Source organism: Schistosoma haematobium, chromosome ZW (genome assembly GCF_000699445.3).
Source record: "Schistosoma haematobium chromosome ZW, whole genome shotgun sequence".
In the NCBI taxonomy this organism is placed as follows: Eukaryota; Metazoa; Platyhelminthes; class Trematoda; order Strigeidida; family Schistosomatidae; genus Schistosoma; species Schistosoma haematobium.
In genome coordinates this window covers 13,555,747-13,627,835 of record NC_067195.1, presented here as the reverse complement: position 1 = coordinate 13,627,835, position 72,089 = coordinate 13,555,747, and the positions used below count along the sequence as shown (strand labels likewise).

The 72,089-nt window shown below is 34.4% G+C and overlaps 1 protein-coding gene across 3 annotated transcripts; it reads left to right on the top strand.

Moving 5' to 3' along the window:
* The first annotated feature begins 17,743 nt into the window (after positions 1-17,743).
* Positions 17,744-49,645, top strand: SLC6A5_1 (Sodium- and chloride-dependent glycine transporter 2). Of its 3 annotated transcripts, XM_051210457.1 has the most exons (14): positions 17,744-17,834; positions 18,822-20,107; positions 20,930-21,110; positions 23,247-23,378; positions 24,577-24,741; positions 27,941-27,992; positions 28,677-28,809; positions 30,121-30,359; positions 37,627-37,751; positions 39,767-39,971; positions 43,881-44,032; positions 46,611-46,873; positions 47,719-48,096; positions 49,029-49,645. In XM_051210457.1, exons 2-14 carry the CDS (start codon positions 20,012-20,014, stop codon positions 49,359-49,361), a joined length of 2,454 nt encoding a protein of 817 aa, XP_051070451.1. In that variant the 5' UTR covers positions 17,744-17,834; positions 18,822-20,011; the 3' UTR covers positions 49,362-49,645. The 3 variants fall into 3 exon arrangements, with proteins under 3 accessions (XP_051070451.1, XP_051070450.1, XP_051070449.1); XM_051210455.1 differs by having other exon boundaries at positions 17,744-17,781; positions 27,941-37,751; positions 46,611-48,096; XM_051210456.1 differs by lacking the exons at positions 17,744-17,834; positions 18,822-20,107; positions 20,930-21,110; ... (5 more) ...; positions 37,627-37,751; positions 39,767-39,971 and having other exon boundaries at positions 40,750-44,032; positions 47,719-49,645.
* The last annotated feature ends 22,444 nt before the right edge of the window (positions 49,646-72,089 follow it).

The window sequence follows — 72,089 nt, the reverse complement described above, 5'->3', positions numbered from 1 at the left end:
ACAATTTTAGATCCCATTCATAAGCATTAAATTGAACGACATTGATAACTTGGAATAACTTCATAATCAAACCACTAGTTTAATATTTTAAGTACACACACATGTATATTTAAAGCTTCCCAGAGTATGCCTTTGTCCGCAAACGTACAAGCTTGAAACTACGATAATGATCATTATCGTTTGAGACTCAAACCAGCAGATGTATCTGAAATTTAATATATTGATAACTGCTGAAATAAGGTGAGAAGATAGGAAATCATTATGAGCAGACGCGGACAGATGTTGTTGAATGAGTTGACTCATTTGAAGAGATTGTGAAAAGACAGAAATTTATATTATATATTGTGTAACTGTCTTTAAGCTCATGGAGTTACACAATCTAAGTTAACGTTTGAAGTAAATGATTTAGACTCAGAACAACCATCTAATATAGCAGCCATCTAAAGTTCCGGGAACTCTGGTGAGAAAGTAGTCGACATGAGATAATCTGAATTCTAACCAATTTTCTATTTGTGTAATGAGTAATAGTGGATGAAAACGAAAACTTGTGACATGAAATTATGTCGAAGAAATTTGGTGACAGAAACCGAACATCAACATAGAGAATTTAGAAAGGTTTTTGAACCTAATTAGAAAGATTCTCATTACTTGAACTCAGTAGCTCAATGGATAACGTGTCGGATGTTCGTAGTGGAAGATTTTGGGTTCGAGCCTAACCGTGAAAACTAATGATAGTTTTGTGTGTTTTTCTATTGAATATATTACATTCTGCCAGACCCAAATATGTTCTTCAGAAGTGCTGAAATTCATTTGGTGACTGTCGTGATAAGAAGAGTTAGTATAGAATATGGTGTGACTTTCACACAAGTTCTTATAGATTAGGTAGCCACATCATGACAACTTGGGGTAAGACTGATTATTGTAGTAGGAAAGATAAATGTACTAATAACGAACTTCATCATAATCCTACACACTGACTAATCTATATAATTGCAAGCAACCTTCTTGGATAATTAATAAAAAGATTAAGAAGTGTCAATCATATTATTTATAACACTGAAATATCGTAAGAGACCAACAAACGTCTAAGAAGACATTGATTTCGTCAGAATATTCAATAATACGTAATAATTAAAAATCGTTTATTATGACGTCATCAGAAATAAACATATTTAAAATGTACGATTTGTAATCCTGAATATTTCACCAATTATTTGTAACAATCAACTTTCGATTGGATCCACTCAATCGGCTTGTTCCGGAATGCATGTAACTGACATAATGCATTATGAACAGGGAAATATTAAAGGGGTATGATCAACTTCACTTCAGAGATGGACGCCCAGCCTGGTGCACTGATTAGCATCAGTGTCCATGAGATTCCCATCCTATAAGTGCATTTTCTGCTCGTTTGGACAGCATCAATGCAACTCCTCGTGTATGTGGGGCATTTTCTTCATCATGGCCGGAGTATAACAGAAGCTCCCCTGAAGCTAGTCGTTGTTGTTCAGCTTGTGTCCAACGTGCTTCACTGATCCCAAGCACCTCTAGGCTGTATCTCCTCATTGTCTCCCACATTGTATGAGTATTCCATGTACTTAAATAAATGGCTGCTCTGGTTGTTAGAAAGGGCATCGACCTCGTGACTTCTGAAGGAACTCGGCTTTCTTCATAAGGCGTCATAACTCTTCTAAATGAAGACCTTCTGACTCCCAGGGCAGAGTTTAAAAGGTTTGGATAATTTTTTCTGATCAGCGTTTTTTAGGGAGTTAGTTTTGTACGGGATGAGGTCGCTAACCCCATGCCAAACCCTCCTCCATTATCCGGACTTGGGACCGGCAGTAGCCTCCGGAGTGACTCCAGGCGGAGTTAAGCTAAGTCATCATGATGTGACTTGTTCTTGTACTCTTTAGATTCACGCCAACTCCCGTTGGGACAAAAATGTAATGAATTTGTTATATTCTTGGATCTTATAAAAGCCTTTCACACAGTACCTCATATTCTTTTTATTGTAAACGACGCAAAGTTTAATTGCACTGACCCACTTTTATCCCTACTCAGAGTTGATTTAAAGAACATGTTGTTTCGTACCAAGGTAAATAGAGTGCTCACAAGCTGGAACGTCTCATCATCAGGAATTTCACAAGAAACAATCTCAGGTCAACTCTTTTTCCTGATGTGTATTAAAAACCTGTTAGCTCAGCGGCATTGATTTCTGCAGATGACGCAGATACGTGGAGGGCCATAAAGAGCGAAAAGGACTCACCTGAGCCTCAAAAGGATATCACAGCAATAGGAGAATGATCAGTAAACAATCAGTCGACAGTTAAACTGTCGAAATCTCACGTTATGATTATTTTGGCTCATTTGAAACAAACCACCTGCATCAACAAAAATTCGCCTCTAATTGTTTTCACAGAGCTTGGTCTCGGGCTTTTAGCCACGGAGAGCTTATACATCAGACAAGCAAAACGCAATTCCCCAGTTTATTGAGAGAAAATTTGGCGCGATCACATCAGAGCTGTTCCTTATACTTTGTAAAACATAAACACGTCCCAAACTTGAAGTCTACAATGTCTTCGCACCCTCTCCCTTCAAAAGAGACATAGATCTCTTGAACCAAGGACAAAGACGAGAGACCAAGTGATTGAAAGACCCAAAATATAGATCTTACGAGAACAGACCCCGACACTGGGATTATTCTCATAGAGCTACAGGAGAATTAGAGGTGATCTGATAATAGCATGCAGCATACTTAGTACGTCAAGCCACCCCGACACAAGCATATTACTAGATCGTCATCGCGACGCTCCTCAAGGCAGACGTCGAAAGATTGGATCGCAAAAAAAACAGACACCCATGTACGCTCTCGCCTTTCCTTAATAACAGTTGCCCCGTTTGGATTGCTCTTCCAGCCAAAGTGAGCAGATAATGTTGAACTGTGGTCTTTTCCGTTTGAATAACAGACCTAACCCCAAAACCTTAGATTCACCATGATGAGACTACCTAACCTATAAGATCTTGTGTGGAAGTTACATTACTATCTGTACTGACTCGTCCCATCGTTTTGTCAGTAATATGATGTTTAGCACTTCTGAAGAACACATTTGGGCTACGGATGTAATTATACATTTAATATTAAGAAAAATGAGTTACATAGAATGGCCTGTATATGCTAGCTATGCCATATTGATCGGCTTTTCCCGTGTTCACCACTTCTGACCTTCTCTACGGTGTTAAGTGTTCAATATAGATCTTCTCAGTTATCGCATGTTCTGATTCAAAGTTTGTGTGGTTGAGAACCAATGTTACTACAGACCCATCAGTCGATAGCCTTAAGAGGAAAATTGACAAACGAGTACCCACTCTTGGATTTCAATCCCCCTCTTTGACTAGTTGTGTCTCATGCAAGTCTTATAAATTACCACTGTTGTCATCATAACATGTCGGTAATTACTTCCCATTTCGATTATTGTCACTTCAGTTTCCCCTCTTGGTTGTTCAGCTACATCTTCCTACATACCAGCAATCAAATAAATTACTTGTTTATTCTTGAAACAATCGTTCTCTCTTAGCACTTGAATAAGCACGTTATCATTTACACATTACCATAAACCAACTTTCTGAATGGTGATGTGATAGCTGCTGGCATCCAGAAACCCTACTTCCCTGAAAAAAAACACTCACCCGAACTATAAAACATACAAATTCACAAATAAATAACTTACCTACTGGAGTCAGTCTACTCAAACGTCTAGACTATTACCCGATAGCCATTACCAAATATCTATAAAAGTTCCAAAACAACAAGAAGCGGGCTCAAAAAAAATAACCGGTTTGTGCAAGTTCGTGATAAATATATTAGATATTGGAAATGAATATGTAATTTATCTAAGGTTAAATCGAATTACATGTCACTCAGGTTACTATCAACATTAAAAATTTACTATCTTATCCTCACGCAAGAGGCGGCTTTTTGATTGACCAAAAATAGCCACCGCCATTACTGTCTGGCTTCCGCATTTCCCTGATTCTCATTGTTGTATGATATAAATTTGCAAAGTCTTGTTCATTTCTGCGCTTTTGTGCCATACATTTAATTGTACCAACAGATCTAGAATGTTGTCTCGAAGACGGCTTTTTTATTAAAACTGATCTAGCTCGTCTGACGTAAACAGTGGATATAGTTGTTTGTCATGCTGCAAGCTTATTTGACATATCAACTAACTCTTGACACGATGAGAACCTGACTTACATTATGTGATAACCGTTGTTGCTACATTTGTTCCAATAAAACTCTATCTAACTTATATGAACCGACTAATTGCTTCACATATCCTAAGAGTTCTGAAAGTTTCCTATCTCTTAGATCACTTGCTGTTATTAAATGTTGTATTCTTTTTTCGTCAGACGCTAATGTGTGTTGAATGACTTCTGCTTTTAATTTATCATATAGGTTTTGCTCCGGCACTTGATCGATTAAATTATCGACTTCTGCAGCGATTTCGATCGGAAGGGCGCCTACTACGTGAGTGCATTTTGTTTCTTGTGACCGAATCCCTCAAGCTAAAATTGGCGTGTTCGAGTTTCTTTCGGTCTGGTAATCCACAATTATGAGTAGTTAGTAATTCCAACTGTAATTTCTATAATCCAAGATGTGTATCCAGATGAAGCATGTAGTGAGGATATCACTGTGATCTGTAAACATCGACAGCAAATATATTAGAGTTCTGTTATTGTGACAGTGGATGATTAAGAACAAGTAGCATATTTGTGCAGTAGTGTATTTGTGAGCCATACTCATTGTGTCATTCTATGTGGTATTCGAAAACAGAACGGAAGATCATGGGTCATGTCTTTCTTTAAACAAATCTCATAACGAAATGCAGCAAGATACAGATTAAGCTTAGTATATTAAAATTTCCAAATATTAAGTCATTCAATATTTACTACCTTCAATACAGATTACGTTCTAATAATCAAAAGTGAACCTGGACTCATTACATAATTCCTTTAGAGAGGGCCATTGTGGTTTTTATCTTATACCCATCTATTCAACTATCTTCAGTCTTTATTTTCCAGAAACATAAGTGCTCAATGAATAAGCATGAGACCATTAGGGTTCTTACGAGATAAATTACATTTTAGTAACGACATAGTTATCCTTTTTACACATTTGAGTAAACATCTAATACAATATTCCCACTGTAATGACAGCTTTGTTTTCATACAGTATGGGTAGGCAATTCATGATATTATCAAATCTGATAAACACCTAAATAAGATATTTCAAAACATAAATTATAATAGTAGTAGGTCCTAAACGTATAGTTTTTGAGATGGTGATAATCTGTCCTACTTTACTTACTTTTTATCAACCCAAGAAGTAAATTGCTAATTCATATATATATATAATCCCACAAACAGAAAACCTGTCAAAAAACTCATGGTCTAGAAACATCAAATCTTGAAAAAGCTTTTGAAATAGCCAACGTTTAGTTTTCAGTTAGTTTTTAGACTAATGGATAAAGTAATTGATTGGTTTTGATGTTAAAAATGAGTCCTTTTAATGTATGATGACCTACATCATAAAGCTCCGATGGACAATGAAATTTACGTTTTCGAGACAGATAGAAAATGCTTTCCTAAATATTATATAGTTGATAGTGTTATAACTTGTGATCCTGTGTACCCTGTACATTGGGGTTGACATTAAGTGACCGGCCTATATGATTCCTTACCACCCCTTTTAAAAAAATTGTGGGGTGTGAATGAAAAATTTAGGTATCGTTGATTGGTGGACTTGTTTTGCAAGTGTGTGCTCAAGTGATAATGAACAAACATTTTGTTACCTTTAATAATTTTGTGATTGGTCGTAAACTGTTCATCTTTGTAATCTGATTAGTTGAAATCGAAATCGCATCTGGAGCTGTGATTGGATGTCAGAATTTTCATTTTTTACATTTGAAATTTAATGATAATGAATAATTTTTTTTGTGTAATCTTAGTCTTGAAAAAAATTTAGACTTTTGAAGAAAAAGACACCAACTTAATTGCATTACCGTGCAATCCTACTGTTAGTGAATGTGTATTGGGATCAATTTTTGTTTTCCGATGAAGTGTACCTTGAATTGAAGTCGTTAGTTATCTTAACACGAATAATTATATGTATCTCAGTAAAAGAAAGTTTTTTTGAAAAAGCAACTGAAAACCGGTTTGAATATTTGATAATAGTGATTACTGAATGAGGTCGGTAGTCAAATATTTAATACCAAATTAATAAACAAATTATCACCAAAGTGTGTGCATAGGTTTTATTGTAACACACGGTGTGTTAATGGGAAAAAGAAATCAACATATCAATAAATCATTATGATAACTTACTGGTTGCAATATTTATAATTCAGGTGAAGCAACCATAGACCATCATTTAATGAACTGACTTTGACAGTATATGAAAGTAGTAATAAATTTTCCGAAATAGACACTTAATATTTAGTAAACGATTATTTTGTAAATGGTCATTCATAATGAGAATTAGACAACGTTAGAGTTGAATGTGGTTAATTTGGAAATCCATTGAAACGGTTCATTATTTTCACTTGTAAATTATTTGTAGTTCTTTATTTTAAAATTATTTTTTTTTGGTCGTAATAAGAACTAGTGTGTTTAATCAGTCATGTGTGAATATTGTTAACCGCCGTAATATGAAACCTGAACTATATCTAGACATAACGAATGTAACCATTTTTGACAAGCATTTGAAATATCAGTTTCATGAAGTGTAAATGAACAAGCCTACGTCGTCTGACTGACTCAACAAATATCTATCGTCTTTAAACGTATAAATATGAATAAGGTCAACTGTATCAATGAACATTTACAATGCTATTCTTATTTATTTTCCTTATTATTATTATTATTATTATGTCAATTGAAAAGATTCAATTCTTGTACTATGTATTTCATTGACACAAAATTTTTTGCAGTTTCAATTTTCCTATAATGCTTAGTCACTTATTGTGACTGAACACTTTACTGCAAATCATCCCGACCTTTAGTGAATGACCTTTTTAATTTGTAAATATATATATCGTTACAGATGTAAACGTTAACCATTGTTAACACATTACATTGTCAAATTCATAAATGTCATGCCTTATTTTTGGACTTTATAAAATATTAAAATTATGGACTAATAACTGTATAGTGTGATGATGAAGTTAATGAAAACGATTGTTTGCTAAATTATTTTTTATTTTTGAATATTTTAAGGGAATTTTTAACTGGTACAATGTGATTGTACCAGTAATAAATAGTTGAAGAGGTGTGCAAATGAATACGGTGATATAATCAGTAGTTATGAATAACAATGGAGGCTTAATTTACGATCAGAAGTACTTCTTACGTACGCATAGTTCTGGTACTTTTAATATAAAACCGGAATATGAAATTCTTGCATTTTGTATTCATGAAACAGCTAATATTCTTATTTCTTTTTACACTTACTATATGACCTTTTATCACATGAATCATTTCAATGATGATGGTTTCAACTTGTTTTCTAATGTCATTATTTTATTCATAAGGAAAACAATTTTCTTCATTATGTTTACTTCTCTATGAGCTTTAATCACATTTATCTTCGTAATGATAATCACTAATAAATGTTCTCAGAAACTTATTGACCTAATGAGCAAATTAGAATTTTCACTATATTGCAATATTCTTATTAAAATTGACTAAAATGTACTATTATTAGATAGTTTACAAAAGTGTTACTAAAACATGAACAGTAATCACATTATTTTAAATAAAAAATTACTAGATTAGTCTTCGTTAGATGACAAAATCTTGTCTAAGTTTTCTTAACCTTTATATCTAATAAACGTTAGAAACAAGTTTACGAATACATGAGCGATAATCGCTTTTCCATTATTAATCTCTAAGGGATATCTGAATTCATGAGACATTAATAAGTGCTTAATCACTTGACCTTTGCCGCGGAAAAGTAGTAGATAAAAAATAATGGAAATCAAATTGTGGGTGGCCCTCAAAAGGGCCTTCACTCGTTCTCGCGGTCGGACGTCGTCACTATTAGTTTGTAATGGCGCCACAGATAGGACAGTGCACTGCTCGTACGTTCGGCGATGGGTCGTAGGCACAGAAGGTATGAAACATTGCTTCACATCTACAGAAAACCCAACCAACCGCATCACCGGTTTCACACGGAGGCTGCGCAAGATTACAGATGTCGCAGAGTCGATTCTCGTCATCCTCTTCTTCATTTTCTATGTCCCGTTCAGTTAATTCTTCGGAGTTAATAGAAATTACTTCCTCCTCATCGTTACTGAGCGTTTCATCCAAATCAACAGTTCCTCGTTGCATGATTTTGATTTACCTTTCAACCGTTCGAGTGAACATGAGGCGAAAGAACAGTTGTACAATTTCTGATCGCACCCTCTACAATAACGGTTACTGGGTTAATGTTAATGAACGAAACACTTACCCTCTTTATCACATTTCGAACAAGGTGTACGCGACACAGAATATGGTGTGCATCCGGATACACCTGCGTAATAGCAGCAGCAATTGCAGGTGAATCATCGGTCACAATGCCTACCAGCTGTCGACTGTTGGTACACCGTTGGAAAAAACGCAGGAATGCAGAAATGAATGTTGACGTTTCGCGACTTAAAAGGTAATGCACATGGGTATTGCCTTAAAATTCATATCCAGGGCAACGACTTGATATAAATGGACGTTCTCGTTATTCGTTTTGTACGTCCCGTCAAAACCAATTACGTCACAAAAGTGACCGGCCAAATTCACTTGCTCAGCAGTCATGAAGAAGAAATACGATAGACAGTTCTCATCGTCCAATTCGTATTCGCAAAGCCCACCCAAGGATGTTATGTGAGCTTTCAATTTCCCGTAATCACCTATAGTGTACATTATGAATTGGCAAATTCCGTACCAGGAAGGTTCGCGTGTGAGAACACTTTGTACCGCATATTACAGACATCTTGGTCGGTCAGACATTTCCCATAAGATTGGTAAGCAAAATTCTTTATGTGGAATGCAGCGGTACCGGAAATCAGCAGCGGTCTCACAGTTTCAAACTCCCCATCCGTTAACCTGCGCACCCATGAATTACCTTGGTACCTCAGGGAATTGCACTCGTGATTGTGATGTACATTCCCACGTACAACAGTCCAATAGCCGTCTATAATCTTACAAAACATAAAGGCCGGACATTGGGTGTTCATAGAAGCCCTTCGTTAAAAAAATTATAAAACAATTTACCAAATTACCTCCTCCGTCCAATACGTTGTGACGAACCGCGAGATCTTATACGCCCATTTCGCCAACACACAAATTTAATGTACGATTTTTGATCTCTGCCAATATGCGACTCTCTCACATAATGACTGTAAGTCGATCTTTCAAAATTTGTGATAGTGGTCTTTAACGCTTCAACCGATGGAAACGCAACCAGAAACAAGGTAGTCAAAAAGACTTCCTCCATTTCCGTTACGTGAGAAACACCAGCGCTTGTACTCAGCACGTTACCCTGCTCCATAATGACGATTGAAATTGTGCTTCGTCGACAAGTACTGATAATTTATAACAATTTTCAAGACATAACTAACCAATTAAATCTAAGTTTTGAAACTAGCCATTTCATTGGACGAAACACGGGATGAAAAATATTGTAATTTGGGGGTGGAAAATTTTTTTAAAAAAAAAATGGCCGGTCGGACAATATTATTCGTCATTGGATAACGCGACGACACAGCCAATCCGAGAGCAGCGAATTATCGATCGAACCAGTGATGCATAAAACACGTGCGAGCAGCCTAGAGTCTTGATTGGTCTCGCTTCCTGTCTAGCCCAGCCAGTTAAGCCCAGAATACCAATCTCAGCCTCTGAAATATGAATAATTTATTTCAAACATACGGGGTTTATATACCAATCAAAGCGACCGCAACGTACCATAAAATAGAAAATAACGTTTGTACAATATTTGGCCAAAAGTGGCTGTGAATGAGGGAGATAGTAATTAATAGACAAGCCATAACTCAGGAATGGTAAATCGTATAATAATTCATAGGTCAAAATAAAACTCATAATAACAGGGACATGAATATGAGCAGTTTAATTACATAACAATCATACGATAAAAATATACTCATAGTTTTGGTCCATAAATGGATCCCAAGAATTACCATCCATAATTCTTATCGGGATATAACAGGTAGCATGGATCGTATTGAGTTGGACAAATCACAGAATACTTGCGAATTCGCTATCAACTAATTTTCGAACCGTCAATTTATTACAACAGAATTCAGACGAATTGGATTATGTTACTCAACCATTTAATTACGACACTCTGGTTGCATGCAAGAAACACAATGCAATAATAAGTTAGTTCAATAATAAAATTAATTAAATCTATACTGGTATATTAAAATGGCTATTAATAATTCACAAATACGCTTTTGGCTTATACTTTTTGCAGCGGTATAGTATTTTTGATATCACAAGAGCGTATTTCCAGTAACATAACAAATCTATCAGTATCATTAGGATTAAGAACACCACTGAAAACCTGGTAGCGCTGGACGTCTGCTTCGTCCTGCTATCCGACTCCTCAGCAGTCCTCATTCCGATAAACTCAGAACATTCATTTTCGAATATGATCACCTAACATCTAGACCATTGAGTCGGCATCCAACTGTATTAATACCTAACATCAGTCAATACATGACATTGTGGAACCATCTTCCATTGTCTTTGGTGAGTAACTATCCGACACCCAATACGGACTGAACTCCACTGGTCACGGATTCCTTTTGTTTTTATTCCAAAAGCTCTGTATTTCCCGTCTTGTTATCTTCAATCCAATCTTCTCAATCTTCTGCTGGCAAGCATTTCACTTCCGACTGCTGCTACGTACTAATTATATCAGTATAAGTAGAATTCACCAAAATATCTGCACGGAATTGTCATACAGAGAAAGGATTACAAAGTAGAAATGTCGGGGTTAATATGATGACCATAGTACTGTCATACAGAAAAAGTTGGAAACCGTTTAGTTATCTCTTGGGGAAAACGCATCTTTCTACTGCAGGGTATTACATACGAGACATCCTGTAATCACAGTCAATGGAATTAACGTTCCATCCTGAAAGTTTGAAATTTCACCCTATCTATATTACGACAAATGTAACAAATCGGGTCTAATTGAACTACTTGCTGGACATTGGTCTAAAAAATTGTTTTGTGATTCATCATGTGACTTCAATCATAAAAACACTACGAAACAAGTTGATGTTTGACAAGGTCATCACCCGTTACCCAATTAGAAATTATTACAATGCATTCTGTTCAATGAAACATATATTGTACCAAACACTATGATTCACCTTGACGTGTATGCTTTCATTCCCTTAGCAGTTGACCTAATAATATCACAAGTAAATAACGTTCTTGGTGGCCAACGTAAGCATCTCTTCTGAGCATCAAAATATCGAAACCACACTCTGTTAAAGTGCGTGTAACTGTTATATCCGAGCGAAGATTAAATCACGAGTAACTTCTGAGACATATTAATTGACTAATATTATCTATATATTCTTATGGTATAATTATTCAACAATTAGATTATGTATATTTATATTCCCCTTGTTATAAGCTTTATTTTGACCTATAATTTATTATTGTATGATTTATTTTTCTTAAGCTATGTTCAGTTTATTGACTACTGCCTCCCACGTCTACAGCCACTTTCCGCTCTATTGTGTACAAATGTTATTTCCTATTTTATGGTGCGCTGCGGTCTGTATGGTTGATATATGAACTCAGTATGTCTGAAATAAATGATTCGCATAGTGGAAGTTGGTATTGGTGTTCTGGACTCAAGTGGACGGGCTAGGTGAACATGGGACCAATAAGGACGCTAGACTGCCCATACCGGTCGATTGCCGTTGGTTTTGGCACAGTGCTAAGATTGTATAAGTCATATTTTGATTGGTGGATAAATCACGTGATAAAAAGCCGGACATAAAGTCATAACAGTAACCTTGAGTAGTCAGTCGGAAAACCCACTGAAGGACAAAATCTCTGAAAATATTGTATATCTTGGCTATATTCCATTACCATGTCTATAGATCAATTTTCTCAGTGAAGCTGGAAAACCGTTCCTAAGTATCATCAGCATATGTTATTGAATAATTACCGATCAGTAGTCGTTCTGTACTACAGATGCCAGTACTTATTAAAAACCTGGGAACATATGAGTTAATCATTATATGTGAAAATTATATTTGAAATAATCTCGGCGATTGTAATTCAAATAATTCCAACGTTTCGTCCAGAGCACTTGGCTGGACTTCAGGGTAATGATCGAAATCAATGTTGAACTCTGTGCCCAGTTTTTGTCAATCTGTTCGTTTTAATATTGACGAATATTCGTATATCACCTAATATTCACTTCACTGAAAGGTGCTTTGATATTCCTAGTTATTTTCTAAGATCTTAATTATCAGCATTCAGTTCATATATGTATACAAATTACGAAGTCTTTTTTTATTAAATATGTAGCTACTGAAATATTAAGGGTTTAGTATCTCAGTACTTACACTTCTCAACTTCCTAATAAATTTTAAGCTAAGTATTCTGCGTACATTAGTTTGATTTCCCGTATATTTCTACTTTCTTCCTCACACCTAATTACAGGGAATTGATACAATTAACTGTGGATACGACAAAAGTTTGATTGTTTCCCTTTTCCACATGAGAAACTGATATTAGAATTAGAAAAACACCACTGTATTAATCGTCTCATTTTTGTAGGCTTCTTGTGAGGCAACAGCTTACTGAAGACAATGGTGGATCAATTTCGTGGTTGAAGTTAGACATTAACACCGTCATAAACCAGTCACGTTGTCTACAGGTTAAACGTTCGCGCCACCATCATCTTAGCTTATACTACTTGTAATCCGCACGGGATTTACGTATGCCGATAAGTGACTTATCAATTCCAGTCCTAAATATCAATGGGAACATCCAAGCAACCAATACAAAGATGAATTAAATATTAATTTGTTTACCTTATCCGAAATCGTGTACGAGTAGTGAGTTGCACTTTCATAATATCAGTGCTTATAATTCTTCTCGATGACAAAATTGAATTAGACTGAACTAAATTCGAACCTATAAAGTAGTTTAAGAGGGCTAGAAAGTTTAATTAATTAAACGTAGTACTCATCAAATTGTAATTATTGGTTTTATTTAGATAATGACGAATCCAATGTCAAAAAAGTATAAAAGAGATCACATTAAACCAATAAACTTTCGTATCATAGGCTTTTTTAACCCAACTCCATTCTTTCTAAGTTCCTCTTGTTTAAATAATATGAAAACGTGAAACTTCTGTACATAATGCTTTAAATTCAAAACAGGTGAATTAACCACATGCTGTGTTTGAAGAGACTACGAGTTCACCGAAATCTACGAGCGGAACAAAGACTCAGTGACACAATGACCAAATCAGCTAACTATTCCGATGAGAGAGAAATATATTCCACAAGCAGCCACAAGCACGAACAACAACAAGCACAACTGAAGCGTATTTATACAGCATGAAAATGTCCTTGGGGAAGGTTACAAAACAGCATATTAAAAGAGACAACGAACCAGATATTTAAGGTCCTCTCAAATAGGAAATACGATATGAACGTGAAAATGAGCGAAAACGAGAAATTAAAATTTTCAAAATAAAATTACAAAATAAGACATTTATCATGTGAGTTCTAGAGATCTAGCAACCCCAACACCATCAACAATGTCAAATATTTAGTGCTTTAGATTATTCATTTCTGTTCGTAACTGATAAGTCCACAAGGCTTCGTGACGCTTGCAAGCTCCACATGAAATACTGATTACTTAGTCTTATTGCAAAGGACGCTACTCATGAGATTGCCGCAGTCAATCGTCGAGAAGTGCCCAACAAAGGACCTGACCATTCTGATGGAAGATTTCAATGCCAAGGTTGGAACGGACAACACCGGATATGAAGACACCATGGGACGACACGGACTGGGAGAAAGGAACGAAAATGGTGGGAGATTTGCAAACCTATGTGCTTTCAATAAACTGGTCATAGGCGGCACCATATTCCCACATAAACGCATACACAAAGCCATATGATCTTCACTGGGCCATACTACACAGAACCAAATCGACCATATCTGCATCAATAAGAAGTCCAGGAAAACAATGGAGGATGTGAGAACCAAGAGAAAGGCTGATACAGCATTAGATTATCACTTTCTGGTCGCCAAGATGAAATTGAAACTCAAGAAGTACTGGACAACGGGGCGGACAATATCACAAAAGTTCAATACGGCTTTTCCTCAGGATACTGACAAACTCAACAAATTCAAGATAGTCCTCAGCAACAAGTTTCAGGCCTTTCATGATCTACTCAATGGAGAAGGAACTACTATGGAGAGTAACTGGAAGGGGACCAAAGAAGCAATCAATTCAACATACCACGAGGTTCTGGGCCACAAGAAGCACCATCACAAGGAATGGATCACTGTTGATACACTGGATAAGATTCAAGAAAGGAGAAACAAGAAGGCGGCAATCAATACCAGTCGAACAAGAGCAGAAAAAGCCAAGGTACAAGATGAATACACAGAAGTCAACAAGCAAGTGAAGAGGAGCATCAGAACCGACAAACGTAAATATGTGGAAGGTTTAGCAATGGCGGCGGAAAGGGCTGTAAGTGAAGGAAACATGAGACAACTGTATGACATAACAAAGAAACTCTCTGGAAATCGCCGCAAACCAGAACGACCAGTGAAAAACAAGGAAGGCGAGGTAATCACCAACACTGGGTGGGTAGGACACTTCAATGAACTCTTGAATCGACCAGCTCCACTGAACCCACCCAACATCGAAGCAGCACCCACGGACCTCCCGATCGATGTCGGCCCACCAACAATTGAAGAAATCAGCATGGCCATCAGACAAATCAAGAGTGGCAAAGCAGCATGACCAGACAGCATCCCAGCAGAGGAACTAAAAGCAGACGTAGCGGTAACTGCAAGGATACTCCACATTCTCTTCAATAAGATTTGGGATGAGGAACAAGTACTAACAGACTGGAAAGAAGGACTTCTGGTCATAATACCAAAGAAAGGCGATCTCAGCAAGTGTGATAACTACATGGGCATCACTCTTCTCTCAATACCGGGAAAAGTCTTCAACAGGATATTGTTAAACAGGATGAAGGACTGCGTAGACGCCCAACTTCGTGACCAACAGGCAGGATTCCGTAAGGATAGATCGTGTACAGACCAAATCGCAACTCTGTGGATCATTGTGGAACAATCAATTGAATGGAATTCATCACTCTACATCAACTTCATTGACTATGAGAAAGCATTTGATGGCGTGGACAGAACAACACTATGGAAACTTCTTCGATACTACGGCGTGTCTCAGAAGATAGTCACCATCATACAGAATTCCTATGATGGATTAAACTGCAAAATTGTGCATGGAGGACAATTGACAGACTCGTTTGAGGTAAAGACCGGTGTCAGGCAAGGTTGCTTACTCTCACCCTTTCTCTTTCTCCTGGTGATCGACTGGATCATGGAGACGTCAACATCTGAAAGAAAACACGGGATACAATGGACATCTAGGATGCAGTTGGACGATCCACATTTCGCAGATGATCTGGCCCTTCTATCCCAAACGCAACAACAAATGAAGGAGAAAACGACCAGTTTGGTAGCAGCCTCAGCAGTAGTAAGTCTTAATATACACAAAGGGAAAAGCAAGATTCTCCGATACAACACAGCATGCACCAATCCAGTCACAATTGACAGAGAAGATTTGGAAGATGTAAAAACCTTTACATATCTGGCCAGCATCATTGATGAACATGGTGGATCTGATGTAGATATGAAAGCGCGGATCGGTAAAGCAAGAGCAGCATATTTACAACTGAAGAACATCTGGAACTCAAAACAACTGTCAACCAACATCAAGGTCAGGATTTTCAATACAAATGTCAAGACAGTTCTACTGTATTGGGCGGAGACCTGGAGAACTACGAAAGCCATCATCCAGAAGATACAGGTGTTTATTAACAGTTATCTACGCAAAATACTTCGGATCCGTCGGCCGGACACTATTAGCAACAACCAACTGTGGGAGAGAACAAACCAGATCCCAGTGGAGGAAGAAATCAGGAAGAATTGCTGGAAGTGGATAGGACACACATAGGGGAAAGCACCAAACTGCGTCACAAGACAAGCCCTCACATGGAATCCTAAAGGCCAAAGGAAAAGAAGAAGACCAAAGAACACATTACGCCGAGAAATGGAAATAGACATGAGAAAAATGAACAATAATTGGATGGAACTGGAAAAGAAGGCCGAAGACAGAGTGGGTTGGAGAATGCTGGTCTGCGGCCTATGCTCCATTGGGAGTAACAGGCGTAAGTAAGTAAGTAAGTAAGTCCCATGAAAGTCACTACAAAATGCAGCCAAAGACAAGAGTCTCAGGAAGCCAAAAGCGCGGCCAGTTCACAATACATGTAAGATAAGAAGATAAGTTATAGAAGACTGTCTAGAACCAGCTTGAGCTGCGGAACATACAATAGGTGCAGACAAAGTGTGTTAATTTCTTAAATAATCTTTATTCACATTTCATATCGGCTTAACATAGCCGTACATTACAATGTTTATCACGAAATCTTTTAATTTATTTATTTGGATTAAACACATCACTGGTTGAATGTCATTGAATACATATCAATTTAATTTGACTGTAATAAATATCAAAAGCAATCAGTTTCGGCACTTGAAAATTCATCAAATGATTGTATACACCCATAAAGCTTTACTTTTGTAGATTGTCTTGCATCATAAATATAATGTTCAGTTTAGAAAATTTAGTTAAATACTTTCAATGTACATCTCTAGGCTATGTTTATGTCTTTGATTCTGTTCAAAGAATTCTGCTGTTTGAGCGAATTTGTTGATGTAGAGAGTAAGGAAGTCGATTAGTTATGTTTTCTGAACGAAAACTGTATATTTTGTATAAAGAAAAATATTCTACTACCTCAACCGGTGAAGTTAGTTTACCTTAAACATATGTTCATTCACTTACTATTTTCACTTTTTTTCTTCCATTATCTACAGATTTTAACGTAAAATATTTGTCAGGCATGCCAGTTTCCTTCATTCTTCAAATGAATGAATTTTTAGTATACGGCTGTCTATTTTGAATGTCCCTACAATCAATCCTCAGTGAATTATGTTAACTTTACCTAAATACATTCAAATGATGGAGCTATTCCGCTAGAGTCAAAATATTGCTGTCCTATTGCGTTTTATAATAAAAACAGCTACTTTTAAGGATAAAGTAAAAAACGTGACCTGAAGTAATTTTTCAGCGCTATTAGTAAATCAAAATCAAGTATTGGTTCTTCAATCTGTTATGTAAAGACAAATTCAGTAAATCAGTTCATCTATGTAACTACAGTGTCTTTTCGTAGTCATCTATAATTTCTCAAAAGATCATAAGGAGCTGCATCAAAATTACAGCGAAAATGAACCATCAGTACTCAAAACATTGAACTGTTAATGGTTCTGACATATTTGTCTCCTTGACTATGTAATTAACAATTGGACTTCTAGTTAAATAAGTGCGCCCTGACCTTCTATTTACCAGAGGGTAATATAATTATTGGTATGTATTTAAATGTACTCATTAAAATTGTTTCATATGTCACCAGTCTTCATGTAAGCTTTTCTTTTGATATCTCATGATCTTGCGAAGTATTGCTAATATCGCTGAACGTTTTTCATTGTATTGACTATAAAATCAGTGTACTTGGTTTAGATTAATAGCTCTACAAATTATATGTGAAATGTTAAATAAAAGAATAAAGAGCTCGTATATATTTCACTTTTATTTGTAATGATTTGAGGTATCCAGTTGTTAGTATACTTGGTTCAGTTTTAAAGGGTCTTAGTCAGCATATGTGGATTCTGTGCGCAGTGAACATCAATACTGCGATCTAAATGACTTGTTCCAAATAGGACAATCCTCGTATCCTTGATGTTAATGATGACCGAAATCCATCTTTTTTTTAATCTTATTACTGTTTACAAAAAACAAATAAGGTACTTAACCATTGGACTAATCCATATTACTAAATAAGGATATGATAACTGTTCAAAATAGATTGATCAATAAATCCAATTTACCAATTGTTTAATATACACTGAAAATCCAAACAGGAAATAGAAAACGATAGAAACATCTGGAATAAACTGAAGAGGTATACACATGTGAAATCAATATATTTAACTCGATTTCTCATTGCCTAAAGCATACTTATACCTAATGAAATCTTTTGATTTCATTTATAAAAATGCAAAGCCGACTGATGTTATGCTATTCAATCCATTTTTCATTATTGTAACTAAAATCTTCAGTTGATCACTCTTCTATGTAAACAGTTGACCAAAATGTATGTTCATTGTTTGATTAATTCAATAGTCTTTTAACTACGTAGTTTATGTAACAGTGATGTGTTATGCATTTTTTTCTGATTGGATGTAACGAAGTATCATGATTGTTATATTTCAAGTAAAGTTAATTGTTGAACATAACAAAATTATCATTCATTTGTAAAAACCAAAAGTTATTTATTTTGTATTCATTAATCTCAGTCTCTTCACTCGTGTAATTCATTGCACCTTGAATTAACCTTCATTTTTCAGGACTATTTCTCCACATAATTAAATGCACTCCGTTATGGATTAATTCTTAAGCTTATTTTACACTTACACAAAATAAGTTGGCGACTTAAGTAAACAACTCAACTGTTGAATAATGGCATATATTAAGAGGCAAGTGACTGTAAATGTGTTAATTGAATAAAACTAAAACTTTCCTTAACAGAGTATTATGTATTTTTGCGTAGCGTAAAACGTGTCGATCAGTAGTGGTGATCCACTATTCATTCCTCCCAATCTATTGAATGAATCCATGGATTTCTCGATCACAAAGTTAAATAAGGTTTTTATGCAGTGATTTGTCAGTAAATAATTGATATATTTGTTCAAGTTCCGTTTCTTATATCATTGTCGTGTACCATACCACTTAAATTCCGCTATCTACGAGATTAGGTTATTTTTCAAGATAGTTACATAAAGTGAAACCACCCACTTACGGTCAATAAAACGAGAAATAACTTGGCAATCAGTAAACTAATCCTGAATAATTCTCCAACCATACTTTCTGCTACATTACTTGTTTGGTGATACAGTGTTATCACCCGACTTCTTTAGGATATCAAGTAAATAGCGTTCCTAATTAACATCCAGAAATTATGAAGTGATAATCCTTCAATACAATCCCATGTGGATTGAAGTTGGCAACTCCACATGAAAGTAGCTTCTATGCCTATACAGTATACCTACATTCATACAAAACATTGTGCATCAATACAAATATTAAAACTGTAGTATTTGTCTTCAGGCTCATCGATTACTGCTAGTTATAATTCATACTATCATAACGCTGTTGCGTACATAGTTGTCAAATGATTCTTTGTGTTGGCACTTTTCTACTGTATCCCGTTTAGCTGAATGGACGAAGCACGAATTCACGGTGCTCATGAAATATGTGGCAAATCAAAGTATCAGTGTTATAACAGTAGGAAGTATATTATTGGATAAATTAAATGATGTTCTTATTGGTTGTAAAAATTCATGTGCATGTCGCAATGCTAAATTCTGATTGGTTAACCATCTGGTGTTTTATTAAAAAAATTGATCGGATGTTGAACTTCATAGAACATCATTTTTAGAGCCATATAAAAGTCATTCAAATGTGACGAGAATTACTTTGTCAGTATTTCCCTGCTCGCAGTTGGTTGACTTTTGAGTCGCGCAGTCTAGACGTGTTGATGAACAGCGAAAACGCGTCTAATCCTCAGGAAGTTAATAGAACTAAGAATCATGTTCCTACATTGATGCTGACTGATGAAAATTCAGGTGAAGTGGTAAGTGCGAAGTGACGTTTTCTCCTGCCTATGGACATGGTTTACTATATTCAACAGAAAAAGTTTACAAAAAATGATATGTCTACATACTTTTGTACAGTGTTTGTTGAGGAATCTCACTGCATAGAGGATGCCTTTCTCATATTCATCAAAGAATATAATCAGCTAATTTACAAAAATGCTTCATCATAAAAATCTAGCAATAATTAGAGTATCTTGGCTAGATTTGTTCTTAGGAATTATATGAACATTTGGGAACAAAAGTTGTAATCTATTCATGATGCCTACAACATTTTATTGCCAGAAAATTATGCTTTAATTTTAAGATGTGTTAATTTCAGTTCGTATATTTCTGTTATAATCATCCTTCGCTAATAAATCTAAATAACGTACCGTCCTAAGTCTCTGTCATACTTCTTTGTATGAATCAACCACTAATTCATTTATCTGGACACTTGTTCAAAGTAAGTATTTCTATATTCATTGTCATAAATCACTCCTGATATATGAATAAGCAATAATGAACATAGATTGTTGCCAACTATTTACGTATTTTTACATTTTACATTACAGGCAGCATGTACTAATTACAACAAAAAAGTAAATACTACCGGACAGCTTCCATTAATTAAACTTAGTATAATATCATACCGAGATCTCATATCAATTATATTATTAAGTCATGTTCCTGTTTAGAAACTTACAGTACTTGAGCTAAATGTTTGACCTTGGAATGAGGTAGTGTTTTTCTAGTTTCTGATTATCTATACCGTCTAGTGCTATATATACTCAAACTTCTTTCTTTCCGTTTTTGTATTACAGTGTAAGATCACTGTAAAAGATGAAAAAGGAGATGAAGTGGATGTAAGATATGATTCAGAAAAACAACAAGCACGTGGTGGTTGGAATGGGAAACTGGAATTCGTTATGACGTGTATTGGTTATGCTGTAGGTCTTGGGAATGTATGGCGTTTTCCGTATTTATGTCATAAAAACGGTGGAGGTTAGTTATTTTCTGTCATAAACAAATAAATCTTTCACCTAAGTAAATTTCGTACTGATCTCATGATTCTGAGAGTGTTTAGTGGATAGGATTAGGGAAAAGATGATGTGCGGGCTAGTATGCTGTCCAACAATCGAATAGTTACTTACCAGCATGTTCATCTTTAAATGTTTTGTATGATGATTAGTAATCAAAAGTTACCTATCGATAGTTAGCTTGGATTTTACGACATGCCTATTATCGCTTGATGTTTACCTATTTTTAAATTGTGTTTATGAATATGCTATAAATTTTGGTCGGTCTTCAAATCCTGGATTTTGTAGCGGCCTCATTTCATGCAACCTCGAACATTTTATCGAACCCTTGTTAGCTGTGCATTTTTGGGTTCTTATTAGTCCAAGGATTGACTGGAACTTTACAAACATTTCGTTTTAATGTAGCTGGTCGCTGCAAAGTGCATGAAACAAAATCTTTATCGACGTAATTAGCTTATTTTAGGTGCACCGACTTTCATGATCTTGTCTCGTTTCCGTACAAAAGTTGATTTCGACCATTCTATTTTGGTCACTTTTTAGAAGTGGGATGATTTTTATCAAAATCATGTGATGTATTAGTGCAATAGATTAAACTAGATGATCGCTGTTCATTTGTATTATTATGGGTTTGTTATTCATCACGATCGGTTTCTAATCTAATACGCGAATTCCATGTTCAAATCTCTTGAACAGGAGTTGGCCTATCGCCTTAATATTTTACCGTATTCGTTATGTGTCTAGCAATGGGATCCAGGACGTGCGCTTCATGATACTTTTGGCCCCAGAAATTACAAACTTACTATTACTATTACACTCGCCGAGCTAGTTAGTATCTAGGTCCACTCAGGAGATAATTCTTTAAAGCGAAAGGAACTGGACTTGAGTCACAATATGAACGTGAATACTGAAATTCACTTACTGAATTAAATTACTGGGCATATTTCAAACAATGGGAATATGTGATTTGCAATTAGCCTTTACTCTGTACGGTAAATGTTTAATTTTTTTATTTATTGCGGTGTATATATGAACCATCAGGCTTAGAAATCATTTGATATCAATCTTTGAGATGTGTGCTATGTAGGCAAATAATTTGCTAGTTAATATAAGTCATAGATTTGTTCATAATTGTTTGTATATCGACTGCACTTTACATCCATGTTGTATTGTAATGAACAAGAACATGGGTGTAGACAACGGAATTACAGAGCATCTCATTAAAATCTGAGAACCATATGGCAAATAGTTAATTTGTAAAATATAAATCCACCGTTTCAAACTTCACTGTTCCTTTAGCGAATATCAGTCTATTGCCTCAGATTTGATTGTTCATGCATTTCCATACCAATTGCGTTCCATTCCCATTCTTTCTTTATCGATCCTCTACTGAAATACATTCTATGCCTGACCACTGTTATATACTACTTATGTGGATGTAAGTAACCCACACCACGGTATAACATTACATTAAACATACGTGTTTCATCATACTTTTAGTTACTGTACACACGACAGTTATATATTTCTTTATCGTTCTATTTATTGTAGTTATTGGTTGATATACTGTTTTCATTTTGTAGGAATTACAACTAAATTTAAGCCCAAAAATATTTAGTCAGTAAATCAATTATCTTTTTATACAAGCTTCATTCAAAAGTGACGGTTACTTTTTATTTATTAGATTCGTACTCACAATATACGGTCAAGATGATGATTTAAATTATAAGACTTCTTCGTGTTATATGCAAGTCAGTAAGCATTTTTATATGAACTCGTAAATAATTTGGGGAAATTCATCTATTTCAGTTTATTTCTAAATAATGGAATCAGTTCCATTTCATTTTTATTCCATTAAAGGAAATTGTGTAGTATTCACGTCATTTTTTGAGTTTCATTTAGAAATTTTAGCCTAAGAAATTACACCTTTCGTTCATGTTCCTTGTTATCAATTCATCATTTTACAACAGTTTTATCGAATTCATTTATGATGGTTTTATCATTCAGTATGGATTGATTACATCAGTTTAGCTTAACAAAAGATACAGAATTCTCAGTGATAATTCAATTTATTATTTTTTAATTTATATAATTTTAATGGTAGGTGCATTTCTCATCCCCTATTGTTTGATGTTGATATTACTTGGGCTTCCGTTATTTTTTCTTGAATTCGCATTTGGTCAATTTGCAAGTTTGGGTCCTATATCAGTTTGGAATATTAGTCCATTATTTAAAGGTGAGTGGTTTTGGAATTTAATGTAAGAAATTTTTATTATTTAATAAATCATCATTTTGTTGCTAAGTTCTTATATTCGTATAAATTGAAGTATTATGATTAAGATGGTTTCACTCACGGACTTTCATGATAGTCTTTTTAGATTTGTCTATTCCAGAAATGCGTTTCTATTATGCATAATTCAACTTCATTTCCCATTTATCTTCAGAAATTAAATGCTCATCACTGACTGTAGTTACTGAAATGTTATATGGTTCTCACTTATTTAACAAATTTCTGAAGACTTCTAATGCAGAGACTGTGCGACCATTAAGAAGATGAGCTTTGTTTTAAATTTACATATTTCTCCTTCATGTATATGATTAAAAATACCTTACGTAATTCTTGTTTGGTATTGAGGAAATGTATCTTTACGAAACAGCCTCTTTTTCTATAAGTGTGATCACTCTTAATTTACCTTAACTGCTACCTTGATATAGTGGTCGAGTTTGCCTGTTATGATGGTTCAATCGAGCTATAATGTCTGAAACACTCATTTCCTTAAGCCCTATCGCCCCAGGCAGAGCAGTTTATGGGCGAGAACAGGAAAGACAGTAAACCCAAGGTTTATAGGCAAAGTCATACTATTGAATATATTGGAGTGCGGTCGGAGTAAAAGGTCAGTTTAGATTGGCTTTAAAGAAGTATTCAGATGATCAACAATTTTGTATTAGCTCTTGAGTTAATTGATATAATATTTTTAATCGGTCTTAAATGTTTTTAAATTATAAAAAGAGTTACAGTTTATTTTGATACTTAGTAATAAACCATAATAAGCCTTTTCCTCTGTTCATTACGGTGAGTCGAAGATGCAACAATTGTATCGTTCCATTGAAATCACGGACCGATAAAAGTTAGACGAACATCAGAAACTACTGTTCCGTAGTATGAGACTCCTCACCCATCCACGATACCACGATCGGGAATCAAACCCTGGGCCTTCGATCTCACGCGCAAAAGCCTAATCTCCAGACCTCTGTACACAAATTTAACTTCAATCGAAAAGATTTTGCAACCATCTGAAATTGTCTTCTGCATCTTTAATCAAACCTGACATGGTTTAGCTTCACTGGTCTCAGCTTTTTACATTATTTATTTATGTTATGAATAATAGTAATAATAATACGTCTCGAAAATTTTTTCACTTTTCTGCCTCCAGGCATTGGTTATGCAATGGTCATTTTATCATGGATACTTGTTGTATACTATCAAATTGTTGTAGCGCATTGTTTGTACTTTTTATGCGCTAGTTTTACAAGCCGATTACCTTGGACAGATTGCGATCCATCTTGGAGTAGTCCGAATTGTATGGATGCATCTCGTAGTAAGTGTTATCAACAAATTTTGTAACTTCTACATTCACTTATGACTATTTTGAAAAATTTATAACCACATGTTTGCAAATAACTTTAAGTAGATAACGGTTCTGATGCGCACTACTGATGAGTGCCATGCTTGGACAATCGTCTTTCAACTAAGATGGTTACGTAATGTTTAGTATGGAGTTGTATTTCTTTTATGTAAAAGAATAAATCTTTTCTAAAGTCGATAGTTAGAGTTAATTGTAAAAATAGTTCTAAGAGCACTGTCACACCAACTTTTGTATATGTACTTGTGTGACGGTGAATTTGAGCATTTATGATTATCAATATTTCATCTACTGAAGCATGTTGGGACGACTTTAGAACAACAAGGACGAATTTTCAGCATTTTTCTAGCCAATCAGGGGAAATCTTTTACAAATGGATAATTTATAGAAAATAAAATAAAAAAATATTCCACAGTGTAAACAGATTTTCAACAACCAATGAACCTATTAAATTCTTCTACAGGTTAATATGCCTGTAAGTCGAAAAACAACATTTAAAGTTTTAAGGATGTAGAGTGTCAGTCTTCTCCGACCTTTAAAAGGATACAAACAGAGTTTTGAGAATCATCACATTGTTTTGAATTAGGGTTAAAGTATTTCATCATGAACTGATATCAGCCATAATACAAAAATAATTTTGATCCATATGAATGAACAAAGCATGCATCAATCCAGTCACAATTGACAGAGAAGATTTGGAAGATGTAAAAACCTTTACATATTTGGCCAGCAGCATTGATGAACAGATGCAGATATGAAAGCGCAGGTCGGAGAAGCAAGAGCAGCATATTTACAACTGAAGAACATCTGGAACTCAAAACAACTGTCAACCAACATCAAGGTCAGGATTTTCAATACAAATGTCAAGACAGTTCTACTGTATTGGGCGGAGACCTGGAGAACTACGAAAGCCATCATCCAGAAGATACAGGTGTTTATTAACAGTTATCTACGCAAAATACTTCGGATCCGTCGGCCGGACACTATTAGCAACAATGTCAGTCAGTCAGTCAGCTACAATGTAGGACCAGGCACATATGTGCATCGGTCCAGGTTACCATACCGCATCATCACAACAAGATGAACACCGGATTCATAGCAGTGGTTATGTCAAAGGTGGTAATATATAAGAGAAAGATTGCATATAGAGATATAATACAAGAAGAAAGAATTGGTTCGTAGAAAGAAAGATATGAAGCGATTTTAATCTCTTAGTTTAAGGGAAGACAGGGAGTGTATACACCGACGCCATTGTGATCGATTCTGAGCCATGTCACCTTTAGACCACTGAGATGGTTTATGACGGTGTTAATAGCTAACTTCAAATGATCCAGTTTCACTCATTTGCGTTAATTGCTCGAATCTTCCTATTGATGTTTTAGGACTGTGACTGATCAGTTCATTTTGACATATGTGCATTCTCCATGGATTGCCTCTATGTTGCCATCCAGTCACGAGCGTTATAGGCGGGGATAGATGGCAATTAGTTATAGAATTCAGGAAGTGTGTTTCGTCCCATTTGGGACCTTTCAGCTTGATGTATTTCATCACTGAGTTGATGATCTTTCCGGAACTCACACAACGTACTGTGGGAGAGAACAAACCAGATCCCAGCGGAGGAAGAAATCAGGAAGAATTGCTGGAAGTGGATAGGATACACATAGGGGAAAGCACCAAACTGCGTCACAAGACAAGCCCTCACATGGAATCCTAAAGGCCAAAGGAAAAGAAGAAGACCAAAGAACACATTACGCCGAGAAATGGAAATAGACATGAGAAAAATGAACAATAATTGGATGGAACTGGAAAAGAAGGCCGAAGACAGAGTGGGTTGGAGAATGCTGGTCTGCGGCCTATGCTCCATTGGGAGTAACAGGCGTAAGTAATGAATGAATAAATTTAGCCTCTATATAATTAGTTCGTCCGTAAAATTTATTGCTACCAGGTTAAGGTTTGTTTCAGGATTAAGACATAATGTTAACTTTTGGCTTGTTATATACAATCCAAAAAGACAGGACTAAACATTTGATGGACTAAACACTATCGACCTCACTCTGTGATTGCTAAAACAATTTTCCGCTTATTATTAACACAGAGCTATAAAAGGATATTTCTATCCTTCGTTGTACCTGATATTTAAATTTCACACAAAAACCTTTAAGTCTCGCTCTTGATTCTGATTGACTTGTGTGTAAACCGCTTTTCTGCCCAAATGTCGTCTAGACATGTTGTGAAGCATGTTGTAAGTTGCTATCAGACTTGGAGTTTTATTGTTATTTTGACAAGTGGAATGTATTTTCGATAGTTTGTCAGAAAACAACACAATCAACCAACAATAAGCTGAATAGTGTGAAAACGTTTTCAGTGTACTGTATCGGGTGTGAGTTCCGGAAAGATCATCAACTCAGTGATGAAATACATCAAGCTGAAAGGTCCCAAATGGGACGAAACACACTTCCTGAATTCTATAACTAATTGCCATCTATCCCCGCCTATAACGCTCGTGACTGGATGGCAACATAGAGGCAATCCATGGAGAATGCACATATGTCAAAATGAACTGATCAGTCACAGTCCTAAAACATCAATAGGAAGATTCGAGCAATTAACGCAAATGAGTGAAACTGGATCATTTGAAGTTAGCTATTAACACCGTCATAAACCATCTCAGTGGTCTAAAGGTTAAGCGTTCGCATTCGAGACCGAAAGTCCTGGATTCAAGTCTCGCGTACGTGGTCGTGGATGTGCACTAATGAGGAGTCCCATACCAAGACGAACCGGCCGTCAAATGCTTCTAGGTCTCCAACGGTGGTCTAGCTCAGATTTACTCATGAATTCAGCTTTGAGAATGAAAATGTATTGTTGCAAGACATCGTAAGAGTCTAGTGTATTGAATGAATCAACTATAGCTTTGAACAACGTAATAGATAATAGTCGAAATCGAATCTTAAACATTTATTCAACTTTGTTAGACAATTACTATTACCTCTTGTCGTTCGAATCTGTTATTAAGCCTCAGCTATTGTCAAATAACTGTCTACTAATTAAAACCATTTTAATTTCATTTCTAATTGATCCAGCTTCTAATCTTAATAAACTATATACATATATATATATATATATATATTTATTTATTCTTTTATTTATTTTATAGCTAACTTTACGAATATTACAAATCCTAAAGCTCCATCAGAAGATTACTACTTGTGAGCAGTACATAGTTTATGAAAAATAAGTTTTTTTCGCTCTTTATACATCTAACGGCTTCCTTGTTTGTTTTATCGTTAACAACATAACTATTCATCCACAGTTTCATGTTTTTAAAATTAATGACGTTCAATGATATAAGCTATACTAATGCTCCAACCATTTCAATTTCGTTAGCTGGACAACAAAATCTATTCACAGTTAACTTGGTCACTAACTCAATAGCACTGAAGTACCATCTCTGAATGAGACAATGAAAAACTCAACCACCAGTTTGATTTGGGAATAGAATTTTTCTATAAAGATTGCAGATGAACCTTCCTGACGAGTATCAAAGTACACCAAACCTCGGCTTCTTACTTAGACTATTAAACTTATTACATTTTAACTAACCATTTTTAATTATTTCTAGCTTCCATCTAATGAAACGAAAGTGAATGGAGTTATCGTAATCAGATTACGTTTCGACTAGAAAGTAGGTGTAATGAACCATGATTTAATTTTGACTCAACTCAAATAACATCTGTAAAAATAAATAAATAAATTTGGTAATTAAAGTTTCATATATTGTTGTACCTAACATTTATATTATAAGCTGGATTCCCCGAAATACCCATCGAATTAGCGATTCATCTATCACCATTTGAAATTTAACTCAATTGTTTTCATCCATTTTACTTTAGTAATGAAGTACTTAAATTAAGCTCTGGTCTTGAAGAATTCGGTACACCAAGTTGGTCATTAACATTATGTTTATTGACTTGTTGGATAATTTGTGCATTAGCTGTTATCAAAGGTGTACAATCACTTGGTAAAGTAAGTGGTTTATGTACTTCAGAATTTTAAAAATAATACTCAGTACACATTAATGTCTTAAAGGTGACTTAATTTCTGTAGTTCTTTTATATTTAACGAACAATATAAACAGTGAACATAGTAAGATGATGTAATTCAAAAGTATGAATCCAACTTATTAGTGTTTAGATGAATTAAAACAAGTTCCATTGAAATCATGAGCCGACATAAGCTCGACCAACATTGAAAACTTGGTGCACTGGACGTCCGTTTAGTTCTAAAATTGGACTTTTAAGCAATGCACAACCACGATATCCCATAAGCGAAACTTGAACACAAGCCTAACATCTGGACCACTGAGTCAGCACCTAACGATGCTAATGTTTAAATTCAATCAAACCCCGTCATTGCTCGACCACCTTCCATTGTCTTCGGTAGGTTAGTGCATCATAATAAGTTTGTCTTGTTATCTTCCGATTGGTGTTTATATTTGTAAGTTGATTTATTGATTATATTGTATTTTTGTTGATGACAGGAATTTTCGTCATTCAACTATCGATGGTGGAATCATTATATTTCTTTCGATCCGGATAATTAATTCGCCTCATATATTTGAGTAATTAGGATTTGCATTTTCTATACATAATCATTGAATCAAAAGGCATATCATCACAAGACATAAAAGGTATTTATGGATTCAGATTGATGGACGTCTGAAGTATAAAAATCATAGTGTTATATTCTCCAGTTCAATTCGTCAACAGTTGTACCCTTTTCGACGTATTGACTAGTCTACTATGCGAATGACGGGACTAAAACCAAAACCACGTAGGAAGCTGTGTTGCTCAAACAAAATTATACTGTTCACAAGTAACACGGTTGTGTAATTTTTTTAACTGACCCAAATCGAAAAATGTGGATGATGGTTTTGGTCGATAAATAACTCAGAATATCTCACTCATATTTGAACCTCTCACCTATAACAAAGCTTTACGGCAGCCAGCAACCCATCTAGATTTTTTCAAGATATCAGAACATCACTAGAATTTGAGAGTCAAGAATGGAATAGGGTTCCAAGGAATACTGAAACGTGAACTGATCTAAGTTTTCATGACTGGTTTAGAGTTATGCGATTAGTGTGTCCGTTTGTGCACATATACATTAGTGGACACATCACAAACCAAAGTTGCTTGGTTTTCAATACTTTTACACAATACTGATTCGAATTAGTAATAACTGATCAATCCATGCTTTTCAAAATCAAATGTCATTTTAACTATTCACACAGATAATCACGATGTTAGAACAAACTTTCTGTTTTCTTTTCTACAGGTGTCTTATTTTACAGGCATATTTCCATATATAATGTTAACCATTCTCTTAATACGAAGTGTACTTCTTCCAGGTGCCAAAGATGGTGTACTATATTATTTGACACCTGATTTCTCACGTTTAAAAGATCCACAAGTATGGGCTGATGCTGCTACACAAATCTTTTTCTCTTTGGGCTGTTGCAACGGTGGTTTGATAACAATGTCGAGTTATAATAAATTTAAGAATAACTGTTGTAGGTAAGTTGAAAAAAATATGAAATAATTTTAATGTAGGGAATTCATGATGATTGTTGACTTCATAGTTTACATAACGGCAGGTTAGTTTACTATGGGGTGGGGTCGCTAACCCTATACCCAACCCTCCTCCTTTACCTGGGCTTGAGACCGGCAGTAACTCTGGGAGAGCTACAGGTGAAGTTTCACATAACTGAATAATATTTTTTAATAACAACCGAACTGACAATTAGGGTTTATTCAACAATTATTTCTTCCTAATTAGGAACTGAAATTATGTACATATGTGATCAATCGGAAATCAATTACAGTAGTCCTGTGTTCTAGTCTTAGCGAGGCTATGAAATGCTCATTGTTTTCAAGTTTTATACTATACCAAAATAACAGTTCAATTCATCTTGCTTCTTGTTTGATTGAAGTTGGTTTTTAATGTAAACCATACAATATGTAACTGTTTATTTAAACATAAAACGTATTAATGACAGTAATGCGTATAATAATAATGGACCGATTGAACTATCAGGTATTAAAAGATAGTTTACAATCTCAGGAATTTCGCTTTTTCTGTTTGAAGTTAGACATTAACACCGTTGGATACTGGCTCAGTGGTTTAGTGATTAAGTGCTCGAGCGCGCGAGACTCATGTCCTGGGTTCGAATCTCGTGAGGCGGGATCGTAGATGCTCACTGTTGAGGAGTCCCACAATAGGATGAAATGGCCGTCCAATGCTTCCAGGTTTTCCACGGTGGTCTAGTTTCAATTGACTCATGATCTCAACCATTGAAATTGCTACAATATCCACAAAATCCCTTCTCACATATTTCTAAATTGTTGTCTCACAAATGATCTGGCTACTTGATCCCAATAAATATCTTTAATTTCATGGAATCATTACTAGTTTTATGATATTTCAATCAATGTACTTTTCTTTGTAGTTCTATTTAATTATTTACTATAAAAGGCATAATTTTCATCTACAAATCGATTATGTCAGTTATTTATCGCATTTTTTTAAGCGAGTTATTAATTTCGAAAGATTTTTACATAAACTGTGTTTAAGAACAGTTTTGTGCTCAGAAATTGTTTAGTGAACAAATAAATCTATCAGAAATGAATTGAGTCTATGGAAAATGCAATAATTTGTATAGTTCAACAGGGCTAATGTATCAACAAATAAATATGTGAAAAAAAATTTTTTTTCAATTTTTATCAATAAGATGTTTTTGCTGTTGTTGTTGTTATTTTTCGAAAGCAAGACTGAAATTTCATCTTTGCTATTGTAATCCAGTTTCAAAGTTGATTATAAGTAGAGATTATAGGAAAGTAGAAATAATCGTTATAATTATCGTTTCATATATTTTGTTCTTGATTATTCCTTAATGTACTGGTTTACTGAATAGATTAATTTAAACTAATATAATGTTCTATATACATTACTGCAATTAAGGTGAAGTTAATGATTTAATTAGGTATAATGTATAACATTAATAATATATGTTTGTATGAAACTGTCAAATATTAGTACGAGGGTTGAGGCAAGGCTTGATCAGTGTTTACATATTTAATGTCTTTATAATTTCAGGAATACACTTTTAGTTAGTTACCATGTCAGATTTGTTCAGATGGTTGAATTTTCGATTACAACATTAGACAACTGTTTACTTCTAATACAGGACACCTCAGTAGCCCATATTCATGTAACCCTATCACAGGAGATAATATCTAAAATCCTTCATTCTGATAATAAGTACTAAACGTTTAGAGATCATTTAATCCGATAGCCAACAGTTTACATGTCTAACTTCAATTATCGTCAATTAGTTATCTAAAACACTATTATTTGTCTACTGGATCACGATAATGATCATTTCATTACTCAATAACTAAAAGAGTAAAATATTAAGTTACAAATTATCTGTTTAAAAAATAATAATAATAAATCATTTTTAAATTGCTAAAATTTCAGTTTTGAATGGAATAACTCTTATGAATAAATTAATTAGTTACCATTATGAAACAATAACATTTTATCATAACGAAGTCATTTGAAACATGTGTACAATTGAAATAATTATTAACATGTTATACAAAATATCAATTGTCATTTATGCTTATTTGAACACATTGAATTGATATAAAAACTCACCTTTTAAAAATAAAAAAAAACTAAAGTACATTCAAGTTCTCTCAATTTTTCTTTTAGATCCTTTTACAGTTTGATCATTACAGTTTTCTGCTGTATTTTCTATTTTGGCACTGTTTTATGGTTAATTAGTTGACCATACATTAAGTGTTTGAACGTAACAATTCATTCAGTTAATGTTATATTATATGAATATTGTCAAGTTTATCGTGACAAATAACCAAACTTTAGACTATTCGCCCACCTGTTATTTGTCCGTTCCACGGTATTTCCGTACCTCAGTAAAACTTTTTTTATTGAAATTAGTGATGATATTTTTGGATCGCAGTTATTCATGGAATCTAGGATAGAAACCTTATTTTATATGAAACCCGTCGGTTGAGGTACCTATACTTTAGGGTCATCATTTACACTACAACCTAAACCGAGTTAAATAACTTTTATCGGTGAAAGTATAATATTGAAACGAGTCAATCACAATCGAGAATGCAACTATCAGAATTATGTGCAAAGTTCATATACTAAGTATTAACAATTGTACAAAAACTACTTTATATCCTTCACAAAGTTTAGATTGAAAATGAAGAATGTATTTCTATTACCATATTGTATACAACACATCCAGCGCTCAATCCTTTATATCTAGGCTACATATGACGGGTGAATCGTCACTATCCCTAAATACTAACACTTAATCTTGAAATAGGCATTTTTGGAAGGATTATTTTAATTTATTGTAAACCCCCATGAAATTTTCCGCTAACTCCATACACCAACATGTCTACAGAACATGTGGTAAATGCCCCAATCCTATACCTGATTTTGACCAAGAACAATATGAGTACTCTAAAAATTTTGATTTTTCGATTCACTGCGTTATAAATAAGAAATCACAATATCTATCTAGTGAGCATTCATGGTATAAAGCTTATAATTAATTTACAATAGTGTAGGGATCGTAGAAGGTATAAAAATAGTTCACGAGTTAATTGTAAGCACATAATTAGGAGTAATTTTCAATGTTTGTCATAATCATTTGTTTCTCTGGCCATAACACAGAGAACTGTACTGATATTGATGGAAATTTGGTTTACTTGAAATCAGTATTAATCGGATACACTACAACAATTTTTATTCATACCTATTTGTTATAAATATTAATTATTTGAATATGTCCGAAGATAAACAAAATCATTTAGATGACTCATTTTTACTTGTCAAACTAAAATTCATTATTTACCAAAATGCTGTTCTATGCCAGCCTCTTTCATACATGTTTATCCCAAGAAAGTACATGTTTCCTAGTTCATTTACTATTGATGGTCTCGTTTATCTGTAGTTATCAAGTAATCCATGACATGATAACTATATTTCTTTAGCTAAGTCAATCTCATCAAACGAGGTATAAATAATAAAAGAAGTCTACATAAATTGATTCACTAGGTGGATAGCAATCAAGGTCAGTTTTGTCCAATCTGGGCATTTATTAACAATCGATCGCAGACCATCATAAAACTGATTTTTATCGTCTCCACTGCTATCATTGGTGGGCGCACAGAACTGGATGATGTTCATCTTAATCACGTCCCTTGTTTTAAAAAATGCTTTGATGATCTTGGATTTATGAGATTCCCATCCTATAACTGCTTTTTGTGCATCTTTGGACAGCACCATTGCAACTACTTGGGTGTGCAAGACATTTTCATGACCGAAGCTAATCTTTTCTGCCTAGCTGATGTCTTAATTATTCCAAGCACCTCCAGACTGTATCTCCTCATTTCCTCAGCCATTTGACTGGTTCATCCGGTTTCCTATATTGTCTGGACATTCGGTGTATCTATGTTAATTTTTTCTCTGGTTGTTAGGATGGTCATCGGCCTCGTGGTTTCCGAAGAGTCCCGTCTTTCACCATGAGCTATCACAACTCTTCTAAACGAAGACCCTTCAACATCCAGGAAAGAGTTTAAATGCTTTAAATTGTTTTTCCTGGTTGGCGTTGTGTTCTACGGGATGAGGCTGCTAACCTCATCCCCAACCTTTTTTTATCCGGGCCCTAGGACCGACATTAACCCTAGAAAGATTTTAGGCAGATTGCTTCACTTGTGTAAACGAAACATTATCAAGAGTTGAAATGGTATATGGTAGCTGTTTGATTAAGTTCATAAGTATTTTAACTTGTATACAATTTTCTACAACAATTGATATACATTTTTCAGTGAGCATATGCTTAACGGACAAACTATTATTGGACCCAACGAAGAATGAAGCATGATAAGTGTACCATAACTTATTGTTGATTTTGTCGGTTTTGTTATTTTCAGAAAGTAATATGGCGCATACCAACTATCAAAGTAATCTAAATTAACCCTCCAGCACTTATAATTAGAAAACCATCAGATTTTCATGTTTCATAACTCTAAATATTTCCTTATGAAAGTTTATGAGAGTTTGTGGGTAGATATAGATGTGTTTTGTTAAAAACAATTTCATATTCATAGCCGTATCCAATTTTCACTGAATCTAGGTGAAAAAGCAATCTGTTCACTATCACGAGAAAAGTCGTCATCAATCTGTTTAGTTAAATCATACTTTTGTTAACTGATAACTTAAATTTTCACACTCGTTAAGATTTTGAATCACTGATGGTAGTTAGTTGATGTCTTTTTGATTATTGTTAATATCATTACTATTCCACTTCTATCAGTTTTTATTAGTATTATGTTAAGAACCTTGATAGAATTTCCCAGAATCCTTTGCCTGTGGTTTGTGGAAGAATAGTACAAGTCTTTTAATATATTGTTAATATAAAAATCACTTATATACTAGTCAAACTTCTAACTGCCTATTTAATCAGTCATCTTTCAGTTACTAATTGTTTATATGTAGAAGTTGAATGCTGAAAAACTGATTTCTCTGCCGCTTCCTAGCTCCTAAATTTCTCCTACTCTTAAACGTTGAACAGTTAAAATAAAGGTGCAAAGTATAGAAGAAAGTTTACTTCATAAATGAATTAATAAAAGGAAAACAATTTTCTTCATAAACTTTTATGTAACCATGAGACCCTAGAAGCTCTTGAGAAGTACACTAGACTTGGTGACAAATCCGTTAGTTGTTTATTTTCGAAAATGAAAACATAACAGGTAAGAATTAATATATTTTCATTATGACTACCAGTGGAGCTAAAAAGGCTGTATCACTGCAATCAGTTCACTCAGAATGCACATATGTCGATGGAGACTGATCAATTGCGGTTCTCAATATCAACATTTAAAAGTTACAATTCCTTGTTTTTAACAATAACAACAGATAAGTTGGAAGAAGCTATCTCAAAATCATTATTTCGATGAATTCACAGACAACCGGAAATTTCTGTTAATTATTGAACCAATTTTTCACCAGTAGCAGTATCTCTTAAATAGTGTGGTTATTCTTGTAAGAATTTGGTTATATACTTATTAACAAAAATAGTCTTATAGAACTTACTTATTATCTTAATTGTCAGCTATATTTCAACGCCATTCAATATATTGTCATACACTACACCGATCCGAAACAACGATCAATTAATTTCTCATACTTATGTGTTGATTGGTATCGTGACAAACACCATGTTTTACGATATGTATATAAACTAACAGTACATTGCTTTTTGATGATTTCCATGTTTGAAGATGACCACGTGAATAATGCGTCAGAAAATGTCGAAAAAGATAGTATTTGTAACCAGTCATGTGGTGTTTTGCTGTTTTTTAATCAGATGTTCTTTTTATCAAATTGGCATTTGCTATGATCCATACGAAACAAAACTACAACAACTTAATGATAGTAAACATTCGTGGACGGTGGATGATTTTGATGGTGTTGATTACCCCGAGCTAGATAATTTAATTGCTAAGCTTTCATTGCGATTCTGAACAATATCTCCAGCGTTTACTTCATGGGAAAATAAGATTCCAAGTTATTCCACTATTGTTATATAGGTTCATTCGGGTAACTTAGTGATTGACATTCTTCATTGGCTTAACCATCTTCACATGCCTTTAAATTCACGTTTACCGTCATTGTTGGTTGACTACCGATCTTGTGATTGATTACTCTTATCTTCATAGGGTCATAGACTGGATTAGCGTCGATTTGCTTGTTGCTTTCTAATTGATCTGAGCTCCATGCTTTTAGAAATTTTCTGACATCCTAAGAGTTTCCCTGATCCAAAATTTGTCAATTCTTCATGTACTCCATTGCTAATCTGTGTTCACTTATGCGTTGGTCAAGGATCCACCCACTTTGTCCAATGTAATACTCATAGCAGTTGGTCCAATTTGTTTTGTAAATAATGTATTTCTCTACTTTTGTTGTTGCGTTTTTTGATTTACATAGAGTGGACTGAAATGACAGTTGATTTGCGAATGATGTTGTTACTAGAGAACTTCGTGATATTGATTACATTTTCTGAGGTTGGTTTTTTGAGGGTATGTTGACTGAACAGACTTCTTTTGCTGAAATTGATAAAGTATCAATTATAACGAAAGACGAACTGGAGGTGAATGAATTGAATGATTAAAACGTTCACTTCTACATGAAGAAAGCGCTAAAAATGTCCTCATTGGCTGTCATAACTGACGGCTGAATTTATTCACAACTTTTTTAGTCCTCAATAAATGCGTTGTTCCTAAACCTATCGAGCAACTTTCATTTCATTTGGTTAGTGAGTAATACTGTGTTTAACAGTGTATAATCTTCGTTAGAAATTTCACTCTACATGTTCGTTTCACTGTGTAACACTGAATCGTCCTTAGCAGATAATTGCTAGTAACTAATACTTCAAACTCTTCAAATGATATGAAAAATACACTCAAATATGAAACACTTCTCGCCAGAATGAAAAATCCCTGGACCACAGCAAACCTCATCATAGTTGACATTTAGATAGGTAATCCACCAAAATTAAATGAATTAAAAAATATCATTAATATTTTCTGGTCTATTTACGAGTCAACTGAAAAAAATTTAATCTTGTCAAAGGAACGTCTCACTTATGGGAAATACAATGCCGTATAACATCGAAAACGTCAGGTTTTTTCTTACTGAAACCTCATTTATCTTCACTTTTCTCCATTAAAAAAACAGGGATGCTGTAATATTCGCTATCATCAATTGTGCAACTTCTGTATACGCTGGATTTGTTATCTTTAGCAATTTGGGTTTTATGGCTTTAACAAAGAATACAACAGTCGCTGCAGTGGCGACATCCGGTGAGTTGACAGCTTATTCCTTGTATTTAAATATATCGTCTTGTATATACTCGTCTATCACTGATGCTTTTCAGCTGTTTGAGTTTATTTACAGCTAGATAAGTATGTATAAAAATGTTCTTTGAAAATGTCAAATTTTTGAAAACTTAGTACATAAATGACATTTGGCTAGTTTTGTTGTCAACACAATCAGATTTTTATCGATCTAATTGATAACTAGCGTCCTATTTATTTTGTAATGCAAATTGATACGATCTGGATTAAAGAATTGATTGACTGTAGTTTCGGACTACGGTAGTATATCATCATCTGTTCAGTACTATAGTGAATATTTGAAGATTAATAATAGCCAGAGCGTTATTTGTTTGTAAATACACATTAGTTTTAAGTTCTTTTCTCCGGGATATAAAATTGTCCGCGTAGTTCATCTATGTTACCTTACTTATAAGGAGCGGACTCTTAGAGTTGAAGTACGTGTTACCACATTCAGCGGTCGTCCGACTGAGATTCCGATTCACACACCCCATACGCTTGCTAAATCTGAAATATGGGCGAGGATACCATGTAAGCATGACTAGAAAGCTGTAAATACCAAAACCAAATAAAGTGTACATAAATCATGGGTGTTTATAGCTCTATTTCTCTGATCTAGACAACGATATGGTCGATGAGACCTTGATTACGTGTAAAAGCACCCCTTGTTTGTCAGCGCTCATGTACGGTTCGACCATGAGGTCCTGTGTGAACACAGACACTTGGTGTATGTGGATTCGCACAGCCTATCACTTAGCTGGTATGTCAAATGGCAGATTATGTCATTATATACGGGCTGGATAGAATACAATTATTTCTAGGTTTACAGTTTTCTGTTGTGACAAAGATTTGAGACTTAGAATTTTTACTTTTGTGAACATTTATTACAATACTGAGGAGAGCCTATTATTGGGGAAGGGATACAGCTATTCAGCCTACTTTAAATACCACAAAAACGTTTATTTTTATTACGACATCAATGAGTAGTCGTTATATTTGAACTTATTTCGTAACACTTTTGTTTGCTTTTGCACAAAACGATTTGTTACATACAACACTGAAATTATACTTTTCAATTTTATTTCATAGCTAGATAAATTTTCTAAAAATCAATTACTATTAAACCTTACTTCAATTTAATCTTTGTTTCTATGGAACTCGGTGATGAAATATCTTGTACACTGAACTGCTATTTTGGTTCACATAAGTCTTCGTCCCTTGAACTTCAAATGGAAAATAGAACGCACAAAATGTAAGAGAAGCTGTAATCAGTTAATTAAGGAGAATGTTAACCGTTTTCAGACTGTAGACGTTTCGGAAGATGCTACGATTGAAAATCGTTTTGACAATTGTTTAACTAGTCGTTTCCTAAACTTTCCTTGTTATTATGCTTTGCTAGTTTCAAACAAACATGTGACATTTTCACACACCTAGTCCGCCTCTCAACCAGTTGGTCACACGTTCTAACTATGGTTCTTATTCAGTTTGAGGAGCCGGATAAACATCAGTAATCCTCAAATGAACAAGGTAGCTCAAGGTCAAGCAAAAAATGAATGTATACCAGATACACGAAATCCTATACTTCCTTAAGTGTAGCTACTAAATATAAATGTCTCTTAAGATATCCATTATCAGGGTCATGAGTGAGCATTATTTAAGAGTTTCATACTAGGACTAAACGGGCCTTAAGTGCTTCCGGATTTTTAATGGATTCGTGATGAATACAATGGAACTCAACAATCTCCGAAACCCCGTACTATAAAAGATCAAGTTGAATGTCTGTCTGCATCTTTTGTGCAGAACATGGAGTAATAATAAGTCTTTGCACAGTTAACGCTTCGTTAATCATCACTTTTGAAAATCCCTGCCTTTTTTCTCCTCTGTTATACAAATGTATGAAATCACATTAAATGCTAGCCATTGTGAATAGCTGACTAAACATTAGCCATTTTCTTCTATTCAACAAAAAAACATTTGTTCAGGTCCTGGACTCGCTTTTGTTGTCTATCCTGAAGCGATGACAAATATGCCTCTGCCTAGTTTATGGTCAGTGTTATTTTTCATCATGATGTTAACACTTGGTCTTGGTTCACAGTTTTCCATATTGGAAACAACCCTATCCGGCACAGAAGATGAACTGAGACGATTAGGTGTAGTGTTGACAACAAAACGTAAAATGTTCTATCGGTAAGTTGAACAAGTAGTTCATGATAGTACATGATTTTTACTGTTATATTGGTTTTAACATTTAATTGCCTTTATTTTTTAGTGCTAGATTTCCGATTTTATTAACTATCAATAATAAAATGACTTCTTTTACTGTTGTGGAAATATTTGACTGGTAGAATAATTAGATAAATATCTCGAGTTTTTTTCACAGATTGAAATCATGAGTCAGTTGAAGCTAGACCACCATTGAAAACCTGGAAGCACTGGACGGCCGTTTCGTCCTAGTACGGGACTCCTCAGCAGCGCGCATCCACGATCCCGCACCACGCGGGGCTCGAACCCAGGACGTACTGGCTTCGCGCGCGAGCACTTAACCATTAGACCACTGAGCCGGCATCCAACGGTGTTAATGTCTAACTTCAACCAATCCACGAAGTTGCGCCACCATATACCATTGTCTTCAGTGAGCTGATATCTCACAACAGACCTGGTTGTACTCCACTGGTAACGGCTTCCCACTAGAACTCCAGGAGTATCTCTTGAAGTCAGTCACTAGTGAGCAGATGATTATTATCAGAAGGGTTTGTGGAGATTTTAGAAATTTTCACAGATTGAAATCATGAGTCAGTTGAAGACAGACCACCATTGAAAACCTGGAAGCACTGGACGGCCGTTTCGTCCTAGTATGGGATGCGCACTGCTGAGGAGTCCCATACTAGGACGAAACGGCCGTCCAGTGCTTCCAGGTTTTCAATGGTGGTCTGTCTTCAACTGACTCATGATTTCAATCTGTGAAAATTTCTAAAAATCTCCACAAACCCCTCCTGAAAACATCTCGAGTACCTAAGCTCCTGGGTTCGATTACCGCATGTGCGGTGAAGAATGCGCGGTGCTGTAGAGTCCGATACTGGGACGAAATAGTCATTCAGTGCTTCTAGGTATTTGCTAGTGGTCTAACTTTAATCGGTCCACGATTTCAATGAAATATTAGTCAGTAAGATAAAAGCAACGTACAGCACGGCACATATGTTCATTACTCGAATTCACCATATCACATCTGTACTACAAGATTAAGTAGCAATCAACAATATAATTCGAGAGGAACGAATGGATTGTCAGAAAACATAGTATGAGATTATATTAAAACTCGGAATCTTAAGGTGGAAAAATAGTGAATCTATCTGAAACATTGGGACCAATTTCGACCCGTGTCATACAACTTCTCTAACCAATACATATCTAACTCGAAATATAGGTTTTGTTTCATACATTTTTTCCATCGATAAATTCGACTAAACCAACAACAAAATATGTAGCAGAATAAATTAAAGTCATTTATTTCATATGGTTTTTCATCAGTTGCTTACAACATGAAAATAATAGTACTAATTATTTACGATTAATATACAGACTTTATGTCATATTAGTAGAATAACGGCAACAGATATGGAAGAGTTATACAAGAGTAAAATGAATAAGGATTTATACAAAAGGAAATTTCCAAACAAAGAGACACGTTGCTAGAGAATGAAAACCGATGTCAAGGTTACGAAATAACACATAAATTTAAATAGATTAACAGAATAAGATGAGTAAAGCTCAAAGAAGGATGACAGAAATCAGAGGAAAAGAATTTTTATTAAAAAAATGAAATTAGATACTACGTAAATGAATAATAAAAAAATAATTTTCCAGTTGATGGTGAGATATTGACAACTGTATCGTTTCAAATTTTTTATACTGATGGCCCGCCCCGACTCTAGTTGGAGTTAAAAAAACTATGACTAATCTGAAACCAGCAAGAGCAGCTGGTCCAGACGGATTGGATTCAGATGTATTTAAGGATGATAGTCTAGTTTTAGTGATCAGGTTGACCAATATTTTAGCTAAAATCTGGGAGTCGGATGTAATCTCATCTAACTGGTCCCAATCACTGATCGTCCCAATATATAAGAAGGGGTCAAAATTATCATGTGATAAGCATAGGGGAATTTAATTAACTAATATGGCATCTAAAATACTAGCCTCAATAATCTTCGGACGCTTAACAAAGACTTGTGAACTTCAAATGCGAGGAAATCAGGCTGGTTTCAAACCTGGTCCTGGTTACATCGACCACATATTCACTTGTCAGATTTTAGAACACAGGCATGCTTATCGGCGCCGACAATGATAGAATTGTTGACTTAGAGGCAGCATTTGACTCTGTGGATCTAGAGTTCCTTTGACAGTGTCTGTCATTGAAAGGTGTACCTCAGAAGTACATAAACCTTGTGAAGGCTCTTTACTCGAACACTACTAGTCGAGTCAGAGCTTATGGCGAACTGTCATCTGATTTTGCAACCTCATGTGGTGTCCGGAAAGGCTATCCACTATCTCCCTTTTTGTTCAATTTCATCATAGATCTACTGCTGGAAATAACAGTCTCGTCGACTGAATTTTCAGGAATCGATCTCCTACAAAGAGATCCACTTAGAATACTCAGATGACATAGTCCTGTTTGATGAAGATTCTGATAAGATGCAGTCTTTTGGTAGCACTGAGCAACAATACCAGAATGTTTATGATGCATTTCTCCCTATTTAAATGCAAATTGTCACTTCAGGACTGGCCTGCGTCAACACCTGAACTAGGGATAGCGAGTGAAGTAGTCGAACGCGTCGACAAACTTCACTTATCTTGTTAGTCTGTTCAGCCTTAATGAGTTGGTGTCTGACGAAATCTCTGCACGGATTCAGAATTAGAAATGATGGTAAATCAGTTCATGAGGTTGTGAATGTTCATCGAATGAGATCGTTGTGCCACGTGTTACGTATGCCTGGACACCGTTTACCACGACGCGCAATGCTGACTAGTGTTGGACATGGTTGGAAGAAAGTTAGGGGCGGCCAAACCAAAACGTGCATCAGTCCTTGAAGTCACTAACTTCTAGTCTGAGCCATGTTAGAAGATGCAAACTACTTGGTTGGGGTCCGCGTGACTATCGTAAGTAATGAATGGAGACTCTTGGTGACATGGCTCATAACTGACCACAATGGTGTAGGTGTGTACATTCGTTGCCTACCCTTAAACCGTGAGATTAAAATTACTATATTTATTCCTACGAACTAATTATTCTTTCCTGTATTATGTCTTTATACACATTCTTTTTTTTAATATATTACTACCATTGAAGTGACTACTTCTGTGAATTTGGTGTTCATGTTGTTGTGCTAATTAGGTGTGGCAACTTGGACTGATGCATATAAATGCCTGGTCCTACGTTGTAGCTGACTGACTGACAACGTCTGTTTACGCAAAATAGTATTTGGTAGTCATGAGTAATCCGTTTTTTCTGACTAGGCTATTCGACTATATCATCTACTTTCAAACCTCGGTTGACTATTTCGCCTATGGGGAAACACTGATTTAGTAAAAGTGAAAATTCTGGTCTTAAGAAGTCTAGCATCAGTAATGTGTTCTCCATGAATATTTACAAAATTTATCAGCTTGATGTATCTGCATCCTAGAGTTGATTTTCACTCCAGGACTTGACCCTAGTACCGTTTACATGAAACAATATCTCGTTATCCACTTGACTACTGAGTTCAGATAGCAATTGAATTGTGTATCGGTGTGAAGTTTTGATTCATTTGTATTGGTTATTTGAATCTTCCCATTGGTGTTTAGGAATATAATGAATACCTACCGGTAACCATGCAGAATATTATTTAAATACAACAAATGTATTATAAATAGCTAACTACATTGCACTATTTGTACATCTGGAAAACAGGTTAATCTAGACATTTAACTAGACTGTATAATAGTAAAACTCCCTATAAGACCGTTCATACACCAACAGTAAATCAATACATACACTTTATTTTATCTTTCTTTCTTTCCCTTTTTTCTCTGTGTTATTATGGCTGTTATTGGTTTACATAGAATTGTTATATGCTTTGTTGATTTCTTGCTTGGATTACCTATGGTCTGTGCCGGTGGTTATTATTTATTCTCTATATGTGATAGTGTTATATCAGGTTATACACCTTTGGTTATTGCATTATGTGAAACAATTGTTATCTGTTATGTATATGGTAAGTTTTAATTTATCATAGATGATTAACACTTTTATGAATAAAAATTATTTAAGAATTAATTCATTAAAACGAATAATTTTGTAGAAAAAATCTTTCATGACTGTTTTTTTCAAAAATGTTTGATTAAAGTGAAACTAATTAATGTAATAGAATATAATAAATCAGTGCCTAATTACAATGGAATTTAATATTTTCGTTAATTGAAACACCATACACTTGATATGACAGCTTATCAATTGAATTCATTGAAGAGTGAATGATCTGTCATTCTTACACCTTCCAATCATCTATTCATTGACTAAATTCTAATAATTATGTTTATTTTTGTATTCAATAAACTACATATTAAGAGTTCTCGTTGATGCACTGACAAATTTTATTCTATTCTGTTTTGTCTTCTAAAATAATTTTGATATGGTAGGAGGGCGATCTACAGTGATTATTTGGTCACGTGAGCAACTGTCTGTCGTTTAGCAACTTTGTAATATTAATTCATCGATCATTTGATGTATTTTATACTTTATATTTGACTAAAACAAGAACGATTAATGTAGCAGAATAACATGAATTCGTTATATTATTCGGAGTTTCTCGTCAGCTGATTACATCTTAAACATAATAGTATTAATCATTAAAAGTCTTTGTGTGCATGCCCCCAAACGTCCTGGTACAGCCGGGGTGGGAAGAGTTAGCTCTCCCTCTCGAAATGCTCGCACATGTCCACGTGCATCCAACCACTGACAGGAAATTTCTACTTGCTGCTTGTTGTTTACGAAATTGAGAGAACGAAAAGTGAATGTCCGGCGCTTTAACCGGGTCAGTGGACACGGAGGGTTCACCTAGGGGAGTTGGAAAATTCTGATTCCAAACCAATAGTGAACATGGGCTGCAGGATCCTTAGGAAATAAATGGCATATGAACCAAACGTTGGTTACCGGCTACCATGTGACTGCATCTCCTGATGTTGCTCCACTGCCTTATGGACCAGACCTTTAGGTCAAACGCTCCGAGAGTAGCCCCCTAAGAAAACTACCTGCTTTAGTTTGAACACCCGGGCAGTATCACACCCCACACACAAATCAAGTGATGAATAGAGTAATAAGTATGAGTGAACTAGCAGGGATGTTTTTATGGTTAGCGTTTGTTAGCGAATTAGTTTTCTACGGGATGTGGTCGCTAACCCCATGCCAAACCCTCCTTTATCCGGGCTTGGGACAGGCAGTAGCTCGAGAGGGGCTCCAGGCGAAGTTAGCAAGAATGTACATTTGTCAAATAATGTGGATATTTATAAGTTGAATGTATAAGAATATTCTAAGATAGATACCTGAGAACTTAGAAACAGAATTATTTAGAAGCAATATATAATTGTTCTTATTTAACTCTTAAAATAAAATTAACTGAGATACGTAGATACGTAGTAAGAATTTGCACTGCTAAAAACGTATTGTCCTCTAGGTCTTAGCTTCTATGGAATGCGCTCAACGATGCGTAAACTAACGCTCTTTTCTGTTCTCTCGATGTATGTGCCTTGGCACGTAGATGTAAACTGGTAAACACAATTAGATGTAACAAGGTTGGGATTTTTCCACATAACTGTAATGATGAGTAATTCATTTGATAAAGAGAGATCAGCTTGATATGCAGATAACTGCCTAGTATTTGGCATGATTGACTGTATAAAGGATTTGTAGAGATTGTTGAATTTTATACTTTTCATCATAAACTGATTGTAGGTAGACAGCCATTAAAAACTAGGAAGAAATGGATAGCTGTTTCGTCCCAGTATAGGTCTTCTCATGAAAGTGCACTCACAGCTAAACTTATAATTGAACCAAGGATCATTGTGGTCTTGATGCCAGCAATTAACCTTTAAATAGTCATTTTAAATAGTCTGCATGTTTAGTTTCAGTCAATTTTCATTCCAAAATCATTGGTGGGTAACCGCCTAATACTCGATGTGGTTGGCTTTCTCTTTTCACAGCTTCGCTTAGAAGTCCGGGAAATATATCTCAAAGTTAGTGCCTAGTTATCAAGTGGTCAATGTTACTGTATATGAGTTAATGAAGATTTTTGAATTCTGTAATTTCCATCACGAATTGGCTTTAGCTAGATAAACATGAATAACTAGGGAGTACTTGACAGTTGTTTCATCATTAAATGGGAATTCTCAACAGTGCGTATACCAAGATTCTCCATGAGTCGATTGAAGGACTTCAGGTCTCCTTGGGAGGCTTAAATGTTGAACTGAATTCATGGTATTGCACAATCGCCTCCCAAGTCTCTCAGTGGTTAATCGCTACACACCCGACAATATTGAACTTAACTACTCACAACAGGGATCCTCCGTACACATTTCTGTGAAGTCCCATGCTTATGAACAAAACAACTATCAAACGCCTGATTTTAAATGGTTGTTTGACTAAGATCTGTTCATGATGTGAATTTTAAAGCTTTATTCTTGTCATACTCATCTGAATGAATTTCCATAATAATGAAAATTTTCACCTAAATTATTTGTTTCAATTCTAATCTTCACTTTTTTCCAAATTTCTCTTCTTCATTTATTATATTTTAGGTTTAAAACAATTTCGACGTGATATTGAAATGATGATTGATGAACGACCAAATTGGTATTGGCGTATTTGTTGGCTTGTATTCACACCGATCATTTGTTTCTTGTTGATCATTGCAATATTTATTTATTCAACAGAATTTAAAGAAGGCAATTATACATATCCACAGTGGGCATTAATATTTCGTCAAATATTAGCAGCTATACCTGTATTAACAATCATTGCATGGTTTTTATATAAATACTGTAAAGAAGGCGGTTATGTTGTATGTTTCTTTCATTTTTTTATGTTGTGAATCACTTATGAGTGATTTATCTTTGATAAAGTGTATTAGGTGAATAAAAAACATACTTTGTTGACAAAAATTAGCAACTTTCGTTAGTATAGCCCACTTTTAGCTAATCAGCATGCAAGTAATGTAAATAAATAATTATTAAGGGGTTCTGTGGAGATTGACTGATTTAAATAGATCACATTATATGCTGATCATAGTTGGGCCATCACTGGAAACCAGGAAGCACTGTTTCTTTCTAGTTACAATAGAAGAATGATTCGTAGCCGAATTGATAAACGGTTATGTAAATAGTTCTTTAATTCCGGATCTCAAAAACATATTAGTCACATTGAAACATTTTCAAATTATGTTAAGACGTCACGTTGCAACTCGTTTCGTTTTGTACAATTTTTTCCTATCGACAGTCTACTCAGTTTTTTCGTTAATATTTCAAAAGTTACTCTCTAATTCCTCAATATTCTTTAGTCTTACTGTGTTTATAAATTTAAGACGTCCTATTCAGATACAAATTGTTTACCATTAGCTTGCTTAAAAATCTGTCTTCAAGCTACTATCTTAAATCTAACTATGACTGGTCAGTAAAACTTACTTTTACATCTAAACCTTAGTGTTGATCAGATTCTACCAGTCAAGTTATACTGTAACTATTAATGTAAATATTTTCTCTATAGTTTCATATACTTTGGTGTTCAGGAACAGAGTCGACAGAGTGAACTAGATATATGTTTCATTTTAGTTTACTCGAAGGTATATTTTTATTTCCCATTACTACATAGAAAATTATTTTTAAACCCCCTACCTCCCTTTATGAATAGTTAATGAAAGAATTTTTGAAACCTGTTCATGAATGGGGACCGGCTGAGAAAGAATATCGTACAGAATTCATTTCGATGATTAAATCAAATGAATCGTTACATCGTTCGCGTATTTATGATATTGGTCCTGGTAATGCGTCTACAACGATGACTCATGCAATATCTAGTAGTCAAATGAATTTTAATTTAGGCGGTTCACTTGTCAGTGGATTAGCTGTTGCCACTGGGGTAATGGATGATACGAAATTTTTTCAAAGTAAACTAAAAGTAGCTGAAAAACTTACTGAAGCTCATACAAAGGAAGTGATAAAACGAGCTGCTAGTAATGCAGATTTTGTTCCATTAGATCCTAACGTAGCTTTAACAACCAGTCAAACAGTAAGTTCATGTTATTATTATTATTATTATTATTATTATCAATTGAGGAATTTTATAGTTCACATCATGAAATGACTTTAGACTAGCTAACGACTGAAAACCAGGAGGTAGTGGATAACTCATTTGTTCGTAGTATCCAACATCTTTACAATGTATATCCATGACCCACCCATTTCCACTGGGATCGAACTCAGAGTTCCCAATAATAATTGTACAACTAATATCTGCTTTTTTTCTTGAACGATAATCTAATACAAAATAACCCATAGAATCATTGTCTGTAGTGAAGATAAAACAAATATTAACTCCAATGAATTTAATATCACTGACAGACAGATAGTTTTGACATAATTGACAATATATATGTACATGTATCTCAACATTGAATGTCAATATTATCTGAATTCATTACACCGTTAACTAGTGTTTATACTTTTTTTTAATTAGGCTTCAGTATTGATAACTTGGGAACTTTTCATTTACTGTGTTCCAGTCTTGTTGTGGATATCAACACTGGGACTCAGTTATATTCAGTAGATTAATTACAACTGAGGCGAAATATACATCTGGATTCCACTGTTATGCACATACCAAACATAATGAATATTAGTTATTAAAGTCATAAATTTCAAATCCTATTTATTCAAATGTTAGAAAGTCAGTTTTTTTTCTGAATTCTTTCTGTTAGGTTTATATCATCAATTGATATGAAGTTTATTCAATCTACGCAGCTTTCCTTTAGGTTATTTCGTTTTAATCTGGGATTCTTTTCAACTGAGCATCAATAAATATACATAAGATTCATACCTAAGATGTAAAAAAACGAAACCTAAACAACTTCTAACTGCCCTCATTTCTCCATAAAAAACAAATAAGAACTTGATAGAATTTTTTTTCTTTTCCAAATTCGTTTATATATTTTTATTTATTAGGCTTTAGCTGCGGCCAGCTCTGCTGTTATTCTCAACACATTACAGAAACAAATTCCAGAAAATTCTGCTCAGACGTTTACTTCTATAAAATTACCGGAACAAATTGAACGTGGTGATGATGACGATGATGATGATGATGACAATGTTGATATTGTCAGAGTTAAACAAATAGCACCATCACATCAGAAACATGATTCAAATGATCATCATCTTCAATCAACAACACCGCACTGCCTACAACAAAGTCATTATCAAGAAGAAAACCATGAAGTACATTTCGACAAACTGAATAAAATTCAACGTTTGATTGATAAAGTTAAAAATTCTATTTAAAATATTAAATTGGTTTGATGAGTTAAAAAGGCGGATAAATCTGGAGGTTTCGAAATAATAATAAAAAACTATAAGATCTTGTTTGTTTGGAATTCATTCTCAGCTTTGCATGATTTATATTTATATATACTGTTTGTAGTATTATTGTTAGAAATACACTTAAATATTGAATCATAGAATTCCAAAATCAATTGCTCAAAAGAACATTTGTACACTTTGTTGTATATTGTTATTTACTCTTTATGTACAAGCATATTTTTTAAATAAAGATCCTTTATTTCATGAGTTTTCTTTTTGTAAAGTTGTAGTTGAAGGCCTGTTACATAATTATATACATATATTCCCTAAGAAACCTAGGGATGATCGTGAGTCAAGTTATCGTTATAGCGAATGTCGGTGCGTGATAGAAAACGTAACTGTAGCTCTTGAACTTCTAACTCTTAATCCTAATGCCTGATATTAATCTTATAATCTATTTTTGATCCTAGTAGACTGGTTGGTTTTTCAAAGTCACTTTAGCGTCCCACAAAGATCGTTAATAAATTATAGTCTCATGTACTTTACAGTGTTATTAGGTTGAATGATAATGAAAACTGTTTTAGCTTACATGTTTATACTTCATGATTAGTGAAAGTGAACGCCTCAGACGTCATTTACAAAAACCGTAGAAATAAGTCTAGTCTAAATTTACCGTCCGAATGTTGTATGACGTAGATAGAATAGCCAAATCAGGTGAACATTAATTTATCATATCTATGCTAAACCTCCTATCCGCTTCACAAGTGAGTGACTATCTGCACTCAATAGTTAAGTGGATAACACTTTCCAAGCGAACTGTACTATGTTCGTGTCTAGGAGTGATGACTCTGGGATGTAGTTATGTCCAACTTAATAGTCCCAGTTAGGACGAAACATGCGTCCCGAGTACCATTACTGACCTCATTCCATCTACGTCAACTTATCTCATAATTGCTATTACCGAGGCAATCGTCAAAAGATGAACATATGCCAACAAAGTTTGATCATATACCAGCCAAAATCACTAACAACGAGATAATCCAATAAATTCAATAAATTTATTGATACTCGTTCTGTATTCCCAAACTATGAAACACAATTAAAGAACGATTGAATTCATCCCTAAAACCTACTAGTTCTGTACTTACAAAGAAATTCAATAGTATGCTAGTACAGGTTTATATTCATTTGTGTGAATGACTGTTTCTTACGATAATCACAGCGAATTCAGTCGATTATAAGCAACGTGGAACCTGATACTTATGCATATCGGCTCAAATTACTATAGCACATCATTAGCACTGCGAGGCGGTGCTGTCCCAGGATGGTATAGGTAGTCACGGTATAAGTATCAAAAGAAACGTTTAGCACATGCAGTATAATTTTAGAATAAATAGTGAATTCGCTAAACAAAAACGCATAAAAATATTTCGGAACTGAGAGACCTGAGAGAAACAAAGTAAATTTATTTCACCTATTGCTCACGATAATTGCTCGGACCCTCAATCAGTTAATCTGCACTTATCTATACGGAACAATCCAACAGTCACCGACTTCATAGACTAATGTCACTTCTTCATCTGGTCACAGTGATAAGTTGCACAAAGATGGCAAAAAACATACAGTTTCTCATAAGTCTTTGCCAGCCTCATACTTTAAGTCAAGTAAACAAAATAGCCTTCTGAATGTAGGTATAACGTCTAGCGAATGGAACATACAAAATACTAATATTTTCGAAACTAAAATATCTCTATTCATCGCTTACAAAGGAAACTGACATACACATTCCACTCAACTGATCGGGTAACTACACAACTGTGTATAAATTCCTATTAGTGTGTTGTAATCAATAATCATTTCGCTTTTCATAATGATTGGTACTGATTTTATCTGTGTCCGTGAGCTTTGAGATGTGTTTCAACCCGGTGAGGTCCATATGTGTAATTACTTAAAGACAAATCTATATTGACTTAACAACCGAATATCTTGCATGAAAATATTTACATTTTGTGAAGCATATCATGTCGTTGGTCAGTAGAGTTTGTTTAACTGTCCATGAATCAAGATATTCTTTTACTTAGTTATGCCTGTTACCCCTCGTGGAGGAGCATAAACCGCCCACCAGCATTCTCAATCCAACTCGGTCCTGGCCAATCCTTCCTATTTGCTATTCATCCTTTTGAAGCCTGCTTCTAATTCTCGCCGCTGTGTGTTCTCGGGCCCTCCACTTTCCCGTTTCCCTTTGGGATTTCAAGTTGGCGCTTGCCTCGTGATGCAGTTTGATGATTCCAGCAGTATATGTCCTATCCACTTCCAAAGTCTTTTCCTAATTTTCTCCTCAGCTGTAAACTGGTTTGTTGCCTCACACAGTAGGCTGTTGCTGATGTTTTCCTGTCAACGGACACTGAGCATTTTGTGGTTGTTTATAAATACTTGTACTTTTCTGATGATGGTTGCAGTAGTTCTCCTCGTTTCAGCTCCATATAGTAGAGCTGTTGTGACGTTTATATTGAAGATTATGACTTTGATGTTGACTGACAGCTTTTTTGAGCTCTAAATGTTCTCCAACTGTAGGAATGCAGCCCTTGCTTTGCAAATCATTGCCCTTACGTCTGCATCGGATCCTCCTGGTTTACAGATGATGCTTCCCAGCTACGTGAAATCTTCCACCTGTTTCAGAGTTCCTCCACCATTTATGATTTTGTTGGTGTCCCCAATGTTGTAACTGAGGATCTTGTTTTTCCCCTCGTGTATATTGAAGCCTACTGCTGTAGAGGCTGCTGCTACACTGTTTGTTTTGACATGCATTTGTTGATGTGCATGGGATATTAGAGCTAGGTCGTCTGCGAAATCCAAATCGTGTAGTTACAACAAAGCTTTCTACTGTATTCCATGCTTCCCCTAAGATGTGAAGGAATTTATAATCCAGTCAACCACTAGATGAAACGGAATGGGAGAGAGTAAGCAGACTCGTTTGTCTCCAGTCCGCACTTGGAATGCATCTGTCAGCTGTCCTTCATGCACGTCTTGTAGTGTAGACCGTTGTATGAATTCCGAATGATGTTGGCGGCTTTTTCAGGTACACCATAGTGTCGAGGAAGGCTCCATAAGGTTCTCCTATCCACACTATCAAATACCTTTTCACAGTCAAGAAAGTTGACGTATAGTGACGAGTCCCATTCTAATGATTGTTCAACAATGATTCATAGTGTCACTGTTTGATCTGTGAACGACCGATGCTTACGAAATCCGGTCTGCTGATCTCGAAGTTGGGCGTCAACTGAATCTTTCATCCGATTCAACAACACTTTTGTAAACTTCTACTGGTACCGATAGTAGTGTGATACCTCTTACGTTGATCTTTAGAATTTTTTAATGATGTGAATACGATCGATCTGATTTCCTGTAGTGTGATACAGTGGGACCTCTGTAGCTTTGTGTATACGTTTGTGGCAGAATATTGTATCGCCTATAACCATTCTGTTGAATGCACACACACTTACAAATCTGTCACCATTCTCGTTCCTTTCTTCCAGTCCATTTCGTCCCTTTGGGTTGTAATCAACTGGAAAGTCTATTGACTTATACTGAAGATTGTGATCAAGTTATCAGGGGTTTATACCATGGTTTTATTGTTTCAAACTTTCTAAAACCTCGTGAAAATCCAGTATGGGACACCGAAATTTTGCAAATAGATCTCTAATAAAGTTCTGTTTGGTTTATAAAGCAACTGTTTCAAAGCCCCAAAATGACACGCTGTATTTCCCTCTACTGGTTTCCTGTTATCACGCTGGTTAGTTTGAACAGCTTTTGAATGATTAGTATATTTAAATATTGTTGTTTGCTTTATTTTTACAATATTAGCTATTTTGATTATGGATCAAGTATTTTCGATGAAATGATATGATCGTAGCAGTTTATGGGAAACTGGCTGTATTTGGGACTGAGGTTCATTTTGAGGATTATTTTTACTTAGCTTATGAAGTGTGGTAGCAGCATGAATCATCCGTTCTACCTTAATAATGTTTTTTAAAACAGATCTTGTTTCGTGAAGAAAAACTTACCACTTTCGTTACAATAGTTTTTTTTAATCATAGATATTTGACATTTTAATGAGTCATTTTAATTCTACTGGTTACTTCCTTTTTTCAATTGTTCTTCGATGACTAATACTGAACTCTTCTATCACTATCCTATACTTCAACCATTGTATTTGTGTTGGTTCGATTTTAGTCTGTTGGATTGTGTATCTGTCCATTTTTTATCTATATTTCTAAGCCTATAGCTTATAGTTTAGTAGTAGATTCAATCACCACACGTAATCAAACCGATCTAAAACTAGTGGATAGAAGCAATATTAAAATGATATATGTGTCACATATTTAATACGAGACAAATGGTCAATACTTGGAATCCATTGTTGTTCCCAACACAAAGAGAACCACATCCCATTATTCATTTTGAGTCACTATTTTCCCAAACACCCATTACCTGACACTGATTTCCTGGGCTTAGATTTGTTTTAATAAACTGTTTGCCAGCAGAAGGTACATATGGACATTCAAAAAGTTTTTACAGGCTATCATGAATCTTACTAAATACTGAGATACTCTAAAAAACCATCACGGTAGTACTTTTAGTCTCCTCCATTATCTTTTAGGGAAACTAGAGACGATAATTGTAGAATCTATACCTCGAACATGTTTGAGGATGAAAAGATTTATCATGGAAGCGAAACTGATTTTAAACATAGTTTTATTTACAAGTCATCCAGAAGTTGTTTACTCAGTAATGTCGTTCAAGGACAAGCATCCTTTTTCAACGCCTAATAGGGGCGTAATATCTAGCATCCTTCCGTTCACATAGTGTGTCAGTGCTCCATACATTAGGGGCCAAATAAATTGATGGCATACAATTATGATCTTTCCGACTGAAAAATACTCTGAACCCAAGGGATTCAAGATGACATTTAAGTGATAATAAAAGTCAATGAGTAGCAAGGGATATATGCACCAGAATACAAAGGCTAAATCTTGTAGTATCAAGGTCATTCATCCATAGGATAGGGAAGGTAACGAATCACAAGATGAATTTCATATACTGTAGAGCAAAAATTGGAATAATGTCAATGACTCATGGTGAAAGACGAATATATTACTTGCAGGTAGAAGCTAAGTAATGACAAGTAAGATACAATGTAGGGTTTGTAAAGTGAGAACTATTAACACAAACCTAGGCAAATCGGTTTTCTGTTAGGTCACGTTCAACGTTAAAGAAAGAAAAGTATGGGGTTCGGATGACTATGGTCTAGTAACTTCGTTTGCATATATTTTAATGAATATTTATTAAACAAACGTTTTATAGTAGACATTATGATAGCAAGCTTTCTTCAAATCAAAATTGATAAGTGTCCAAATATTTTTTTACCTTTGAGTGAATTAATGGTAAATTTATTTCTCAGTTCCGTATAAAAAGAACTTTGTTATGTACGAGTTGAGATGTATAAGATACAATACGTTATTGTCTTGTATTTTGTCGATATGAGTGTGAAAAAAGAAATGCACTTATCAATGGCAGCCTGCTCGAACACCTTAGCCATCTGTTCCTTCCATCTAGATATTTCAACAAGTTATCTAATCTTGTTTGTTTTAATACATTATTGTGTCTATTAATCGCATAACCTATTCAGATGCGTTTCTGGAAAATTATACTACCTTTCGTTGTACAAGTCACAAAAGGCCTGGTCAAAAATATCACGGTTGCTGGCAATATACAGCAAAAGAATGTACATTTAGATGTCGATTGACTGGACTGCTAACTTCTAACTGCCTATCACTCAATATGTATCGTCACGGTAGTACTATCAGTTACACAGATTCCTGAGGCGATTGCTGGTCTATTATTTTCTAAGAATACTACAAAACCTGTGGAAATTAAGAAAGAGGAGATGGGGAAAACTGATAAGAGTCCAATGTGATCCACGTTCATTATAATATGATAAAGAATAAAGGGATATAAATCATTATAGCTAATCGTAATCGATAATTATTACAGGAAAAACCTAAACTTATTTACTTGTCGGTGATAAATATACATTTCCGTCCCGAAACCACAGCTATGATAAGATTTGACACATTATTAAGTTAACATTAGGTATCCGTTCATGTCATTCGTTCGCATGTGTAGGATTTACCATAATCCCAACCAAATCAAACCTCGAAATCCAATGGTTAGTGACTTAACTTATAAATGCACAAATCGTATGGTGTTTTACTATCACCATAGGTATATGTAATTTTGGTGTTTTGATGTTGAGCAGATGGTATATATTTCATTTGAATATTATAGGTTATTTAACTTTTTATTAATACTATGAGCAAGGTTATCTTTCAAAATAACTCATTAAATAAACCTAACAGTTATGTAATATATTTGTCTCTGAAAACTAGATAGCCAAAAATAAACAAATAAATAAAACCAAACAATTTAGTGAACAATGTAGTGAATTTGAATTCGTTGTAAACCATTTTGATATGATAATTAATGTTCATTGGTATTTGAATATCATTAACTATGAAATATTATTTAGACAAGTTTATCAATTTATAACTAAACGAACAGTATATGATGGAATTTAGAATTTGATAAGTTGAGTACAAATGCAAACCCTGATATTTCATTCAAGTATAATTATTTATTACAGTAGACATGATATTTTAGATGATTATTTATTCAACTTATTAAATATTGAACAAAAATCAGCTATATTTATGTTAATATTTCAAGTAGAGATTGATAATAGGTCAATTATAATGTGAATTATCTGTTTTGACCTTTTATACTGTGTTATATTTTGATCAACTATTTATTTTCTTCATATAAAATGCTTTTTGAAGATTTCTGAATTGTGCTATTTATATCATGAAGTGATTTGAGTTAGATAATCTTTAAAAGTCAGTAAGTAGTTGAAAACTATTCTATTCTAGTAATTAACCACATGGTAGTAAACCTTTACGATCCTCCTGCAATCGAACTATCAACCTTTAGGTTTCTTAACATTTCGACTAATGAGCTGAAATTCAACTTCAATCAGTTCGTAGACTATTGGATCCTGATTCAGTGGTCTAAAGTTTAAGAGCTCTCTACGAGATTTGAGATCATAGCCTCTATTCGCAATGGATTAGTAGAAGCATACTACTGAAGATCCTTATATTAGGACGAAACATTCATTCATTATTAATTTTTATCTGAGACCAGTTCATGATTGAAACTATCATATTTATTTTCTGTTCACCTACATCATTTAAGTTCTGTTTACGATGATAATTAGTGCTAATACAGCGATCCTGCTCAGTTGATTGTTTCTGCAAACTCTTAATTAATTCGTCAAACAATCGTGTGAAAAATTAGTCCGTTTCATAACTTTCGATTGTGTTTTGAGAAGACAGGGTTGATATCAAAATAATTTATGTGTATTTGTTCAAGACATTTCGAATAATTTGATCACATATACGATTGTCATGGCATTTCATATATATGATTAGAATGTTCAATATATATAGCGTAAATGCTTTGCACTTTTTACATCTATTCTATTTTCTCACCATGTTATCGAAACAGTTGAAAACAACCACACGAATATAAAAGAATATTACTAATACAAAAGTCGAAATCTGGCTAAACAGTTGTCTTAGATTCCACTATTAGATAACTAAATAATATGACCGATTCTCCAATGGGCAAATATCAATAGGAAGTAATCATTTCAATGATGAATAATACAAAAATTATTGATTAAACAAACTTTTCATGGGTTAAAGTAAGGTATTAATCATTAATTTTTCAAATGTGTCATTTATCATTTCGACTTCTCTGTTATTGATTTATTTTAATTGATAAAATTATATCTGTCAACTGTGTGTACTTGCACTCTTATTTAGAATCTTCATAATCTATTGCAAGTGTAATTACTGAAGAATTCATATAGATTCCTTCACCACTATGATTAGAAAAAATAAGAATTGACGCATCGAACATACTCTCATCTGTGGAAATGGGTATCGTTAGGGCGAGAATGATCACAAACAGTTTGGGTGAAAAACGAGTCAGCTAATAAGAGTTTGGAAACTTCTTATTCGTATACTTTTGAATATCCATAAGTTATGTATACTCATGATACAAGAAGTTGACATACATTTTGCTGGGCATTCATTTCTGTGATTAAATGTCTACTGTTGGATGGAGTGAGTGTCGTTTTTAACCGAAGGAAAACGAAAAAGATAATCATACTATGTTTTTTCGATTCTTGATATACTCATTTTCATTATGACATTTTGAAACAGCTCAACGACTTTATCGACTGCTGTATTTCTAATTATTCTGTCATCAGTCTTTAAATGAAGACAATGTCTTTATATTTAAGACAAATTGTATATAATGTGTTCGACGGGATGACACTTAAATTCACTATATATGACGTAAACCCTTGGTAATAATGAGATAATTAGTACGCTCTTTGAACAAGTTAGCGACTACATAGTTTCAGTTGCTCAGTAGATAATCCACTGGCCTTCGGAGTAAAACGTAGTAGGTATGACTCCTGATGTGAGTATCAATACTGGGATGCTGGTATATCTAGATAATGAGTCCTAAATGGAATATGTCCAGGATTCTAGCACTAGTAATAGTCGATTTATTCATCTATTCTGTTATAAAAATATCCCATGTGACAAACATGGTTTCGTGGACAGTGAAATTTAAAAGATATGTTTTATATATTTGTACATTTAATTATTGCGTACGCAAATATATTCTTCAACATGTTTTAGCAAAAGCTCAGCCCAACATCTCGACAACAAGAAACAAATGTAGTGAGAATCAGGGCATGAAATGAAATCTTTCCTAAAAGTACCACTTTATCAAATAAAACTTGGTAATTAGATGAACAGAAAACTACTCAGAATGCTGAATACAACAGACTCGTTGAACAGTGAAAGCATCACAATTAGACTCGCTTGTTATTGATGAAATGTTTCTCCTATATTAAATATTACTCCGAATTATCAATAAAACCGTGGGAGCAATACCATTAATTTTCCCATGTAATTTTAGAACGTTTAAGGTTAGAAATACGTTTCTGTATTTTTTTTTTCATAATTTTCGAATTTAGTGTTTCACAGAATGTTGATTCGTTAGTTGGTAATTTCTTAATTCTACCAGTTCCCTCTATCAAAATGACTCACATCTATTTTATCGTCAATTATGGTGGCACACTAAGTTTAAAGAAGCTATGGAAGTGTCGTTTACCCTACCGACAATCAAATAGAAATAGCCGACAGTGCTTTTTAAAAAGAAGATTTTCATTTGTTTCAAGTTCAGTTATTTATTCATTTAATTGATAATTGATGACATAATTAAATAACTGAAAAGAATGAAAATGAATTATCTATTTTTAAAATAAAATAATTATCTTAAAGGCAATCAGAGATACCACTAAGAATGACAATGCTTGTTACTGGTAGAAATTAAAAGTTCCATATTGTTTTTTCCATTCGAATAGAAATAGTTCTGTTATATTCAGTTTTAACTTTATGGTTACGTTCAAAGAAAATAATAATGATCAACGCAATGTTAAAGAATTTTCATTTTAAAATAAATAAACTAGGAATTCAAAATGATGCAGACTATGGATTTGTTAGTATTGTGTTATCTGGACTAAACAATTTAATTGTGAATTCTTCATTTTTATCCAGGACTAACATCACAAGCCTTGAAATTGATGGACCAAAAGTGGATGTAATATGTATACAGTATTGAACACATTTTATGGAGTTAGTTGTATTGCGAAGATGATATTCATTATAGGCTGACCTCGGTTTAGGTACAATTAAAAACTAAGAATCACTGAAGAATCACATCGTCCTTGTACGAAACTCCACAAAAGTGAGTAACTATATCCCTACCATAGATCGAATTCTTGACCTTCAGGTCTCGTGGCAAGAGCTAAACCTCTTAACTATTGAGTTTGAATATAGTGGCATACATTTTAAGCTTCCATTCATTTGTGAAATAAGGCGAAGATGATCTAATACTATCTGTGATAACTGTTTCTCCCCCGACATATTTGAGCTCAACCAGTCAACGCTTCTGACTAGAACTTCAACAATCCTTGTACCAAAAAAACTTTGAGAAAATAAAATAATTTAAAGAAGGTAAAGAAAAAAACTTTTTTATTGTTCTTTGACAAATTATTTTGCAAGTTATTAAGAACTGTTCACCAAACAGTAATCTTATTGTACTATTTCTGCACTTATGATCATAATCTATTTTCTACACACATAACTGTTAGTATATCGATCAAAAGTAACATTTAGTTAGGTAAGAAATAAGTCACTCAATTTCGCAATGAATATGTCTTAATGTTACGTGCTTAATAAAATTTCTTTTTTTTCAGTAATGGTACTTTATGGTCTGGTAGTATTCTTTGTATAAATACACTTGAGCATTGTGAAATAGGGAGGTATGCCTAATCCCGTTATTTTCTTATTGAAAGTCTAAAAAAGTTGCCATTCCATGAGATAAATATATTATTTTGATTGGAATTAGATTAGATTTTTGATAAAATGATATATTGTGTGTTGAGATGGTAGATGTTTGAAAAAACACGGGAAGACACCTTGTACTTAGGTTTTATGATAGATGGCGCCCGTCAGTAGACATTTTATTCAGTACTGAAGAACGATACAATCATGACACTGATCCATAGTTAATAATCAATCATTTGTACATAACTCCGTCTTACAGATCAGCTACAGCCCAACTAGTCTAGCAGTAAGGACTTAGACTTTGAAGCTAGGTGTGTGATATAGGTTGGAATCCTATAGAGGGGACTATCGGTTGCTTCAAGATTACAGATACACCTTACTGATGGGTGACAAATAGCACGAAACCTGGGTCTAGGGTTTCTCATAGACTACCTCTAGCTATGCAACATCACAACATCATACACGTAATGTTAAGCCACTTAGATTAGTTGTCGCATGGACGAATTTAACTACCACTATGAAAATCTTGTTAAACATGATACTGATTACTATTCGATAGCCAATCCATTTCAAACATTTTACGTCATTTTTAAACGTTAAACACAAATTCCAACTATATTTGATTTGTATTCCCTTTAATATTCAATTATTTTAACCTTTTGCACATTTAAATATTGACTATTCTAAAATAACTATTCATTTACTTCATTATACACACTACTTTTATCTATTCTTTCAGATTGATATATATATATATATATATATATATATATATATATATATGTAGATAGATAGATAGATAGATAGATATAATAAAGGAAATATAACTACACATTAATCCAGTTACCTAGTAAGTATACAACAAAGTGATCATTAATAATAATTCGAAAATAGGTTACAAAATTATTATTCGTCCCGTTATAACACAAGCTCAAAAAATGTTAAGAAATATGTATTGCGACTGAATCCCACCATGAAATACAACATATGCTTTCAGATCGCAAAATAAAGTTTATTCTATTTAGTTATTTCCCACATTACAACGATACGTATGAGGAGAAATGAAGTAGCACCGACCATTTTGTGCTATGATTAATCATTTGATTGATTTATAACATACAACCCCTTCGTTATCGATTCGTTCTTTCTAAAATTGACAACTTTTGTTTTCTAATAACATATCCTACTGTAAACTCTTTTGTTGATATTAGAAAATCGAATATTTAATGCTAATTTTTAACCAGTAGTAAGCCTATCAACTCACTGTACATTTAAATAACGATATACACGTTATTAATTTGCTGGTAAACACGAATGATGAAGAGAAGTCAATGATTGATGTGCAAATCGTTTCAAGGTCATGGCAGAAGAATGGAACGGGACGCTTTGTTCTGAAGAAGTCGACAAGAATATAATTTATGGATGACCTTTGAACGAATCTTGGGAGACCTTGAGAAGTTTTAGACAATCAGAAAACACTCAGTACAGAGTAAGAATATATTACACAAAACAAAATTAGAGTGGAGACACTTCATTGATATGGTTTAAAAACTTTCCAACGTTAGGAAGAGACTCTGCAGTTCTGTACTGTATAAGAATTCATCCATGTGACTCCATACTTGTCAACCTCTAGAGCTATGATAAGGTCGCGAAAATTATTTTAGCCCCGACTACATTGCTTCCATATTATTGCTGTGTACTCCCGTGGTGGAGTTTATAAAATATCGCTTGTGAACGACAATACGATGCAAGTAACCAGGTATAGATAGGCATCTATATGCTCTCCAGTCCTCTATAAATATTGTGGTACCCGGCCGTACATACTCTCTTATAACTAGTATTATCGTGGTAACCTGTCTGTATTTCACGTGCTTAAAATGTTCCTTTTGAGATGATCTATCATTTATATCAAAGACCTGCTAAGTATACTTAAGAAAGTGCTACTTATCCAATCTTCTCTAGCATTTCCTCCGCTATTGAACTTGAGCTTTTTCTATTGACTGTTTCGTTTATTTCTACGATTCTCCCGATTCCTCCAAAAGACTGATTCAAGCTTCTTAGTTTGATTGTACATATAGCTCGATAGTACTCATACCACTGAACTGCCGAAGCTTCAGTAACATCTGCAAAGGTTGCAGCCATTATTACTTGTGCTTTTATTATCCAGTTTACAACAATTATCATAACTTGTCATAATCTTAATCGCGATCGGTTGAAAACAGTCTCCGTTCTAAAAGACTTCCACCACCAACTGAATTATATTACATTGAAATAAAACATCGTCACAGTTGTCTACACAATGTCCAGCAGTCATTTGAATACTTCAATCACAAATAAAAGAACTCAGTAATTCCATCCGTTAGTTATGTTCATAACCAACCATTCAAATCGTTGTTTAGGCTCCCACCACGTCAGTCTGGTCTGATGTGTCTGTAGACTATCCCTATTTCATGTGACCTGCCAATTGAAGGACATTATTATCGTATTATATTAGTGCGACTCAATTTTTATTCATTTCTATAAGACACGCAATACTGGTCTGTATGCTTGTGCGTCCCACTTATTGACTATACTTCCTTTAATTATTGTACTAATCTAGTTGTTCTTACGTCTAGAGACAAAGTTTAAAGTCACGTTGTCCTTGTTCTGACTATAGTTTTCACATAAACCCTGGGATCTCCAGTATCGCGTTCGCAGTTCTAGTAGTATATCTGTAGGACAAATAAAATCCTGCACCATCTGATGTAGCCGCTCCTTGTTATAGCGTCCTCCTTGAATTTCGCTGCAAGCAGATTTTACGTGAAAATTGGATGTTGAAATAAGCGCCGTGACCTTGTAGTTGCTCATTTGCTTCTGGTCTGATCGTCCTAAAATTATAGTCTTGCCGATCTTTACAGATTACGTCTTGTACAAGCTTGGAGCCCAATTTCTGTCAAATTATTCTTTCAAGTACTAACGAATACCTGTAGTGTATATTACTAGGTCAAGCCCACCTGTGTTAATCTAGCTTCTAGACAGGACTGTTTATTCTTATTGAGTCGCATTATGACCTTGTAAATTATTCGTTTATAACCTTTATCTGTTTTTGAATGAGCGCGTGTGTATATCACTTACCCCATTCATCATATTTCTTATTTCTGTATGGATGTGAATATTGAGTCACGACTTATCAAAATGGGTTTGGCACACTTGCCTTCTCCACTTCACTCCGCTTTCCCGCTTCTTACTCTTAATTTCTCTGAATAAGAGTGTTTGAAGTAAATTCATCCAACTCAACCCATATTCGGCTTCTTATAACTGCCGTCTCACAAATGGAATAAGCATAGGATTTAAGCGGAAGATTTGTATTCATGGGGTGTTTGATCGTTCTTTCAAATTGTAATCAGATGAAGTCAAAGGGCCACTAAATATATTAATATAAACTATTTTACATTCTCATTAAAATAATGAGCCGATCAATTTTAGACCACCACTTAAAACCTAGAGTTATTGGACGTGTGGTTCATCCTAGTGTGGGACCCCTCATCAGTGCTCATTCACGATCCTGCACGCGGGATTCGAACCCGGCACCTACGATCTCACGCGTGAACGGTTAACCGTTAGACCACTGAGCATCCAACTGTATCAATGTCTAACTTCAACTGGCCCATGTGTCGCGCGAACATCTTCCATTCTCTTTGAATAGTAACTGCCTCACACCTGACACGGTTGAACTTTACTGATCTCGGCTTCTCACCAGAACTCCGAGAACTCCTTGAAGCTAGTCACTAATGAGCACATGAATTAAAGTGGAATGTTATTTATCGAATGTATATGATTAGTTTAGACGACAAAAGTACGATTATGTACCTAAGTATTGGGTTAAGAGTGAGATTTAGGCTTTAGGATAAATATTTATTCATAGAACTGGAATTAGGATAAATAAGTATCTTGCATTTTATACAATCGGGCTATTTAACGTGGTCTTTATGATTTCTCCGTTTATTTGTTTGCTTGTATTTTAATCAGGATTAAGATTAATTATAAGCCGGGCACCACTTCACATTATGATGACAATAATCCTTGTCTTCTCGATAAAACGTTTGTCAATTAATTTAATTCTAAACAAGTCAGTTAAACATCCCCAATACATATGAGGAAAATAAATTACAAATATTCTCCATTGAACATACAAAATTTTGTTAATGTATTATGAAATTCAAATTGAACGTGGAATTCACCTATCTTTCGAAACAAATAAGTTAACTGTCATTATTCATAGTGTTAGTTGTTATTTAATTATACAACCAAACCCTCAGTAAACTCCGAATCCGCTAACAGAGTGTTACCGTGAATGGCAAGTAGTCGATAACCCATGTACAATATTCTTGCCTGTTCCCCGTCCTCAAAATGCCAATTCTAACGATAAATTGTATAGACCAGTACCTCACACTATTCTATATTATTCAGACTTAAACTTTGATATTAGTACATACGAAAAAGCATTCATTACTAGCAAGTGACCAGTTGTGAACTTGTTTCTGACTGCTTCACACTATATGTTTTTTCAATAAAATTTTTAAAAAAATTTGTATCAGCTATTTTTTGGTCCATTACAACTTTTTATACTTGGTAAAAGCAGTACTAATGGTAGTCATTTAGACACTAGGGATTATCTTCAAGATGAAACTCCTCGAGGTCTAGGGATAATCCGTGGCTAATGGAGTCTAACCGTATTGGGTGTGAGATAATCACCTATCCCAAGCAATAGGGGATGATCGCGCAATATCGGGAGTTGGTTGAAGTTAGACATGTACACTATATGATGCGGCCTCATTAATCTAGAGGTTGAATGACTGTGTGGGAAAACCAAAAGTCCTGGGTCTGATCTCACGTAAGGTCGTAGGTGTACTCTTTTGAGTAAACCCAGTTGTTAAAAGCTTTCGAGTCTTCATTGATGGTTTAACTAAGATCAATTGGTGATCTAAACTATGAAGATTGTTCAATCGTCTCGAATCCCCCTACATTAATACAAAACAAGTATGTTTATTTCTCTCGGAAAAAATTCTGTTTAATTTTCCAACTGAAATGTAAATAAATACAAACTTAAAATAACAAAAAGAAGGGAACAAAGAAAGTAGTTTTTTCATATTTCAGAAATATATTGATATTTATTGTTTATATCTCGCGTATGATATGTAAAAAATGAATTGAGTGTAATTAAACAAAGGAAAGAAGAATGATAAGATATAGAGGAGAATGTTATCTTTTAATTTATTGTCTTTCATTCCTCTTTCATTCTAACAAGATGACAATGTCATTTTTTCACTACAGAATAGTTTAGAAAGAAGATTTTATACAATAATATATATTGAGACATTCATAAGGCTTATAATCTTCTATTTGTTATATTCATGACAGTAGTTATCAGTCTCTGTTGCCTTAGTGCATTCTGAGTAGATTGCTTAGATAGTGTTAGGACACTGAGTTAGTTTTCAAATGTTAACATCAACACTCGTATGAAAATACATCAAACCGACGAGTCCTAAAGAAGTTGGGAAGTGTATTCACAATTTTACTAATAGCTACATATCAAATTTACAGAAGTATGTATATAGACTAACAAAAACGTAGTTTTCATTTCAAAATTACATATACTTAGGAAAAGACGCATTAGATGGATGATCGACAAACACTATTTATTATTTGTCGGGCATTTACATCTTTTAAAAAGGCTATTTTGTCTGTCTATGTGTGTGTCTGATAAATTTCTTAAACCTGTTGGAAAATCATTAATTTAGATAGCTCGGTTTCTTACTACATGTGGTTTTGTCACAATTAGGATTCCCTTTATCATCTAAGGGTAACCGATATTTGTAGAACAAGTGAAACTATTGTTATCAAGTACTACATTTAAAAACGTTACAAATGAATTCTTCGTACTGATAATGAATCTCATGAAAGTGATCTGTTGAGAAAAATTGTTCATTTCATTTTGTTGTTAACTGTTGGTCAGAGCCACATTAGTAAGTGAATATTTATTAGTTGATGTCCTCACTAATATTGCAACCAATGGTTGGAGATGTTGGGTTATATAGCTCTAAATCAGTCATAATAGTGTAAGTGCATTCTACTCTTTGTCTTTATTTTATATCCCAGGTTTCAAAATTATATCTTGCACATATTTTCCGTGAATTCATTCTTTTTTCTCAAATCATATTATCTATGAGTAATCTTTTGTACGGTTACTGGTTAGCTTTCACACTATGTGATCTTCATCGTGTAAATGCACAGTGGACAATTTTTAAAAACAATTTTAAGCCATTTAAACACTAAAAGTTTTACCTTCTGATACATTTCTCATTAGGTACAAGCTGTCATAGCGTTTTGAATTTGCCGCATAAATGTAAAACTTACTAAGATTAGATGATGGTTGGAGGTAGTCGACAGGAAACCCTGGACCCGGGTTTCGTGCTATTTGGCACTCGTCAGCAAGGTGTACCTGTAATCTTGAGGGAACTGGTGTTCCCTGGCGGATTCGAACTCGTGTCACCCAGCTTCACAGTCAGAGACGTGTTGATCGATAGAACTCGGTCTGCACTAATAAGGACTAGACACGCATGACATTGATCGCCACCCAGTGATCAATCAATTGTGATTACATCTCAGTCCTACAGGAGGTCGGTCGTGGCTCGGATAGCTCAGTGGTAACGTCTCTGACTGTGAAGCTGGTTGACACGAGATCGAATCCGCCAAGGAGCACCAGTTCCCTCAAGATTACAAGTACGCCTTGCTGATGAGTGCCAAATAGCACGAAACCCGGGTCCAGGGTTTCCTGTCGACTACCTCCAACCACCATCTAATCTCAATATATAGTGCTCACAGTGTCGAGTCACCTAGATTGGTGGCCACATTGCAACATGATCGGTAGAATTCGGTCTGCACTAATAAGGACCAGACACGCATGACATTGATCGCCATCCAGTGATCAATCAATTGTAAAACTTACTAACTTGATCTAATTGATTCATCAATACAGTGTAGGTTTATCAAAAAAGCTAGTGTAAAATATTCGTAATAATGTTTATTGAGTATTATAGGAACATGAAAAGAAATAGAAAACTATGACAGCCGTTTAACTTCGCTTTCAGACCCTCCAATCGCATATACATATATATCCATCAAGGATCAAATCCAGTGTAATCTAATCGTTACAGTGAGTATAAATTATTAATTTATTTTTATCCAAGTGGGTTCTGTGGTACTATCAAATTGAAATCTGAAAGAAGCTATAATCAAAGCAAATGATGATCCGTTCCTAAAATTACTTGAGGAATAGAATGAAAAATGTAGTCTGTCAGAAAGTAAGAGTAAAACGCATGTACTGAACAGTAGCGAGAGGCGCAGCAAATGAATAAGTTTCAGTAATTAACACATTAGCAAAAAGATTACTATTTCTATTTATCACTAGTCAAGTAAGAACAGGCATATCGAGGTTAATCAGAGTGTTGATTTTTTATACTTTCATATGATTGACTGACTTTGGGAGGTTGCGCGTTCGTATTTCGATTTCAATGTGCGTAATATATTCCTCATTCTTGTGCTTTTTTTCGTTCATTTAGTGAATGACTATTGCATACAAGCATACTAAGCAAAATTAATTTTTGACGATAAACGACATCATGATCGATTTAATATTCTCGGTCAACTAAACAAGTAAACATTGATATTACATGTAAGCTATCGCAGAATCTGCTCTTTTACAAATGTTTTTGGATATATTAGCAAAACAAAATTAATTTTAAGGTTTAATGGTGATAGTCGAATGCTAAACACGTCAAGCACATCCTAATTATACAAATAAAACACAACGTATTGGCAATCATGATAAAGTTAACAATGGCCTTAATGTAAGGATTGAATATTTCCTTCAATCAGTATCAAAGTATATCCATAAGCCTGTTTTTCATATCTATCTACTTTTGTTTTACACTTCATATGTACATAGTACTTGTAAATCAAGCAAAATCTCACTTTTCCGTGGCTCTAACCCCCTCCTCCAGTGTGTTTTGGTCTTGTTTCTGTTGCCATTGTTATTTTGTACTTTTTAAACCACAATAAGTTATTATCATTCACTAACAATTTTTCATAATTATCATTCTTAATCTTTAGGGTCTACATATTAGACAAGATATGAAAGAACCCGAAAACAGTCGATCCTGCCTCAAGGTCAGTTGGAGCAAACAAATTTGTGCAACTTAGCCCAAGAACAAATAGACATCTGAATTCATTGTTTTTTTTTCTAAGACAAAGGATGGATTGATTAATTTGTCCTGTAAGTAGTAAGCCTTATTTTACCATGTGACCACTTGTTTTGCTGTCATATATATATATATAATATATACGTAGGCTAACGAAGTAGTAATAGTAATATCGTATGTACTGGTTAGGCTCTTTTCAAACTGGAATTATTTGAAGTGCGGATTAGAAGCGTGCTTGGGATTGTCTTTCAGTTTTAGATTTTTTGCCAAGAATTATTGAATCGCGTTAATTAATAGGATATTTGTTCAAAAATTATTTACTGTAATTCATGAATTGTTTGCTGACTAACGAGTCTATGTTGTCTACACCATGAACGTGATACTGACTTTTCGTAAAAAAAAACGTTATGTTCATTTTTGTTAATACAAAGAAATATCAGTAATAACAAAGTCATGTACCGATTTGAAGTAGACCACCATTGAATACTTGGAAGGACTAGAGGGCTGTTACTTCCTACTATCAGACTCCTCAGCAGTGCTCATCCACAATCTGCACTCAAGAATCGAACTCAGCACCTTCAATCTTTCGCTTATCCTCTAGTCACTGAGCCGGTATCCAGTAGTATTAGCGTCCAACTTTAATCAACTCGTGACATTGCGTGTCCATGACTAGTGGAGATAAACCGTATCGAGTGCGATGCAGTTACCTACTGAAGACAACAGAAGGTGACCGTGTAATGCCGTGGATCAACTGAAGTTAGACATTAACACCGTTGTATGTCGTCTCAGAGGTCCAGAGGTCAAGTTTATATATAATTTTAAATATATATCACATCATATCTTTATTCATGTCAGTTGATACATGTGCGGACAACTATGACAATGCTTATAATAAGAAAATAATTGAAATCTTGGTTAAAGTAAATAAATAGTTTGCGATTAAATGTATACTTGGTTATCTATATTACCACTGAATAAATAAACATAATGAGTGAAATTTTAATTGATTGTCATGTGGGTATTATTTAGAATTGAGCTTATTCGATTTCCTGTGAATATTCAATTATATTTTGATGATGTAATCATATATATATATTAATCAGTTATATTTATTCAGTTATAATGGTTAATTTTATGATACTGTATATTATATTCTTAGAGTAAGTTATCAATGGATTTAAATTGTTATTCGATTTAGTTTATTCAAAACCGGAGTGAACATCAACTGTGGGATGCAGGTACATCCAACTGAAGAGTCTCAAATAGAACGAAACGCGCTTCCTGAATTCCACTGCTAGCCACTATCCATCTTTGTTTAATATCAATGAGCGTTTAGATTTATTATTAATGTTAAGTGAATCTCTATTTAACATCTTCATTTTCTTTCTAGCAGAGTATGCATCCCGATTTCTTATTTCAATTGACCATTTTCTATTATTATATCATTAATCTTAATCAAAACGACTGTAGAAATAGTTACTGTGATCTATACATGTAATTAATTTATGTATAATTCATTTGATTAATTTTAAAACCTACATTCAGTTCATCATTAATTGATTGAATAATTAACTAATTAATTAATTAATTATTTTAAACGTTATTTCATATAGTTTATATATATATATATATTCATATTTTGAAAAATAAAATGAAAATAAGCATCTATATACTGTTATTTCCCTTATCTTAAATACTGAATTTATTAATTATCTGATAAATTTGTAATTGTTTACAGTCTATAAATTATGTTCTGATCTAATACAATGCATTCGGCAATACATATGTATCACATGTATTCTTAGTTGAGTACTTTTTTTATTTTTTAAGAAAACTGTCTAAATCAGTATCGAATGGTTTAATTCTATCTGTTATTCATGAAAAATTTCTAATCATTGACAGCGACTATGTTTCCTCCTTTTTTCTCTCTCTCTCTCTCTCAGATATCAGAGAACTAAATATATCTAGATGTAATGATATAGTTTATATTATTTAAGTGAAAGATAAGTTAACCACTGAATTTCAACCATTTCGAGTGTTAAGCAGTTATCTACCAGTAATAATGGATGATGGTTGAGCAATATTGTGCATTGATTGAAGTAAACATGTAAACTATTGGATACTTACTCGGTGGTTTGAAGGTCAAGAGCTTGCCTGAAGACTTAGAGGTGTCCTGGGTTCGATCCTCAATGGTGTCGTCCATGTACATTATTATGGTGTATTGGACTAGAACGAAACGATCCATTTACTATTTCCTGATATTCAATGATAACTTAAGTGTGATCAGTCAGTGATATAGACTGTAAGCTTCAACAATTCACACACATGCACCTCTTTACACTGATATCGTTGACTGCCGTATAACGTTTCATGAATAGATTAACTGTATATTTATATATAATATTTAACAATAATATCTCTGTTCTCTTCATTATCATGCACCATTCATTTAGTAAAAACAAAAAGGATCCGAAATTGAAAATAGTTCTGTAAATTAACTCAGTATAGTTATCTCTTAATTTGAAATGTAATTAATTTAACTAATGAGATAGTGAACTTTCTTAAAGTCAGTAACCTTCGACAAATTCTTAGTTGATTTTTTGAAACGGTAAACAACGTGCAATATTCAACTGTCAATTAAAAATGATGGATCTTGATGAACTTTTGTTCTCTGAACTGGATGGCTTGTTCGTGGAACTTCCATCGTTCTTCTGAACGACATCATCAATACAAACTTTGGGCAGAAGTCTACCATCCAGCTCAGAGAACAAAAATTCATCAAAATCATCCACCTGAGCTAAAAATCTTCTCCACCATCTCAAAGGATGAATCTTTCATAATATAATCAGACTTTAATTTTACTCAATGTATCCCGTGACATAATCACCTGGTTAATACGTAAACGTAACTTTATGTCTTTTGCAAAATATTAATTAAATTCCAATCGGATGTGTTAACAGTTGACTCCAACAGCTTCATCCAAATATGTTAGTATGAATTGAAACAATTACTTCATCCAGTACTCGATATCTTATTGAAAGAACCGCAACCAACTTATGGCTGGAAATTATTATTTTCATTTAACAGAATACAAATTTTCAGATATATTTTTCAATCAACCTGATTTTTGGATTGAATAATGGTTGAATGATTTGTACTTATTGGTGCATTCATAGGATGAATGATCCAGTAGCCACTAAGCAGTAACCTGAAGCTAAATCTGAAGTAAAAAAACCACTTCAGTTTATCGAAAAACAGACTCAACTGTTAGTATTGAAGATATTCCATCTTTTTTCTAGTCATATTCACAAAGCTCAAGAATCTAAAAAAAATTGAGCCTCACAACACATATTTCTTCTGTACACAATCGCCATTCATGTATGATGTACTTATTTTTTTACCTAAGCGATAAAACCAAGAGTTACTTCCCCTAGCTCGATATTTCTTTCTTTCCACAGAATACATGGATCGTGTGTAGTAATTGAATTTGCACACGTACCCTACACATTCTGCGATTTGTCAGGTGGGTTTACCTTTCCTTCCAGTGTTGCTGTTCTCATGGAGACTTGAATCTAGCATCTCTCTCCTTAAAAGCTTAATACGTCAGCCAATCAAGCTGCCAAGTTCAGATGGCCCAAATTATTCTACTATCGATTTTATTGGCAGGATTTTGATCATTCTTAGTTGTCATCTTTGTTTCTTGTATGGACTGACTCGATATAGCCATTTTGTTACAAACGTCATACCCAATGAACAAGTTTTAGTGTCTATCCGGAACCAATGGCTCAGTGAATAACGCGTTGGGCGTTTGAAGCGAAAGGCAATAGATTCGAGTCCTGGTGTGGACATCAACACTAGCGATAAAGATAGATCTGACTAGTCCTAAATAACATCGTGGTTTTTGCCTATGGCCGATAGCTGACACG

Bases quoted from the DNA above. Each gene is read 5' to 3' on its own strand.
- SLC6A5_1 (XM_051210457.1), top strand. From the start codon at position 20,012: ATGAACAGCGAAAACGCGTCTAATCCTCAGGAAGTTAATAGAACTAAG. The intron at 27,993-28,676 runs GTGAGCAGTACA...ATTTTACTTTAG, and splicing joins CCATCAGAAGATTACTACTT to TAATGAAGTACTTAAATTAA. The intron at 46,874-47,718 runs GTATGTTTCTTT...CTTTATGAATAG, and splicing joins GTAAAGAAGGCGGTTATGTT to TTAATGAAAGAATTTTTGAA.